Source organism: Rosa chinensis, chromosome 3 (genome assembly GCF_002994745.2).
Source record: "Rosa chinensis cultivar Old Blush chromosome 3, RchiOBHm-V2, whole genome shotgun sequence".
NCBI lineage: Eukaryota > Viridiplantae > Streptophyta > Magnoliopsida > Rosales > Rosaceae > Rosa > Rosa chinensis.
This window is the reverse complement of record NC_037090.1, coordinates 1915942-1987131: the sequence shown is the minus strand read 5'-3', so window position 1 is coordinate 1987131 and position 71190 is coordinate 1915942. Positions and strand designations below refer to the sequence as shown.

The 71190-nt window shown below is 38.9% G+C and overlaps 6 protein-coding genes, 1 long non-coding RNA gene and 1 other non-coding gene across 12 annotated transcripts in view; 4 read left to right on the top strand and 4 right to left on the bottom strand.

The window, feature by feature from the left end:
* Window positions 1-897, top strand: part of LOC112192727 (flowering locus K homology domain) — a 5291-nt gene extending 4394 nt beyond the window's left edge. For both annotated transcript variants that reach the window (XM_024332584.2, XM_024332585.2), the window contains exons 6-7: window positions 1-164; window positions 471-897. The exon at window positions 1-164 is cut by the window's left edge and continues 31 nt beyond it. In XM_024332584.2, coding sequence (XP_024188352.1) covers window positions 1-164; window positions 471-647 — 341 coding nt within the window. In that variant the 3' untranslated portion in view covers window positions 648-897. The remainder of the gene's footprint in view (window positions 165-470) is intronic.
* An 812-nt stretch (window positions 898-1709) lies between these two features.
* LOC112194829 lies at window positions 1710-2631 on the top strand. Its single transcript, XM_024335069.2, has one exon. It carries the CDS (start codon window positions 1792-1794, stop codon window positions 2374-2376), a length of 585 nt encoding a protein of 194 aa, XP_024190837.1. The 5' UTR covers window positions 1710-1791; the 3' UTR covers window positions 2377-2631.
* A 4795-nt stretch (window positions 2632-7426) lies between these two features.
* On the bottom strand, window positions 7427-9032 carry LOC121052225. The gene is made up of 2 exons (XR_005808545.1): window positions 8612-9032; window positions 7427-8032 (listed from the first exon to the last, which is right to left on the bottom strand). It is a non-coding gene; the product is annotated as an uncharacterized LOC121052225 (long non-coding RNA).
* A 9098-nt stretch (window positions 9033-18130) lies between these two features.
* LOC112195570 lies at window positions 18131-18237 on the bottom strand. Its single transcript, XR_002934628.1, has one exon. It is a non-coding gene; the product is annotated as a small nucleolar RNA R71 (small nucleolar RNA).
* Window positions 18238-46264: 28027 nt separating this feature from the next.
* LOC112192633 lies at window positions 46265-50312 on the bottom strand. 2 transcript variants are annotated; one of them, XM_024332442.2, is made up of 3 exons: window positions 49940-50312; window positions 49042-49124; window positions 46265-48882 (listed from the first exon to the last, which is right to left on the bottom strand). In XM_024332442.2, the coding sequence occupies exon 3, from the start codon at window positions 48783-48785 to the stop codon at window positions 46524-46526; it is 2262 nt and encodes a 753-aa protein (XP_024188210.1). In that variant the 5' UTR covers window positions 48786-48882; window positions 49042-49124; window positions 49940-50312; the 3' UTR covers window positions 46265-46523. The 2 variants fall into 2 exon arrangements, with proteins under 2 accessions (XP_024188210.1, XP_024188209.1); XM_024332441.2 differs by lacking the exon at window positions 49042-49124.
* A 1021-nt stretch (window positions 50313-51333) lies between these two features.
* Window positions 51334-55929, top strand: LOC112193540 (myosin-binding protein 1). Of its 2 annotated transcripts, XM_024333724.2 has the most exons (5): window positions 51335-51573; window positions 52342-53349; window positions 53473-53799; window positions 53950-55415; window positions 55531-55929. In XM_024333724.2, the coding sequence occupies exons 2-4, from the start codon at window positions 52467-52469 to the stop codon at window positions 55392-55394; spliced, it is 2655 nt and encodes an 884-aa protein (XP_024189492.1). In that variant the 5' UTR covers window positions 51335-51573; window positions 52342-52466; the 3' UTR covers window positions 55395-55415; window positions 55531-55929. The 2 variants fall into 2 exon arrangements, with proteins under 2 accessions (XP_024189491.1, XP_024189492.1); XM_024333723.2 differs by having other exon boundaries at window positions 51334-51573; window positions 52342-53799.
* A 494-nt stretch (window positions 55930-56423) lies between these two features.
* LOC112193541 (phosphoribosylaminoimidazole carboxylase, chloroplastic) lies at window positions 56424-61803 on the top strand. Of its 2 annotated transcripts, none has more exons than XM_024333725.2 (16): window positions 56424-56744; window positions 56840-57065; window positions 57165-57276; window positions 58114-58176; window positions 58285-58423; window positions 58551-58606; window positions 58815-58888; window positions 59037-59184; window positions 59304-59477; window positions 59667-59754; window positions 59867-59983; window positions 60292-60389; window positions 60474-60591; window positions 60685-60779; window positions 61104-61210; window positions 61324-61803. In XM_024333725.2, exons 1-16 carry the CDS (start codon window positions 56525-56527, stop codon window positions 61415-61417), a joined length of 1929 nt encoding a protein of 642 aa, XP_024189493.1. In that variant the 5' UTR covers window positions 56424-56524; the 3' UTR covers window positions 61418-61803. The 2 variants fall into 2 exon arrangements, with proteins under 2 accessions (XP_024189493.1, XP_024189495.1); XM_024333727.2 differs by having other exon boundaries at window positions 56425-56748; window positions 56844-57065.
* Window positions 61804-62206: 403 nt separating this feature from the next.
* LOC112193542 (ethylene-responsive transcription factor ERN1) lies at window positions 62207-63485 on the bottom strand. The gene has a single exon (XM_024333729.2). It carries the CDS (start codon window positions 63266-63268, stop codon window positions 62366-62368), a length of 903 nt encoding a protein of 300 aa, XP_024189497.1. The 5' UTR covers window positions 63269-63485; the 3' UTR covers window positions 62207-62365.
* Between the last annotated feature and the right edge of the window lie 7705 nt (window positions 63486-71190).

Sequence of the window (71190 nt, the reverse complement as noted above, 5' to 3'; positions counted from 1 at the left end):
ATGCTGATGCTGTTATTGGCACAGCTGGTGCAAGTATAAGCTATATTCGTCGGGCTAGTGGGGCAACTGTTACAATACAAGAGACGAGGGGTGTGCCTGGGGAGATGACTGTTGAAATAAGTGGAAGTGCTTCCCAAGTCCAAGCAGCAGAGCAACTGATACAGGCAATGCTTCTTATCCTGTGATTTGATCTTTTATCTTATTCATTCTTTCTAGCTTATTAGATTTCTGGGAGGTCATTAGTGCACACATTCTATGGGGGGGGTGGGTATTCTGTTTGTATATGTTTTATGGTGGGAGGAATTACACCATTTAGTGCATCAAGAGTTTGGTAGAATGCCTTCATACATGCTTATACAGTTTTTCTGCATTAAGAAAAAACAAAGAAAGAAAGAACAGATCTGTAGCCAAAACTTCTGTCAAGTTTGATACTCCAGAGATTTGATGATGCGTGGTTTGCTTGATTGCAGAATTTCATGGTCGAGGCTGGAGCACCACAACAGCCACAAGCTACTGCCCCTGTGGATCAGGGTTATAATTCATATCCAGCTCATGGTTCTGTGTATGCATCTCCCCCATCCAACCAAGGTCACCAAGGCCATACTGGCGGCTATGGCTCAGTCTATGGCCAACACTATGGTTACTAGCTCAATAGCGAATATCAATTTGGTTTGTCAAAGTTGAGACTAGTTGTAATTGTTGTGAACTTGGTAATCACCAAGTAGTTTCTCGATATAGGGCAGCTGTATTGTTATACTATCCGTTTCTCGTCTTTTTGAAACCTTTGATTTAGAAACAGTCAAAATGTCAGAATTGATGTGTTCATTAAGCTAACAAGAGGATTGAACCAATTGAGTCTCGGAATTCTCCTGTTTTAATTTAATCCTGATTGATGTATTGAGGATCATAATTGCAAATGATACATCGGATTGATGTATTGAGGATCGTACTTGGACATTTGAGGCAACAGGAATCTAACATTTGCAAATGATACATGGGATACTTTTAGTTTTAGGAACGCTAATGAAGCACAGCTATTTTGATACAATGAAACATTGATAAATGAAATATACATATATACAGGACATATTTGGTGGGGTACAGTTCTGTTTCTTCCTTTCTTTTTTCAAGCCTCCGAGTCTATTTTCTGTCTTTCCAGTTAATATGTTTGAAAACTAGATGGAACCTTATGTACAAACTGGGGTAGCAGAGAATCAATGATGTAAGATCGAATCTCTGATGATATACAGAATATTTCTCCGTGTTATACATATATAATGCACGGTACATAATGCACCTATGGACAATACGTTTTTGACAAGTTAACTGGGGTAGTATTCTTATCAAGAAGGAAACGTATAGACTGCTTTTACCTATTGTTCTAGACCACAGTATTTTAGAGATGAAAATAGAGTCGGTGGTTTGCCACCAAAACCCCATAATCTTTATATATCAAGTTTCAGTGTTCCATATAGCACCTAGATTCTGCCTCAACTTTTGACAAAGCTTTCGCACAATGCAAACTAGGTTGGAGAACATAACCTTTTCAATTGCTAGTGCTGTATTAGTGTGTTTATAAGGACTTAGGAAGAAATTTGGTTCTTGAAGAGTTGGAATATAATCCCAAACATCAAATCATTTAGAAAAAATGAGAAAGTTCTTCCTTTATTAGGAATCTAAAGCCAAACTTCAAACTTCATCCTGCTTAGAAATAGATTTTTTAAAACCAGAAGGTTTCCAGGTGTTTCGTTTAATCTTACTAAATATATTTAGGCTCTCCTTAGTTCATTCATGACTATAAATATGACCTCTCTATCCCTTTCAATTTCTCTAACTCACATTCCTAGAGAACTAGTTGCCTCTTTTGTAATCTCTTACATATCAATGGAAAATGGTCATGACGGATCAAACTCCAAGGGTATGTGTGAGAAGATCTTCAGCTGTCTCTGCCCAAATTTTCAATCAAACCATCATGCACACCACAAACTAGCCAATGGGTCCGGAGCTGAAGCTGTGGCGAATGATATGGCAAGAGTGCCCAAGGCAGAGATGGTTCGACCTACAAGGGTTTATGGGCAAAGACAACATCATGTTATTGTGAGCATGGATTCACAAGTTGAGGTAGATAACAAGACACCAGGTTTGGATAAAAATGATACATTTTCTGAATACATTAACCGCACAAAATTTAAGATCAGAGCTTCTAAGTCCAATGTGGGAAAGGAGAAGGTTGCCTCCGGAGAAGATCATGTTAAAGAAAAAGAGAAGGAAGATGATGGTAAGGATGTATTTTCAGATTTTGTTAATCGCGCTAAGATTAAGATTAGGAAGACATCAAGTTTTGGAAGCAAAATGAATATCTCCTTTAAGAATTAGGAGACTGAAGCTGTGCAGCCATAGAAGCTCTTGATGAATAATGGTGTGGTGCTGATTCAAGTGATTTCCACTAATATCATCTCCCTCTACCTCTCTTGTGTACTTGTTATGTGAAATTATTAAATCCTTCTGCTTGATTTTTTTTTCCAGATCAATTGTATTAAGTAATTCTTGTACTTCATGTATCGGGAGAAGTTGTATTCTATTTTATTTATTTTTACTTTGAGAAACCTATAAAAATGTATGCTTCGCTGATTAACAATGTCGTGACACAATTTGTTTTGGTTATAGAGATCCTCCTCTTGGGAAAGTGTTTTTTTAAACTTAATGAATGTGCAATTTTTTCTCGAAATTCATAGACTATAGCACACTTGAAATTGGGATAGTGACGACATACAGCCCTCTTGATCGTGGATTTTTCACTAGCAAGGCAATGACGGAAAGTTTGCCTGCAAATAGTTTTCTGGTAACCTATGTTAACGACTGTGTATCTCTTTCTGTCTGTTTAGTTATTATATGATAAAGAAAACCTTAAAGACAGCTGCAATTTGTTAATTTCCTCTTGCTATGAGAGTAAGCTAGCTTATTTGATCGATGGCCGCTCAATTTGTCATCAGCAATCACTTCCTCGTTGTCAAGGGTGTCTTGAAAACAAGATTCTATATGGTAAAGTATAATACTTGACTAGAAACATGGAAGCACCCCTGCACAATTCGCACTTGCCTTGATTGTTCATCAAGGTAATCATATGGTACCTATATATCCCTAGCGCGTGCCTGTTTACCTCTCCTTAGTTCATCTTATTCTAAATTAGACTATTTGCACTAGACTAATTTATGTTCCGGACGAAATATACCAAGGGACTGTAACTTGATGAATATTGTAATAGTTCAATATACCGAACTCTACTTGTTAATTTTTGTAGGGACAACTACTAAGACTGAAAATATTGGTGCACGCTAATGTCGGTTCCTTCATAGTGAAACTCACTAAAGAAGATATACAGGAGATATCTGATATGATACCCATCAATGCAGCGACATGGAATCGACTATCCTATAGTCTTACTCTCTGCTCTTGGAAGTTTGCAAATACACCACCAAAAGCTAGCAATGCAACTAAAAGAAGCCTTTATTCGTATCATAGATGACAGTCTGCGATGCTGCTGCATCTTTGTATTGGTAACATTAATTCTGATTTTGGTTTGCAATCAAATTGAAAGTTCATTGGAGCAGATTAATGCGAATTAAGTACAAACATGTCGTCACCTGCATTAATTTGGTGCATAGTTTAGCAAATTGGTTTCTGTTGAGGTTCTTATCAAAGTATGAGGCTAGTAAACTATTTGATAAACTTTTTTTAATTTTTCTTTTTTAATTTTTTGGAAAATATAACATGTTGTAAAACGATAGTAAAAGAATTTGAGAGAGGGAGAGTTTAGACACCAAGAATGAAGTATGAGAAATGGAGTGATTCTATTCATCTCACAATGAGGTTTATATAGGAGTACCTCAGGTTTACAAAAGGTAACTATTTAACGATTACATCAATCACTCGTCTGATTACAATCAATCAATCGCTAATTATATTCTGTTAATCACCAATCAATCTTAATTGGCGTATATCACGCAACCAGGGACGTAGCCAGGAATGACAGAAGGGTTGGGCTAATTTTATAAATACAAAAATTTTGCGAAGAACTCTTTTTTTTTGAGGTTTGGAACCCAGTGGGAGGCTCATCCTAACACCTTTATTATTCAAAACATACAATGGGGGGACATAAAACCAAAACCCCATAAATTAAAAATTACAGCATAAATCTATTTGAATCGTACCCTCCGATTATCACTTGTAAACCATGAAAGAATATTTTTGTACCACTTGAGTTTTCAGCGATCCGTCATTTTATTCAATACCTATAATATATATACATACATTTCAATATAACAATTAACACAATGCATTTTGATGATCATATAGCAATTGGAGTTCTCGCACAGGTAGCAGAGTTTCAATGAATTTGGATGATCATATAGCAACTTCATGCTTTAATATATATACATTTTGCAACAAATTACCATTCTACTCGTTGTTTAGTATTTGGTTAATTTGGACCGTTAAAGAACACAAGCCAGACATAAAAAAAAAAAAGAGGATAATATGATTATGATCTTTCTATACTCTTTTTCGCAGCTTACTGAGTTATTTCTAACCCGATACAGAGATCCATTCCCAATTATCAACCCATCATCAACAACCCATTACCCATCAGCAATGACAATCAATTATCAAACATTCAACAAGACAACAACCCATTCCCACTACAGCAATGACAATCAATCAACCAAAAATCCAAAACATTTCCAATTATCAACCCATGCCATCATCAACAGCCCATCAACAATGACAATCAATCAACCAAAAATCCGATACCTGGGATCTGGGATTGAAGCCTTGAAGAAGTCACACTGCGACTGTCGCATACTCGCAGTGGAGCCGTGGAGGTGGCTCGGTGGCGGAGGAGGTGGCTCAGGCGTGGAGCGGTGGAGGTGGCTCGGCGGACTTCCGGGACTCGCTAATCGAACCTGGAAGGCTGGAAGGTGGAAGCAAAATGGGGACAACACCACAGGGGGAGAAGGGGAGAGTCTAAGAGTCGACCTACAGCCCACAAAGCATCAGTATTTTTTTTTATTGGGCTATACCCATACTTGGTCGATTTTGGCCCAAATTTTCGCTTGGGCTATAGCCCAAGTAGCCCTGGTCTTGGCTACGTCCCTGCACACAACACTAACTGCTATTACATGAATAGCCACATTAATATTTACAACACAACAGAGTTTTTTTTTTTTGGCTGCCTAACTCGAAGCTTTTTCAGATAGGCACTACACCACAAAGTTAATCAGACGACAGTTCCTGAACTGTCGTCTGAGTAAAAAATGTGCTGTCGTCTATTAGCCTGTGGTCTGATTGACTTCGCTCAGACGACAGTTCAAAACTATTGTCTGTATTACATTCAGACGACACATAAAAGCTCATAACTGTCGTCTGAAAATTACCAGACTATTTTAATTTGGATAAACTATTGTCTGTTAAACATTCAGACAACAGTTCATTTATTTTATGTTGAGAAACATTATATTACCTCAACACTTTTAAAAGAACGATGTTGTCTGAAATGAATCTCAGACGACACTGTTGGGATACCTCTGTTGTCTAAAATGAATCTCAGACGACAATGCCTCATTTTTCTCAGTTGTACCAGATGCATTAACCATAACAGTGCGAAAATAGAATATGTCATCTAACTCAATACTCAGACGACATATTTTATTGTTTTGAGTTACATGTTATGAATCTCAAACGACAGTTTATTGTTATATCTGTTGTGTGAATGGAAGTTCAGACAACATGGGTTTTGATGTATCTGTTGTGTGAGTGAAGTTCAGGCAACATGGGTTTTGTATCTGTCGTGTGAGTGGAAGTTCAGACAACATGGGTTTTGTTGTATCTGTTGTGTGAGTGGAAGTTCAGACAACATGGGTTTTGTTGTATCTGTTGTTTCAATGCATGTTCAGACAACATGACTTATTTGCTGCGTTAAGTATGTGTTGTCTGAGTGAATATCAGATGATAGAAATTTGACCTAATTGGCTTTGCTCAATTCATATTGCAAATATGAAATTTCATGTCCAAAACATATCCAAAATACAACATTGTCATAGATTACTGCCATCTATTTCATACATTGCCATATCCAACAAATTTATGAATCAGTAAGTGGTGCAATACCAAAACAACAGTATTCTATTTTGAGCTACCACGGTTTCCCTAATATGACTTCCTCCAAAGGAGATGCGTTCAAGTGCCTGCAAAATAAACAAAAGAAATTAATGTAACAGATATAGAAACTCAGGCCTTTATATGAAAACACTCTCGGTACCAGCAGTGCAACTGATCACAAATAGCAAAGGTCAGAGAAAACAATCTGCATTTAAAGATGATGCAGGAACTGATTAAAGGCTGGGATTTTTTTTTAAATACTTGATACTATTTTTTCAGCCACAAAGAACCAATTCATTTCGTCATCAGCAAAATATTGAGACAAAGCTGTTTGCAAATTTGCAATACTTTAGTTTCTTATTCTTATTCAGATACAAACCATAAATTCGTTACCTGATTTTGATCTAGAGCTCCTGTTGTTTGCCTCACAAACAATTGAACTGCAACAAACCCGCTCGTCATGCACATCAACATATCATATAGAGAACACCAATAACAATTGCACGCAAAGTTGTAAAATCAAGGGGGTAAAAGATCTCAAACACCAGGTGAAACAAAAATTGAGAACTATTCTGCAAAGGTACCACCATATGCAAAAACACACTTCTGTCTCTCTCTGTTTTATCTTTTTTAGTTTTCCATGTATATCACTCCCTACAATTCATTTAAGTTACAAAACATCAACAGCGCCCAGGGACCAACTAATAGTTCAGCAATAATTGCTAGAACTTGTGTACTAAAACGGAATGGGAATTCAGACCAGGAATAATGAAGTTCTCATTCAGAGTTAAATGCCAGTCCTCTAATCTTAAGGCAGCTTCACTGACGTACAAAGAAATATCACGCTTGATGAATGAGAATTAACCTCCATACAGGGCGTCAGAGAGTAACCTTTGCCTAGTAAAGTAATATTACCTGAAACAAAAGGGCAGCTGCAAAACCTTGACCTCCTCAAATGAATAGAGCTTTGTCATTTTGTATTGGAAATCCCTGTATATAAATGACAGCATATAATTCCCAACAGCTTTTTGAAAAGTTATGATTTGAAGATCTTGAATGTTAAAACAGCTACTAGCTCCTCGCTTAAACGATGACCTATGACCTAGTATGTCATGGTGATGGGAATGACATGATAATGTGTAATATCCTAAGTTTTTCAACATCCTAATAGAAGTTATGCCATGAAACAGACTGAGGACCACCTTCAGATGATTCGCTGAGTTTAGTGAATTAATCAATCCTACATAGAAAGATATGTAAGATAGCAACATGTCTAGATAGATGTGCATTCCTAGTATTGATGTACATAATATTAAGCAGATCACACTCAAATCCAACAAACCAGGAGACCCATGCATTACTCATCCTACAGGTGATAACAGTAATTTAGCCCCTAATATCCAGGAATTAACACACACTGATTATAAATGCATGTCTCAAATCAGTATAACATGACCAAATGGTATGTTCATGATGCCACTGCATTCATTCACATGAAGAGAGATAATGATGCTGATGACGTGACTATGAAATGGATGCACGCGCTGCAAGATGCATCCTATCATGTGGTTGTGTTTGTCGGTAGCATAAGGAACAGAGTACATCCCCCTCAAGCTACTGGTATGTCATAGCTGGTGGAGCTCCATTTGCAGCAGGGACAGCACCAGGGTAGTTCCCATCTTTCCTTTTACCAAATGGATCATAAAACTAAGACTGGAGGTTTATAAAATTAAAATTTCAACAGATAATCATCTTCTTTTTTTAATCAAACAAAAACATACCTATCAAACAATCATGCTTGGTCCAAGAACATACCTATCGATTCAACTCAGTTCCATGATCACCACTGGAACTTTGTCAACGATTCTTGTTTCACCTTCATACCAGACAAATAAATCTCCAAGCCATCAGAATATTGGGACAATCACAATTTCAAAACAGAAAGAGATGAACTTCTAAGACAACAAACATATATAAATTTGCTGGTTAAAAACAATGTACAATGACATAGGAAAAAAGAAAAAAAAACTGACTGAAAGTAAGAAACAAACCAAAACGAAGCAAGAGTCCGACTCAATAACCTCTTAATCTTAAATTGGATTGGGTTTTGGGTTAAGAGACTGCTTTGGGTTAATGTAGATAATAGAAACAGTTTTATCAACTCAATATGGATATCAAAACTTGGAATTTAAAGAATTACATGCATATGCATTTACATGTTAGATTCTATTATTAAGCCTTCAATTCCAGAACAACCAACAATCTAAGACCACAATTCCAGAACAACCAACAACCAACCATCTATTATTAAGCCTTCAATTCCAGAACAACCAACAATGGAAAACCCAGAAATCCGAAACCCCCAATTTCCATCCAAAGACCACAACTTTAAACAAAACAATCAGACCTGAGAATTAGGTGATAATTACCGGATTAAAGTTCAAACTTTAATTACCTAGCTTGAAATTGTCGGATTCAATTCGATTGACTCGGAGAATTAAAGGGTCGAAATTGGACCTTCATCTGCAACTTCGACAGCTTTCTCGAACTCCAGTTGCTTCTATTTCGCACTACAGTCTTCTCTCTGCTCTTCAATCGTTGCCTGAGTGGGTCTGCAAGTAGTTTGTCGATCTCTTCATTCTCCGTTTCTCTCCTTACTTCTGCAAATTACATGTTGCCTTGCAGTATCAGAGGTTGAAGTAGAAAAACCCACTGAGAGTGAGAGAGAGTGAGAGCGAGGGCAAGGCTAAGAGGCTCGATGAGGGTGAGGGGGATTGAGGGAGAGAGCGATGGTGAATGAGAGAGCAGGCCGAGAATGATTTGGGAGGGAGAGTGACCTAAATTTTGAGCTAAGGGAGGGAGCACACCGTTCGGGTTTTTTTTTTCACAAAGGGTAGGTTTTAAGTGTTTTGAGTGGTTTTTATCAAAAAAAAAAAAAAGTGTTTTGAGTGGAAAAAAATAAATGTAAATTAATTTTTGTTTGTTTTTTTTCGTTTTTCAGACGACAGATATCCTTGTTAGTGTTGTCTGAAACTTCTCAAATTTACCAAAGGATGATGTGTTGGATGAGTAGAAGTGAGACGACAGGTTTAAAAAATCTGTCATCTGACTAACTCAGACGACAGCAAAAACTCATGTGTCGTCTGATGGCTGTCGTGTGATTGAGTTATTCTAGTAGTGAGGGTTTCTGGGTAGGACTTAACTTTCAGGAATCATAGATTCATAATCCTAGGGCTACTTCACTCTATCTCTAGCGTTTTGCTAATCTCAATCCGCTTTACAACTGCGTTTCTAATGGCTGCTTTAGTGTGCATGAACATCTCCTTAATTGTGCTCAAAATGACATATAGTTTCTCACTTCCTTCTGATAAAATAATCGTAGTTTCTCCCATGCATGTTATAATGAGTACTTGAACGCATTATTTGCAGTTCAAATCAGTCGTTACCTAGAGAAAATAATGCAGGAGTACTGCTTCCATTGCTAGTGTACAAGCTCCACGACTCTTGCTGTACGTGCAGAGTCCTTCTATTGCAAGTGTACAAGCTATACGTGATAAGTCTTAGGCTCTTAGCTGATAGTCATAGACTGATATCAATATGTTATACGTCATCTTTAATTTACTTAATATAGATAGAGTCGATCAGTTATATAGATAGACTTTACAGTTTGATTGTACCTAGCTAGTACTTACTGTACTCAACATACGTACAATGAGTTCTTCTCAAAAAAAGAAAAAAGAAAAAAAAAGAAACCGTACGTACAATGAATGAAATTCATTCATTTCTCAAATTCCTCATGGTACCGGAGCTGCAAAGCTTCTAAGGAGAAATTTTTTTTCAACTCTCTCCATCTCCTTATTCTCTATGGCTAGCACAGAGTCCTCCCTCCCCGGTCCAAATGTTGCTCATTTTCTCAAGCTCACTGAAACCAACTACTTCATTAGGCTTCAACAAATGCGTCCATTCCTCAACGGCCACAATCTTTCCCAAGCATTTGAAGAAAGAGAAGACCTTGTTGCCTTCTCAAGCCACCTAGCACATGCAGCAACAACTTGCAGGAAAGCAAGACAAACTGATGCCTTCCCAAGCCTTGGCTCTACTACCTAGTACCTGTAGCAACAATTTAACAACTTCATGCACGAGCAGCTGCAGAAAAACAAGACGGACCTTGTTGCCTTCCCAAACCTTGGCTCTACTACCTAATATCTGCAGCAACAACTTCCCAAGAAGCTTCAGAAAAACAAGACAAGACAGACCTTGTTGCCTTCCCAGGCCTTGGCTCTACTATATATCATCTGCAACAACTTCACAAGCAATTGAAGAAAAACAAGACAGATCTTGTTGTCTTCCCAAGCCTTGGGACTATAACCACACAATCACAGATTCATTGTCAACTAGCTATCTAGGTCTCTATAGTTTGTTGTATTAATACCAATAACGTTAAACTGCTTTTCCTCGTCTAAGCTCATCCAGATTTTCACAAGAAACAAAGAAAAGAAGAAGAATAAAAAGAAAAATGGCTGAGGTTGAGGGAGTTAAAGTTCCGAGAGTGCAACTGGGAAGTCAGGGATTTGAGGTGAAATTCATTTCAGATTCTTGATTTTCAAGTGTCAATAGCAAGTTACCAAGAACAAATCTAGCTTATTAGCATAATGAATTGTTGGCAAACGTTTGCATGCAGGTTTCCAAGCTGGGATTTGGGTGTAGACGGCTTACTGGGACATACAGCGAAGCTCTAATCAGTGAAGAGTTTGCATTATCATTGATCAAGCACGCATTCGATAAAGGAATAACATTCTTTGATACAGCAGATCTCTATGGACCACATGCCAACGAAGTTTTGGTTGGAAAGGTAGCGCCATTACATACCATGCATTTAATTAAAAGATTCAATGTTTGATGCGTTCTCTTAAACTTAGTATTTTACAATTATTTCAGGCATTGAAGCAGTTGCCTAGAGACCAAGTTCAGTTGGCTACAAAGTTTGGCATTGTAAGAATTGAGCCTGATGAAACTAGGATAGTTAATGGGACTCCTGAGTATGTCCGCTCCTGTTGCGAGGCTAGCCTAAAGCGCCTTGATGTTGACTACATTGATCTTTACTATCAACATCGCGTAGACACATCAGTCCCAATAGAGGACACTGTAAGCCCTCTTTTAACTGCAATCTTACTGTATTCCATTATTTATTTGGTCATATATCACAAATTTTTAGATTTTGAATTATACGTTTCTATTTTGTAGATGGGGGAACTAAAGAAGTTGGTGGAAGAAGGGAAGATAAAATACATTGGATTATCTGAAGCTAGTCCAGAAACAATTAGGAGGGCACATGCAGTTCATCCCATTACGGCTATACAAATGGAGTGGTCTCTTTGGACTCGCGAAATTGAGCAAGTATTCGTCCCACTTTGCAGGTAACCTCATCTCACAGTGCTTAATGTGGGACTTGTAGATGCTTCCATTTAATTGTAATTTTGCGAATTGGTGTTCAATCTGATTTGTATTCCGTATACTTACTGTTTGGTTGTCAATGTTTATCAAGTCCTTATTAGAGCTTACCCTGACCTTTACTTAGTTGAGGTGGAGGTTTACATAACACATAGGTGTTGTGATATGTACACTTACACTAAAGTTAAGTCCCTCTATGTATTCTGTTTGTTGGAACATAGGGAACTTGAAATTGGGATAGTGCCATACCACCCCCTTGGTCGTGGATTTTTAGCTACAGATGGTCTACCTGAAGATCGCTTTCTGGTAACCTATGTTACAGATTTTGTATATCGGCTGATTCAGCCTGCAATTTTTTAATTTCCTATGTTGCTGCTTATGTTCATTTGGTGGCAAATATTTGTTATCAGCGTTCAATTCCTCGTTGTCAAGGAGACAACCTGAAGAAAAATAAGATCCTTCAGGGTAAAATATTGAACTTGGCTGAAAAATATGGATGCACCCCTGCACAACTCGCACTTGCGTGGATCGTTAATCAACCCGATGTCTGCTGTGTGCCTGGTGTTGTACCTATATTTGGTGCGTGCCTATTTCTTTTCCTTCCTTCTTCTTTCCCTAATGGTACATTATTTGCATTAGACTAAGGCAAATGTACCCTGATGAATAGTCACTAGACCTTTCTTCATTCACCGTTAAAGCTCAACAGACTGAACTTTTCTTTTGTTTTTTTAGGCACAACCAAGACTAAACATATTGATGCTAATGTTGGTTCCTTCAAAGTGAAGCTATCTAAAGAAGATATAAAAGAGATATCTGAGACAATACCTATCAACGCAGCGGCAGGTTACAGATTACCGGACTATTGCCTGCCCTGCCTTTGGCAGCGTGCAGATACACCACCAAAAGCTAGCAAGCAATGCAACCAGAAGAAGCCAACATAGATGACGGTCATTCTGTTTTATTTGAGGATTTGGTTTACTTGTCCTCCTCACTGTCATTACTTTTGTGTCTCTCTTTTCTTCAATAAATTCCTCGCTTTGTTGAGGCTAGCTTGCAACAACAACAACAACAAAAAAAAAGAAGAAGAAGAAGATGACGGTTTATAATAAGGAATTGTGATGATTTGGTGGGACTCGATACCTCACTTTGCAATTTCTTTTTGTGCTCGAGACTGTTTAGGTCTTCCTAATTTTCGAGGGGTAAGTTTGTTGTCTTCCCCTTACCTGTTTTAATGTACTATTTCCATTCAATAAATTAATCTCGTTCTGTTGAGGTTTGCTAAAAAATAAAAATAAAAGGAATTGTGATGCTGTTCCATTCTTTGTATCCATAATATTCTGATGTTGGTTTGCAATGAAATTGTACTTTTTTGGAGCACACATGAGTGAATACAGTGCAAAAATGTTGTTCCCATTCGACAAGCTTTAATGAATATGGCTCCGGGTTCAATAAGTTCTATCACCAGCGACTTGGTCGAGTGGTACAGAACCAGAAACTTCTTTCAAGTCCTCTTCCCCAAGTTTCACCTTCAACGAGCCAATGTTTGCATCCAGGTTCCTAACCTTTGTTGTCCCTGCAGTGGAAATGGAATTTCAAAATGAATAAACAATGTGTGTTTCATCGATGCAGTAAAGTGATGCAATACATGTGCAAATAAACCACAGCAACCAAGTCACAGAGGAGCATCACAGAATTCCGATCTTTGATTACATCTTAATTTAGAAGAAACTATCATTGGGGTGAGAGTACAGATATAGTCTGTGATGCTCCTCAGTGAAAGTACAGATAATTGGAGTGAAAAAAAATCATCATCGCCTCCAGGTAAATAGTAAAACAATAGGAACCTGGACAAACTTAACCTTACCAAAAAATAAAAAAGTAGTTACTTATTAACGTAAATAAACACAACTAAAATATAAAATTGGAGAGCCCATAGGTCCAATCCAAGCCCAAACTCCAGCCTAGCTAATAAAGGGAATGAAGAGGCCCACCAGGCCCGACATCGTCCATGACTTCCCGCCACCGCCACATCCTCATCTCCCTCGCACCACCCCCGGCGTCGCCACATCCTTACCCAATTTGTGTTAAATGCAATGAATGAAGCCGAACGATCTTTGGAGACTTGCAAGTTTGTTGCTCTCTCTTGCTGCAAAATCGACTAATGATGATGATGAAGTGAAGAACATGCAAGAGGCAGCATTTTCGTCTTTGCTTTCACTATCTCCTACTTACTATCAGAATTTGTCTCTTCTTTTCGTCCAAGACATTGTCAGCCTCACCGAAAAGGCGGTGATCGAGGGAAAATGAAGATGGAGCAGTGCTTGAAGCGGAGTTGAAGCCATTAAGTTTTGGAGCGATGTGTCGTCACAAGGGGGTTGACATTATCAAGAAAGCACTCCCTGAAGGTCTGGCTACTTTGTTATTGGGGACACTCGTTAAGCAGGAAGAAATCAGTACAAACAAGGGGCCTGGAATGTTGCCATTGCTGGATCCTCTCGCTTGAGTGTCCGGAACAGTTGGGGACGATTGTGCCATATGTAAAGCAATTTGTTAAGGACAACATTAGAAAATAAGATTGGAGGCAGAGAGAGGCCGGCACTGTCGCCATTGACTCAATTTTGCAAGGCCCTTCCTGGTACAAACTCATGCCTCTGGTTAATGCCCTGAATGCTAATGTGAATGAAATTAATCGAGACAAGCTATGGTACTGTGATGTTTATCAATTATCATACACTCATTTTACATCTACTTGAACAAAAATTACAATTTATATGAATCAAAATTACAATATTAAGAATAAAATTATCATATTCATTTACACTATTTACATAGAATTAAACCAAAATTACAACATTCACAACAAATTTGTTCAAAAACTTATAACAATGTGATAAGTGGTGTAATTACCATTAATAGAACTAAGATTACACAAAATAGGACTCACGTTACTACTCCGATAATAAATTTGTAAATGTGTGTGACATATAGGTATGTATTATAGAATTTTCCAAATTAACCTTGTGAAAGTCTCTACTATAAGGACTCTTGGAAGATTATTTGAACTTCTGCTGGAGCCAATTTTGCGGACACAAAAATATACTCGAGATTCAAGAAGAATATGAAAGCATACTTCAGAATTTAATCAAGGAAAGAGTTTGGGTACACCACCGCCCATACTTGTTGTGCAAGTGAACTGGCAACGGATTATCGGAATTCTCCTTTAGAATTTAACAAGTGATACCCTCTATATATATAGCTGATGAAACATGTTGTGCTCTTAGCATCCTTGTTGAGATACGCTTCCCAAATACCATTTGGTGCTCCATGCCTCCATCTAGTAGTTCCCAGACTTCCCTTCTCCCAAATATAATCAATTGGCTCTTCTCGATGAGGTGGTTTAACAACGAACTGAAGTCTTTGTGAGTTTGGCTGATACATCCAACCAGCTATCAATGGCCATGGAAACTCTAGAGGAAGTTGTAGATGGGTTGTAGAAGTGGCATTGACAATGAGACTGAGCAATTGTTTGATCCAGCGGCAGAGGTCATGTGGGAGGTCCAATGCAACCAATTATATATGGACCAGCGACTATTGCTGCCTTTCTACAGGGACACGCCCATTACTCTGAGATATAGTTGGAATTATTCTACTCATCCAGGTTTTGCTTTTGTAGGTTTATGGGGGAGTCGGGACCTCTTGATTTAGTTATCTTTTATTATATAATAATTCATAGTATTCTTGTAAGGAAGCCTGCCTAATCCATGACTGAAATATTTTCCATGTTTGCTTTATATTTTATGTTTGGTGTTTCCTTGTAGGTGTTGTAAAACATGCAAAAAAATAACATTTAGTTAACTAAATAACAAACCAATCATACACCACCAATTCTTCGTAAAACATGCTATCTTCTTTCTTCGTATCATCTGAATTATTGCTTTCTAAAACAAAAGCTGCAATAATAATAATAATGCCTAGAGAAGTTCTACCAAATAAAAGCTAAAACCTACCATGTAATTAATATAGGTTTGTTGTTGGAATCCCACTTCAATAAGAAATCCCCTTAAAACTGAGAATATGGTCCCATATAGCACTTCAGTTAATTAATTCTGCATTGTTGTAGTAAATAGGTAAAATGTCTATATCATGGAGTATGCACTTAAGAAGTGGAGAATGTGTGGTTTGTATGAAATGCACATTGAGAGGTAGAGAAATTGTGTAGCAAATATACTAATGTATGTAGGGCAAATTTACACTACTTTGTAACCCTATATAAACCCCCTCAATATGAGAAGAAGACTCACCAATTCACTCTTCAGTTTCTCTGAAACACGTTATCAGCACGAAATCGCTCTAGAATTAGAATCGAAATCGATTAGAGTAGTGAAAGTTCATGATCCGAACTAGGTCATTTTACCAACCTTACAAGAAACCCCCAAATCCTATTGATAGGAGCATTTTATGCGACGTGTATATGGTTAATCCCTATATTAATCTTTGTTAGTTTATTCTATTTTCTCTTTATTTATTTACTTTTGTGTTTATTAGGTTTTTCGGAGCAAATATACAAAAAGAAGATAATATTGAGGAAAGATGCGCAAATAAGGAAAACCTTGAAGTCCTGGACTAAGCAGAAGACCTTGATGGATCGAGAAGCCCAATTCATGGAGATATCACAGCAAATTATGGAGATATTCGCAGAGATATTGATGATGACATGTCGAATTCTCATTGGACAAAGTGATGTGGAGAAATCCTAATTCAATCAGAGAATTAAGAAGTTGATTTTCTCTACACTTTAAGGACACTCAAACCAAAAAGGAATGAAGGAGGACTCAAGAGCACTATAAAAAGGCTAGAAAAGCTAACGAAAAAGGACTTACGCGAGAGAATCAAGCAAGAAACCCGAGCAGAAGAAAGCAGATCAGTCGCCCACCGACCAGTCGGCAGATCCCGCCGACCAGTCGTTCTGACGATTTTTCCAACTTGATTTTTAGGGTTTTTCTGTTTTACTTTGCTTATGAATTGTTTTGTGCTTCCAATTCAAACCATGTGCAACTAAATTCGAAGTAGTTAGGGCATGTTGAAGCCTCAATCATGATTGTATGCCATGCTATGACATTTAATTAGTTTTTGTTTATTCAATGGATGAGAACTTAATCACTATTTTTACATTGATGATTTCTTTATGTGCTTTCTTTGGTGGCCAACTTAGATTGCATGTTTAGGATTCTATTGCTATGAATGATCATTGCCTGTTCCTTTTAAGAAGGTTCCGTTGAAAGTTCTAGAGTAGTAAATCGTCTATAAGGCGAGCGATTAGGTTCCTAGATTAATTGAGACGCGTCGTACTCATGATGTCTTGTGATGTCTCGTTTTTCTTAATCTTAATGATTTCTATGTGTTAAATCTAGAGTTGCGTCAACCTAGGTTGCATTTTAGGAAATAGATTAGGTGTAGAGCGTCTCTCACCTAGCATACAAGTAAGGAAAAATAATAGGTTGATTCAGGCGTTGGGTTAACTTGAGCATCTTCATCCTTAGGTAAATAAGTCTAGGTTAAACATGGTTTGCATACTTGATTGTTTGGTGGTGGATACATTCCCTAGCTACTGCTTCTCTATTGATTCTCAATCTTAAGCAATTTCATTATTTGTTATTTACTTTCAATTGTCTTTACAAACTTCACAATCAACTCCTAAACTCGGAAAGTCTTACAATTAGTTCCATAAGTCCTCTGCGGGAGACCCTACTTCCTTATTCTACAATTGACATTCAAATCGGTAGTAGGAAAATTGTTGGCATAAAAATAACCGATCAATTTTTGGCGCCGTGTCGCCGGGGACTTTTTAGTTCTAATTGTTTTTCTTTCTTTTAATTTTTAGTTTTCTTATCTTTTTGTTTTTCTTTTCAGGTATATGCTTACTCGGAAAACTTCACAAGGCAAACTCATTCCTTTGGATTCTGAGATAGAACGCACCTGCAGATCGAATAGGAAGCAAACAAAGGAAACGTGTTTGCCAATTGACGGCCCAACGACGGGTTCTACATCTTCGCAAGGAGAGGAGGACCGAGAGAAGTACACACCTTCACATTCACCTGCACATTCGGTGCACGAAGACGAAGAGGAGCTGTTCGAGGAACCCCCCAAAGTTGAGATGGCTGGAGCAAGACCACTGAAGGATGCCTTCGTCCCAACAGCTTCTGAATCTCCTTCATGCATTGATTATACACCGGACGGAAATCATGCCTATTCCATTCCTGTGCAGTTGATTAACTCGTTGCCCAAATATATGGGATCCCCATCTGAGGACCCTAATGTTCACATTAGGGAATTCTTGGACATATGCAAATTGCAGACCATTCAACATCTGCCTCCTGAAGGCCTCAGGTTACTTCTTTTCCCATTTTCATTAAAAGATGATGCTAAGCGTTGGCTATACTCTCTACCTGCAGGAATCATAACATCTTGGGATGAAATGGTCAAGAAGTTCCTCAAGCAGTACTTTCCGGCCCAACTGACAAGGAAGCTGAGAAGAGAAATACAAAATTTATGTCAGAAGGATGGAGATACTCTATATGAGGCATGGGAGGAATTTAAAGAGCTGCAGAGGAAGTGCCCCCATCATAATTTTTCTTTGGATGACTTGGTTCAATATTTCTATGATGGTTTGGACACGGTCAATAGGGGTAGCGTGGACTCGGCCTGTGGAGGGACATTCATGAATCAGACTGGCCGGCAAGCATATGATCTCATTGAAGATTTGGCTGATAACAATCGGCAGTTCCACGCAAGGGATAAGCGAGTAAGAGGTCGTGGAGTTTATGAGCTTGACACTAAGAATGGGATGCAAAATCAAATGGTAGCCTTGGAGAGAAAACTCGATATGTTAGTGAATGTCATGAGCAATGGGTCTAAGGCATCACCTCAGGTATGCTCTATTTGTTCATATTCTGACCATACTACTGATAGGTGTCCTATGTCTACTTTGTCTGAGGAACAGGTAAACTTTGTGGGGCAACCAAGGCAAAAGTATGACCCCTACTCGAACACATACAATCCTGGATGGAAGGATCACCCTAACTTCCGTTGGAACAACAATGATAATGTGGTTCGGCCTACTCAAGGTGTCTATAATACTCCACCTGGTTTCCAAGCCCCTAGACAACAAGCATATCAACAAGCTCCGCCTCAACAAGCTTCAAGCAAATCATTAGAGGATATGCTTAAGGACATGGCACTTCATACATCTACATTCATGCAAGAGACCAAGGCACAATTTAAGGAGCAAGGGCAATCAATCAAGAACTTAGAGAGACAAGTTGGGCAACTTGCAAGTAATATGCAAAATAGGCCTCCCGGCACTCTTCCAAGCACAACTGTGCCTAATCCTAAGGGTGAGAGTGTTGCAGAGCTCCATGCCATGACTTTGAGAAGTGGAAAGCAATTAGAGGAACCAATAAGAGCCATAGAGAAGTCTCAAGAAGCTTTGGAGGAAGAAAAAGAATTCAAAAACGAAGCTGAAAACATCAAAAATCAAAATTTGTCAATCCACCGACCAGTCGGCGAAACTCGCCGACCGGTCGACAGGTTATGTGTTCCAGGGTCAGAAGCCCATCGACCAGTGGGCGAAACCCGCCGACCAGTCGTCACAGAAAATTCAGATTTTGACCATTCGAAGGAAATTAGTCAGCAAGTCGAAAATCGGGGCACTCCTAACCCTTCTTTGAATTCTTTTAAGGCTAACAATGATGCTTCTATCTCTATGTCTTCTTGTATTCCTTTTCCTCGCAGGTTCATGAAATCAAAGAAGGAGCAACATGAGAAAGACATCTTGGAAACCTTTCGGAAAGTCCAAGTGAACATCCCTCTTTTGGATGCCATCAAACAAGTGCCCAAATACGCTAAGTTTCTCAAGGAGTTGTGTACCAACAAGAGGAGGTATAAAGATAAGGAAACCGTGGCTCTTAGTGAGGAAGTCTCCGCGGTACTTTTGAGAAAATTGCCTCCTAAGCTAAAGGATCCTGGAAGATTCACGATCCCTTGCACAATTGGGGAACGCAGGTTTGAAAAAGCTTTACTTGATTTAGGAGCTTCTATTAATCTAATGCCCTATACTGTGTATGAAACTCTTAAGTTAGGTGAGCTCAAGGATACTCAAGTCACCATTCAATTAGCGGATCGTTCTATAGCCTTTCCTAAGGGCATAGTTGAAGATGTCTTGGTGCAAGTGGGAGAGTTGATCTTTCCAGCGGATTTCTTTGTCTTGGAGATGGAGCCTGAGCCTATGCCATACGACCTTCCTCTCATTCTTGGTCGCCCATTCATGCGAACTGCACGAACAAAGATTGATGTCTATGAGGGGACCTTAACAATGGAATTTGATGGCGACATTATATGCTTCAACATCTTTGAGGCCATGAGGTATCCGAATGATGTTCATACTTGTTTTTCCATAGATGCCTTTGATTATCTTGTGCAGGATACCTTTAATGCAAGTGTGGGGGAGGATAAACTCAAGAGCACATTAGAATTGGGATTGGAGCAAAACGATTTTCAACTGGTCAAAGGTGATACTTCAACTGGACAAATGCAAGGGAAAGACACCAATCCAAGGGTCTCCAACGATGTAGTTTGGAACCATGAGCTCATGGAAACAGTCGCTGCACTTGAGGCACGCCCTCAAGTACAAGGTAAGCCTCCTAACTTTATTTCCCTTCCAGTTTCAGATACAAAACTTGTGCCTTCTGTGATTCAGGCACCCAAATTAGACCTTAAACCATTGCCGGATCATCTCAAGTATGCTTATTTGGGAGATAATGAGACATTGCCGGTTATTATTGCTTCTAACCTTTTGGCACATGAGGAGGCAAAACTTGTCCGAGTTCTTAGAGAGCACATGAAAGCCATAGCTTGGAGCATTGCAGACATTAAGGGGATTAGTCCATCCATGTGCATGCATCGCATTCATCTTGAGGAGGATTCAAAACCTTCAAGGGAAGCTCAAAGACGATTGAATCCTCCAATGATGGAAGTCGTGAAGAAGGAAGTTCTTAAGCTCCTAGATGTGGGGATAATCTATCCAATCTCTGATAGCAAGTGGGTGAGCCCTGTTCAAGTGGTACCAAAGAGATCCGGCATCACCGTAGTCCAGAATGCGGATAATGAGTTGGTACCTACAAGAGTGCAAACCGGGTGGAGAGTTTGCATTGATTACCGTAAGCTCAACACCGCTACACGTAAGGATCACTTCCCTCTCCCATTCATTGACCAAATGTTGGAGCGACTCGCAGGACATGCCTACTATTGTTTCTTGGACGGATACTCAGGATACAATCAGATCGCAATCGATCCCGTGGACCAAGAGAAGACTACATTTACGTGTCCCTTTGGCACGTTTGCTTACCGTAGGATGCCGTTTGGTTTGTGTAATGCACCGGCGACTTTTCAACGTTGCATGATGGCAATATTTTCTGACATGGTTGAGAAGATCATAGAAGTCTTCATGGACGACTTCTCCTTGTACGGTAATTCTTTTGATTCATGCTTACATAATTTGTCTTTAGTGCTTAAAAGATGTGAGGATACGAATCTTGTTTTAAATTGGGAGAAGTGCCACTTCATGGTACAACAAGGGATAGTGTTAGGCCATATTGTTTCTGCTAAGGGTATTGAGGTCGATAAAGCAAAAATAGATCTTGTTCATTCCTTACCACCTCCCACTTGTGTGAGAGAGGTACGTTCTTTTCTTGGTCATGCAGGGTTCTATAGGCGTTTTATCAAAGACCATTCAAAGATCACAAGACCCTTGTGCAAACTCCTTCAGAAAGATGTGCCCTTTGTCTTTGATGAAGAGTGCAAGGCTGCATTCGCGAAGCTCAAGAAGATGCTCACTGAAGCTCCTATCATCATGCCACCGGATTGGAATCTACCATTTGAGCTTATGTGTGATGCCTCTGACTACGCAATTGGGGCTGTTTTGGGCCAAAGAGTGGATAAGCTTCCTCATGCCATCTACTACGCGTCTCGTACCTTGAATGACGCTCAGCTAAACTATTCTACCACTGAAAAAGAACTTCTTGCTGTAGTTTTTGCTTTAGAAAAGTTTAGGTCTTATTTGGTTGGAACAAAGATTACTATTTTCACTGACCATGCAGCTCTAAAGTATTTGCTTAACAAGAAGGAGGCAAAACCAAGGTTGATTAGATGGATGCTTCTACTCCAAGAGTTTGATCTTGAGATAAAAGACAAGAAGGGGAGCGAGAATGTTGTAGCTGACCACCTTAGCCGACTTGTCAATAACTCCAACACAGAAGAGAATTCTCTTCCTCTTCGTGAGAGCTTTCCAGATGAACAGTTGTTTGCTATGCAAGCTTCTGATCCTTGGTATGCGGACATCATCAACTATTTGGTCACCAAGAAAATTCCGGAGGATTTCACACGTGCTCAAAAGGACAAGTTGGTGAAGATGGCCAAATACTATGTGTGGGATGACCCCTATCTATGGAAGCATTGCCCAGATTTAGTGATAAGAAGGTGTGTACCCGAAACTGAATTTCATTCTATATTAACCTTTTGTCACTCTTATGCTTATGGAGGTCACTTTGGAGCTAAGAAGACTGCTCTCAAAGTATTAGAAAGTGGCTTCTTTTGGCCCACTTTGTTTAAGGATGCATATGCATTTTGTGTATCATGTGATCGTTGTCAACGTACAGGTAACTTGGGCCCAAGAGATCAAATGCCTCAAAATCCTATTCTTATTGTCGAAATCTTTGATGTTTGGGGCATAGATTTCATGGGACCTTTTCCTTCTTCAAATGGTTATCTTTACATTCTATTAGCTGTTGATTATGTCTCTAAATGGGTGGAAGCAAAGGCCACCCGGACTAATGATTCCAAAGTTGTTTTGAGTTTTCTTAAAGAGCATGTCTTTTCGAGATTTGGAACACCTAGAGCTATCATCAGCGATGGAGGGACTCATTTTTGCAATCGATCGTTTGAAGCTTTGTTGAAGAAGTACAATGTCACACATAGGGTCTCAACGCCCTACCATCCTCAGACAAGTGGCCAAGCGGAGGTTTCTAATCGACAAGTGAAGCAAATACTTGAGAAGACAGTTGGACCCACTCGGAAGGATTGGAGCTCACGCTTAGATGATGCTTTATGGGCATACCGAACTGCTTACAAGACCCCATTGGGATGTCTCCATATCGGCTTGTCTTTGGCAAACCATGTCACCTTCCAGTGGAACTTGAGCATAGGGCTTATTGGGCGATTAAGCAATTTAATATGGATATGGTAGCGGCTGGTGACAAAAGGAGGCTGCAACTCAATGAGTTGGAGGAGCTACGCAATGATGCTTATGAGTCTAGTAGAATTTACAAGGACAAGGCTAAGGCCTTCCATGATAAGATGATCAAGAGGAAAACTTTTGTCGTTGGACAAAAAGTCCTTCTTTTGTATCTCGTCTGCGCTTGTTCCCAGGTAAACTTCGTTCTAGGTGGATTGGCCCATTTGTTATAACTAATGTGTTTCCTCATGGTGCAGTAGAAATTAAAAGCGTTCGCACAGAAAAGGTGTTCAAGGTGAATGGGCATAGACTCAAGCCCTATTATGAGTCTTTTGTGGAGCATGACTTGGAGGAGGTGCCCCTCCAAGTTCCCACCTATGCGGATTAAAGGATGTGCACCGTCTGGCTGCAGACGTTAACGCAAGCGCTACTTGGGAGGCAACCCAATGATGGAAGAGTTGGAAGTGGCTGAAGTGCTTGCCAAACAGATTTGATCTTTCTATCCCTTCTCTTTTATTTCTATTAGTTGATTATATTTGCTCCATTGTGTGTTTTTGGTTGTGTTTGATCTTTTTCTTTATGCTTGATTTGTTCATTGTTGTGCTTTATAGTCAAACATTGAGGGCAATGTTTAGATCAAGTGTGGGGGGAAGGTTTAACACTTTATTGTTTGCTTAGAGTCTTTGTTTTAGGAGTTTTGGCTTTAATTTCATGGTTTTTTTTCGAAATCCACCGACCGGTCGGCAGACTTCGCCGACCGGTCGTTGTTTGTCTATTTTAGGGTCAGAAGCTCACCGACCAGTCGGCGAAGTCTGCCGACCGGTCGTCACAAAAAAAAAAAAAAAAAAAAAAAAAACTGAAAACTGAAAAAAAAAAAAAAAAATTTAGGTTTTGGTTTTGTTTTTGTTGAGTCTTTAGGAGTCTTCCAACACTATGATGAGCATGAACTATTGATTTGAATTATATGGTTACAAGATGATTGCAAGCATGATTTTGAATTCATAATCTTAAGTAATTGCTAATAGACTTTTATGATTATTATGCTTGACTTATGGTGCAATAGATGGTTAGGGCTTATGTGATGACTGAAAATTTGATGGAAGCATGCTAGAACAAGTTAAACTTGATTTAGTCCCTTGTGAGTTATTGAGCCTTTATATGTGCTATTTCTTTTCTGAGTGCTTAATATAGATCATCTTATTTTCTTGACGAGGATTTTGCTTGATCTCATCTTTTATTCACCTTGGTTGAGACTCGGATTCGACATGCATATTTATATAAGGACAAATGCTAGAACTTGCCCCAAAGCCTCTTGAAGCGTATGGTTGAATTGCATGATGGGAAGGAATGAAGGCACTAGGATTACCACCAAAGCCAAACTAACCGGTGTCCCTTTATGCACACAAGATGTGCAACCCCCTAGTTAACCCCTTTGAGCCTACATTTAGCCTTTTCTTTCATCACCCACATAATCCTTAAACCTTGAGCCTAGTGTAGTTTTTCCTTTACCCTTATTCTTAAGATTTAGTGGAGCTATATTCATGAGATATTTACGTTCAAGGTGATTGTTGTACAAAATAAGTGTGGGGGAATCAGATTCATGATCCAAAGAAAAAATATTTATTGCCGTGAAAAGAGAAAAAAAAAAAAGAAGAAAAAAGGAATTATTCGGCATTGAAAAAAATAATAATAATAATACAAAGTTTGGATCTGATTCTCTATGTGAAAAAGGAGATTGATTAGAAGTGAAGACCCAACATGATGAATTTGGCCTTTGTCCTACTTCACGAATGTTGTGGACGTTATATCTTGAGAACTTTAAAGATTTTTCATCTCTTACTTCATTACTCGCTCCACTAGGTTTTTAGAATCTTTGTTATTTCCTATCCTTTCTTTCATTAAACCTCAACCCTTGGCCCCATTACAACCTTGAATAAAGACCTTCTGATCTTTGAAGTTGTGCATTCGATTTGTGGAGACTTGTGCAGAGGGGTGAGCATATGGTGTCACTGGCCTTCATCCGAGTTTTAGCATTCCAATCATGGGATCATAATGAAAAAAAAAATATCAGAAAAAGCTTTTCCTTCTTGTTATCATATGTGAGCTATTTGTTTGCCTTATTACATCATTCCTCTCACATATAACTTGAGTGAATATTTATGCTTAGGCATCAAGTCAGAAAATCATGAGAGAAAAGAAATTGAGAGCATCCATGTGAGAAATTAAGTTGAAGCTTGTTTGAAACATGAAGATGTTGAGTTTTCTTTTGTTGCATCGGTTTGGATTATCTCTGCATTATATTTTGAGTATGATGGTTATCAAAGTAAATTAGCCCTTAAGTCTGATTTTGAATTTAATTTCAAGTAAGCTTGAATCTTGTTGACCATATGTGTGGGTGTTAAAAGTTCTCTGAGATGTTTGGAAGACAATAGGTCCGTGTCTTGGGTACTTAGTGTCTAGTTGTTTGCTAGGGACTAGCAAAGCTTAAGTGTGGGGGTATTTGATAGGAGCATTTTATGCGACGTGTATATGGTTAATCCCTATATTAATCTTTGTTAGTTTATTCTATTTTCTCTTTATTTATTTACTTTTGTGTTTATTAGGTTTTTCGGAGCAAATATACAAAAAGAAGATAATATTGAGGAAAGATGCGCAAATAAGGAAAACCTTGAAGTCCTGGACTAAGCAGAAGACCTTGATGGATCGAGAAGCCCAATTCATGGAGATATCACAGCAAATTATGGAGATATTCGCAGAGATATTGATGATGACATGTCGAATTCTCATTGGACAAAGTGATGTGGAGAAATCCTAATTCAATCAGAGAATTAAGAAGTTGATTTTCTCTACACTTTAAGGACACTCAAACCAAAAAGGAATGAAGGAGGACTCAAGAGCACTATAAAAAGGCTAGAAAAGCTAACGAAAAAGGACTTACGCGAGAGAATCAAGCAAGAAACCCGAGCAGAAGAAAGCAGATCAGTCGCCCACCGACCAGTCGGCAGATCCCGCCGACCAGTCGTTCTGACGATTTTTCCAACTTGATTTTTAGGGTTTTTCTGTTTTACTTTGCTTATGAATTGTTTTGTGCTTCCAATTCAAACCATGTGCAACTAAATTCGAAGTAGTTAGGGCATGTTGAAGCCTCAATCATGATTGTATGCCATGCTATGACATTTAATTAGTTTTTGTTTATTCAATGGATGAGAACTTAATCACTATTTTTACATTGATGATTTCTTTATGTGCTTTCTTTGGTGGCCAACTTAGATTGCATGTTTAGGATTCTATTGCTATGAATGATCATTGCCTGTTCCTTTTAAGAAGGTTCCGTTGAAAGTTCTAGAGTAGTAAATCGTCTATAAGGCGAGCGATTAGGTTCCTAGATTAATTGAGACGCGTCGTACTCATGATGTCTTGTGATGTCTCGTTTTTCTTAATCTTAATGATTTCTATGTGTTAAATCTAGAGTTGCGTCAACCTAGGTTGCATTTTAGGAAATAGATTAGGTGTAGAGCGTCTCTCACCTAGCATACAAGTAAGGAAAAATAATAGGTTGATTCAGGCGTTGGGTTAACTTGAGCATCTTCATCCTTAGGTAAATAAGTCTAGGTTAAACATGGTTTGCATACTTGATTGTTTGGTGGTGGATACATTCCCTAGCTACTGCTTCTCTATTGATTCTCAATCTTAAGCAATTTCATTATTTGTTATTTACTTTCAATTGTCTTTACAAACTTCACAATCAACTCCTAAACTCGGAAAGTCTTACAATTAGTTCCATAAGTCCTCTGCGGGAGACCCTACTTCCTTATTCTACAATTGACATTCAAATCGGTAGTAGGAAAATTGTTGGCATAAAAATAACCGATCACCTATCACATATCAAAGCCCTTGATCCCAGAAGCTCAGAACCGGTCTCAGAACCTCCAAAACCGGCCAAAAACAGCCTGAACCGGCCTCTGGAATTCCTGAACCGCTGCCGAACCGCTGCCGAGGCCCCTGCACACCACCTGCCGAGACCTGCCGAGAGCCCTGCACATCACCTGCCGAGCAGCTGCCGAGGCCCCTGCACACCACCTGCCGAGACCTGCCGAGCAGCTGCCGAGGCCCCTGCACACCACCTGCCGAGACCTGCCGAGCACCTGCCGAGAGCCCTGCAGACCCCCTGCCGAGCACCTGCCGAGCCCCCCTGCCGAGCACCTGCCGACAGCTGCCGAGCCCCCCTGCCGAGCACCTGCCGACAGCCTGCCGAGCACCTGCCGAGCATCTGCCGGCAGATCTGCCGAGCCATTTTCCGGCCACTTTTCCGGCAACTTTTCCGGCCACTTTTCCGGCCACTTTTCGGACACTTTTCCGGCGACTTTCGGACACTTTTCCGGCGACTTTCCGGACACTTTTTCCGGTCAATTCTTAAGGTAAACTTTTCTAAAAGTTCCCGTTTTTGAAGTTTTTATTACTTTTCTCTTCTTTTCACGGGGACTTCCAACATCCCTTATTCTACCCCCCTTTCTTCTTCATAGGGGAGACCAAAAAGGCCGAACTGTGGGGGTTCGTGCTCACTCCAAGCTTGGAGCTTGTAGAGTCCTCCAAACTTAGAATCTGTTGAGAAGAAAACAATCGACCACATACATCATTGTTTCGATTTAATCCAAAACCCCTCTTGGAATCAAGATTTTCTTGGAAGCGACTACGCTCAGAAAATCCCTAATTTCTTGAAAGCGATTACGCTCAGAAAGTTTATAGTTTTTCGTGGTAGCCTTTTTCGCTCCGAAACTAACCCTATTTTCTTGTTGTTCTTCAGGATGAGTAACCTGAACAAGTTGAGCTTCAACCCACTAGGGACAACAGGCGCAGGATACCACAGGTGGATCCGTGATATGCGCCAGCATCTTAAGGCTGATGGGATCCTGAGTACGATCCAAGAGCCGAGTCAGGACGTGCTTACTCCTCAACAAGCTCTTGCTTTTGAAGCAAATAGAGCAAAGAGAGAGGCTAATGAAGCAAAAGCCATCATTCTCATGACAAGGCACATGAATGACGCGCTCCAAAATGAGTACCTCAATGAGGAAGACCCAAGAAAGCTATGGGTAGAACTCGAGCAGCGTTTTGGCAACGTCCGTGATTCCCTGCTTCCCGACTTAGAAGAGAGATGGCAAAGCCTCCGCTTCTGTGATTTCAAGACAGTTCTTGACTACAATTCGGAAGCACTTCGTATCAAGTCTATGATGGAATTCTGTGGACATCAAATCACTGATACGATGTTGATCGAGAAAACTCTCTCTACCTTCCCTGTCTCTGCATTAATGATAGCTAAAAACTATCGAATTGATATCAATGCTAGACGCATCACAAGATTTCATGAGCTAATTGGTGTCATGAACGTAGCTGAAAAGCACGACAACATACTTGTGAAGAACTATAACTCTAGACCCGTGGGAACCAAGTCAATTCCGGAGTCTAATTATAGTCGCACCTCCAAGGGAGGACGCAAGGAGCGAAACCCTAAAAGAAGGGATAATTATGGACGTTCAGGTCCATATTCTCGCCCTAAAGAGGAAGGAAACCGCCAAGATAGGCGTGCACGGAACCGTGGTGGTAAACGTGTGAAGAGAGAGCGAGGCCAAGCCTCCGGTTATGGTGGTAACACCACCAATGGAAACAACCGTTTTCAAAGTGCTCCTAAAGCACCTCGATCAAGGGAACCTGACCATAATGATGCTTGTCTCCGATGTGGACTACCTGGACATTGGGCAAGGGCATGTAAAGCATCCCAGAATGTTGCAAACGCGTACAAAATGTATCGTGAAGCAAGGGAGGCAAATTACATGGAACAAGAAGATCAAGATGGCAATCTCGATCTAAGGGTGGAAGACGACAAAAATCAAAACCCAGAAACTGGCGATTTTGATTAAGTCTTTTCATTTTCCAAGAGATGTAGGCAATCGCCACATTATCCTATAGTAGATGCCAATGGGATTAATCTTTCTTCAAAAGTAGGCGTACTCAATGTAATTGTGATGTCTAGGAAGGTTTTGAGATAATTGGTACTTAAGCGAGCCTTTGCTCCACCAACATCTCTCTACTCACCTGGTCACCTTTGCATTGGAATTACCGAAAGAAGTTAGACGACTACCATTGCTTTGCATTAACTAAGTTTATTGGATTACGCTTTCTTTGATGAAATAAATGATGATGTAATTCCGTTTGGCTTATTAATAAAAGTTGAGTTCTTTCCTTTATGACTCCTTTTTAATTACGAGCTTTTCTCTTAAGGAATGGATGAACTACAATGTCTCGCTGATAGTGCGACTACGCACACCATTCTACGACATAGGCAATTATTCTTGGAGATGTTGCCTACATATTCCACTATGACTACGATGGCTGGGCCATCAGGTTTAGTTCAAGGACATGGAATGGCCCAATTCCTATTGCCAAATGGCACCTTGATTAAAGTCACTGAAGCTCTCTATGCTCCTAAGGCAAATCGAACCTTATTGAGCTTTAAAGATTTAAGAGCCAACGGATTCCATGCGGAAACGCATACTGAGAACGGAAAAGAGTTCCTTTGCATTACCTCTAATGATTGCGGACGAAAGCGCATCTTAGAGAAACTTATGTGTCAATCTAGTGGACTTTATGTCACTACAATTCGACCAATTGAATCCAATAATGTCGTAAGAGAAGATCTCTTGGATTCTGACACATATTGGCTTTGGCATGACCGACTAGGGCACCCTGGTCGTGATATGATGCTCCGTATACTAAAGACTTCACACGGACATCCATTCTTCAGAGTGAGAAGAAGCAAGAATCGAGAATTGATTCCTGGACTTAACAAGACCGCAACAATTGCAGCATCTGGTGCTGCAGCCGTCTTGGGGCGCCATAAGGCTGCCCAAGTCCCATGTAATGACACCAACCATGAGCATAACGCCATGATTGTTCCTCCCAATGGCTACAATGCCATAGAAGGAGATGTAGTCACACATTTTGCTTCTAATAGCGCTACAGACGCTCAGGCCCAACCAAAATCCTCATTGGTTGCTTCTAAGGCCCCTCGCTCATTTTGCAAAGCCTGTTCCTTCGGGAAATTAGGACCGAGACCGTCCTACGCAAAGGATCCTAAAATACTCATTCCGTTCTTACAGAGAATCCAAGGGGATATCTGTGGACCAATTCAACCATCATGCGGACCTTTCAAATACTTTATGGTATTGGTTGATGCGTCGACACGCTGGTCACATGTCGCGCTGTTGTCCACTCGAAATGCTGCTTATGCTAAACTCCTAGCCCAGATTATCCGTCTACGGGCTCACTACCCTGACCATCCAATTAAGTCAATTCGACTTGATAATGCTGGGGAGTTTACATCGAAAACATTCGATGACTATTGCATGTCACTGGGGATTGATGTAGAACATCCAGTTCCCCATGTTCATACCCAAAATGGTCTCGCAGAAGCTGCTATCAAAAGACTACAAATGATAGCACGGACATTAGTAATGCACACTAATCTTCCTGTTTCTGCTTGGGGATATGCAATATTACATGCAGCGACGCTAATTCGTCTACGACCCACTGCAACCCAATCTTACTCTGCGTTACAGCTAGTGACTGGGTACGAGCCTGATATCTCGCACTTACGCATTTTTGGGTGTACTATTTATGTGCCTATTACGCCGCCACAGCGTACTAAGATGGGTCCACAACGACGAATGAGCATTTATGTTGGATATGAATCTCCAACTATCGTCCGCTATCTTGAACCCTTGACAGGCGATCTCTTTACAGCTAGATTTGCGGATTGTCACTTTGATGAGACAGTCTTCCCATCATTAGGGGAGATAAGAACACAAATGTTCAACAGGAACGACAGGAATTGTCGTGGTCTGTCCCCACTATGTCTCATCTCGATCCCCATACCGCACAGTCCGAACTTGAAGTGCGAAGAATAATCGAGCTCCAGAACGTAGCAGACACTCTGCCTGATGCGTTTTCTGATATTGCTAAAGTGACGAGATCACACATACCTGCTGCAAACGTGCCTGCAAGGATTGATGTCCCGAATAATGGACATAACGCCACTCCTATAACGCCAGGAGATGGCACCATTGCTCAACATGGCAATAATGTGGCATCTATGGCTGCAGGTCCCGCAAGGAAGCGCGGTAGACCGATTGGTTCGAAGGATACTCGCCCTAGAAAAAGAGCGAATGAGGCACAAATAAATCCTTTGATCATCGATACTCAAAATCCGTCCCATGAGAATGTTCCGGATTATGGTTATGTCCAAGAGACATCATTGGGGGACGCCTCAGTGTTAGAACCTATCCATGAGAACATAGAGATCTCTGTAAATTACACTAGTGTACATGGGACGTGGGAAAGAAACTCCATCATCATTGATGATGTATTCGCGTATTCAGTGGCGCGTGAGATTATTGAGACCGATGACATCGAACCACGCTCCGTTGATGAATGTCAACGTAGAGCTGATTGGCCAAAATGGAAAGATGCGATCCAGGCAGAACTTGATTCTCTAACGAAAAGAAAGGTATTTGGCAAAATTGTACCAATACCACCCAACACCAAACCAGTTGGTCACAAACGGGTATTCGTTAGAAAGCGTAATGAGAAAAACGAGATTGTAAGATACAAAGCTCGTCTCGTGGCGCAAGGCTTCTCACAACGCCCTGGAATCGACTACGAGGAGACCTACTCTCCCGTAATGGACGTTATTACGTTCCGCTACCTTGTCAGTTTGGTAGTTTCCGAAAAACTGAACATGCAGCTTATGGATGTGGTTACTGCATATCTATATGGGGATCTAGATACGGAGATATACATGAATATTCCAGATGGAATTCAACTACCCAAATCAAGTGGCTCTAATCCACGGAGCGCGTTTGCAATTAGATTGAAACGCTCACTATATGGATTAAAACAATCCGGACGGATGTGGTATAACCGTCTAAGTGACTACTTGATTGGTAAGGGATATGTCAATAACGAACTATGCCCATGTGTGTTCATAAAAAGGACAAGTTCCGGATTTTCAATAGTAGCGGTTTATGTCGATGACATGAACATAATTGGCACCCTTAAAGAGTTAAGGGAAACCGCTGAACACTTGAAATCCGAGTTTGAGATGAAAGATCTTGGGAAAACACGGTTTTGCCTCGGTTTAGAACTTGAGCACCGTAGAGATGGTATCCTGATTCATCAATCAGCTTATACCCAAAAGATGCTTAGGCGTTTCAACACTGACAAAATTAAGCCTTCAAGCACCCCAATGGTCGTCCGTAGTCTTGATCCAGAGAAGGATCCATTTCGTCCAAAAGATGACGATGAAGAAGTGCTAGAGGCAGAAGTGCCCTACCTAAGTGCAATAGGTGCATTATTGTACTTAGCACAATGCACGAGACCAGACATCTCATTCGCTGTGAACTTGCTAGCTAGATATAGCTCTGCGCCAACACGACGCCATTGGACTGGTGTTAAAGATATCTTTCGATACCTAAGTAGTACGATCGATATGGGCTTGTTCTATCCCTACAGAAAGAAGATGGATTCGGACCCATCAAGTGTCAGGAACGCCACACATAGTGGATTGCGTTCCCTCTCCCCATCCCAAAACGATATAAGTGTTTTGGAAGGTTTTGCTGATGCTGGGTACCTCTCTGACCCACACAAAGGTCGCTCCCAAACTGGTTATGTTTTCACCATGGGAAAAACCGCGATATCTTGGAGGTCTACAAAGCAGACCCTAGTCGCTACCTCTTCAAATCATGCAGAGATTATTGCTCTTCACGAAGCAGTTCGTGAATGTATATGGCTTCGATCCATAATTACGCATGTTCGAAGCAATTGTGGTTTGAAGTCTACCACAGATGAGCCAACAAGCATTTATGAAGATAATGCTGCTTGCATTGAACAAATGAAGCAAGGTTACATCAAAGGCGACAACACCAAGCACATATCCCCCAAATTCTTCTACAATCAGCAACAACAGAAGCTCCTCAAGATCAAAGTGAACCAGGTTCGATCTGAGGACAATGTGGCAGACTTGTTCACTAAGTCATTGCCCAAATCCACGTTCGAGAAACATGTGGCAAGAATTGGCTTGCGGAAATTATCTGAACTCCCATGATCGTTGTCATCAGGGGGAGACACAGACATCAGGGGGAGATGTCTACATGTTCATCTCAAAAGCGTGAAGGGTGTGTTGTGCTCTTTTTCCCTTTCGACCGAGGTTATTTTTATCCCACTGGGTTTTTGTTACTCGGCAAGGTTTTTAATGAGGCAACAAGAGAAGCACCATGTTATCCAGAAACAAACTCCACACTCAACGCGCGTTGTGCTCTTTTTCTCCTTCGACCAAGGTTGTTTTTCCCACAGGGTTTTATTACTTGGCAAGGTTTTTAACGAGGCAAATTAGAAGCGCACCTCCAAGACAATACTACTGACATGATATATCCAAGGGGGAGTGTTGTAGTAAATAGGTAAAATGTCTATATCATGGAGTATGCACTTAAGAAGTGGAGAATGTGTGGTTTGTATGAAATGCACATTGAGAGGTAGAGAAATTGTGTAGCAAATATACTAATGTATGTAGGGCAAATTTACACTACTTTGTAACCCTATATAAACCCCCTCAATATGAGAAGAAGACTCACCAATTCACTCTTCAGTTTCTCTGAAACAATATATTTTTTAGTTTTCAAGCAAAAATCTATAGGACATGCTCCCAAGATTCTTAATCACCCCATCTTACAAAACGGTTCAAAGGTCTCTCTTGTTTGCATCCACTCCAAGCAATTCTTGGTTGATTATTCTCAGTTTCACTTGATTTCAATCCTACTTATCAATGAGGAGGAGCGTGCATAGCTCAAACTCTAAGTGTGTGTGCAAGAAAATCTTCGGTATTTCTATTACCTGTCCAGTTTGTAAATTGGCACCAACTAATCAAGTTTCGCTGCAAGAGAAACTCAAGCCTAAGGCAGAGATGACTACACAAACCAAGGTTGCCGCTGAGCCGAGTAATGGCAAGGACAATTTAAAAGTTGACGATAGGCAAAAGCGGCCCAAATTAGAGGCAAAACTTACAAAAGGAGGTAGGACAGCAAGCCTGCAGGGTTACAATGATGCATTTTCTGATTACATTACTCGTGCAAAAATTAGGATCAGAGCTATGTCAAGTGTTGGCATTGAAAAGATTGCCTCTGGATCCGCAGATGTTGTGTATGATACGAAGAAAGAAGATAGCACCAGAGATAGTTTATATCAATCGTGCTAAGATGAAGATCAGAAAAACGTCGAGTATTGGAAGCAGAAAGATCATCTCCTTCAAACGAGAGAAAGGAAAGTACAAACAAACACAAAATGGAGCTTTAAAAGTGTGCATGCAAAGAAATATTGATGTACAATAGTACCATGAAAACATGCATGTTCTGCTTAATGTCTTGATGAATAAGGCTGGTATTGGTGATTGATTTCCAGAAACTGATCTTCCTAGCGTGTTCTTGAATGCTTACTATCTTGTTCACTGTTCTTAGTTCTGCATGTTTCCCATTAAATAATATGGTATCTTCTGTGGTGTATCGTGAGTTTTACTCTTTTACTACACCCTTGATAGTGAGATATCGGCTCCTTGTTTGTATATGTAATTAATGTGAATTGCGTGAACGTAGGATATATACTCCAATTGGTTCGTTGATCATCTTCTTCTAAAGTTTTGTAGTTCATGCTTTCTGCTGGCCGGAGTCTCTCTTTATACTTTTGTATCGTGGAAGCTAACCTAATCTATACAACTCAAAAAATTACATGTCATTCAGCAATCAGAATAAATCTAAATCATAGTCATATATACCCTTCCCTAGCCTGCATGAAACAATCATAATGATAACAATATTGGTGGGGTAAACTGAGAAAGAAACGGTTTAAAGATCATAGAAATTAGTAAACCCGATTCCTTAAAGAACACGTACGATTATAAACATATGTTAGTGCATTAATGTTTATTTTGATTGGCATTTCCTAAGCGCAACAACCAAGAGTCATGTTTCTTGTAATAGCTTTCTACTCTTGGATCCTTGAAAGAATGGAATGCTTCAAGCTTCATGTACCACTCTCATCAATCAGGTATGTCTTGCATACATGTGCATGCTTGTAAAGTGGTTAGGACTGAACTTGCCTTTGAATCCTATTATAGGATGCGAAAATCTTTTCAATCCTAATGTACTGATATGAGAATTTTTGGAAGGTTTTATCCAAATCATTCAAACTTTCTTAATTTGGTTTATGGGCTTTTCCTTTCAAACGTCTGATTTTAATTCATGGATAAAAACCTCTTTTGAAAATCCTTTCTGTAGTAGAAACCCTAGGAGACCCTAGTTCATTCATATCTTATATATATGTGTTTTTCACGTTGTTAAGGCTCGTGCACCAGAACAGAAAACATATTACTGCTACGTTTATAAAGAGCTTTCTGATCATTCATCCTCAGAAAGTATTGAGCCAAAATTGTTGTTGAGAATTCTTCATGAGTTGTTCCTTGTTTAGCTCTTGAAAGATTATCAAATCTCAAACTTTTTCTATCAAAAAGTTTTCTGGTTTTATGCTTCATGTGTGTTGGCAGTTCATGCATGATTTGTGCCTTGAGGTGATTGACAACCGAGAGATGAGAGTTGTGCCATCTCAAGATTGACAAAGGAGAACAAGGTTGCTGATTTGGAAGTAGCAAAGACAAGGAGACACCTCTGCCCACTAGATTGGTTGTAGTAGATGAGTTGTGTAAGATCTTTATGTACTTTCATATTCATATAGTGGATTGTTAACCGGCATAGTGTCCGCAGTTGTTTACCTCTTTGGAGGGTTTTACTGCGTCAATAGATCTTGTGTTATTTGTGATGATTTTACTTTGGATGGTTTGGCAAATTGAATCAATCATAACGTCATCAAAGATCTGTATCTTCGATTAGGACTCAAGTTCTTCTTCAATCCTATATTAGGATGCGAACAGGGTTGCACTCCTAAGACTGATTTCTAAAGTTGTTGACATATTGATCAGTTGCTTTGGTTGGGAAATACATATATCCATTCTGTAATTACAATTGGCATCAGAGCAGGTCGCTAGACAAATTTAGCGTGATCCTGGTTAAGAACAGAATGGAACGCATAAGTGATATATCGTGTTGCTGGGTCAACAAGTCACCCTCCATTTCTTGATGACAAAACAAACTATGCAGCATGGAAGGCTAAGATGAAAGCTTTTTTGTGGGCAAAGGATGTAGCTGTATGGGCGGTTATTGAAAGTGGTTGGGAGTTTCCAACTAAGACTGAAAAAGTTGACACAAAAGAGATTGGAGAGGGCAGTTCTACTATTGAAGCCAAAGTTAAGAAGCCGAAGAGTGAATGGACTATAGATGAGAACACCAAGAGTACAAATAATCAGAAAGCATTAAACTCTATCTTCACAGCGGTATCCTCTGATAAATTTCAGCTTATTTCTCATTGTTACTCTGCAAAGCAAGCATGTGATATTCTACAAGTTACTTATGAAGGACTACAGCTGTTCTAGAATCCAAGCTTCAGCAACTTATACAGCAATTTGAAAATATGAAGATGGGTGATAATGACAAGTTTGCTGATTTCTATGCTAGGCTCAGTGTTGTTATGAATGATTGTTTCAACTTAGGAGATCCCATACCTCAGCACAGAATAGTCAAGAAAATACTCAGGTCTCTTCCTATGAAATATCATTCCAAGAAGATAGCCATTCAAGAGTCAAAGGACCTGAATACCTATAATCTGCAAGAATTGATTGGAAACTTAACCACATATGAGATGGAACTCCCTGATGAAATGAAGAGCAAAAGCATAGCTCTTAAAGTGAAGAAAGACATTGAAGAAGAGTCAACAGATGAAGAGGGTGCTGATGAAATTGATCTTGTCACAAGAAAATTCAGAAAATTTCTCAAGGATAGGAAATCTAAAAGAAGTGAATCAAGGTCTGACTCAAGCTCCAAGAATACAAGAATAAATGAAAAGCCGGGTAATAAGGTTTTAAGGTTTGAAAGAGCTCATGAAAAAAGAAACAACAATGCTCCAAAGTGTTTTGCATGTGAAGGGTTTGGTCACATTGCATTTGAGTGTGCAAATACCTTGAAGAAGTCCAAGAATAAACGGAATAAAGCAATGAATGTTACTTGGAGTGACAATGAAGATGACTTTATGCTTGATAGTGATTCTGAAGTGGTGGCCTCGGTAGGATTAACGACTATTGGTGATAAGTCTGAAGTTGAAGAATTTGATCTTGAGGAAGTAATGCAACAATATATCATGTTGTCTGAGGCTTCAAAAGAATTGAAGAAAAGAAATTTCGAGTTGAGTAATGAAGTTGAGAACTTGAAGACTAATGTTAGTAGGACTGAAGCTGGATTTCAATCCCAATTGAAGGTAGGTGATGCAGTAAGAAAGTCGATCTCTTGTGGAGGACTTTCAGTCCCTTCAACAAAAGTACCAAGAGAGATGTGACAAAGTTGAGGAGCTTAAAACTGAAAAGGCTTGTCTGTTATATGAGCTTGAGCAAATGAAAACCAAGGCTGGATGTGATTCTTCAAGTGGTGAAAAGTTGGAAAATATTCTAATGATTGGTAAAAAATTTGGAGATAAACATGGCCTGGGATATGATGCTGAAAGTTCATCCAAAGGAGAGCATGTCACCAAGTTTGTAAAAAGCTCTGATCATTCCTCATCACAATCTACTTTCCCTGTGCTTGAAGAACCAAGACCAATGTTGAAGAGTTTTGTGCCTGTGTGTCATCATTGTGGAAAGCGAGGGCATATAAGACCGAGGTGCAATCAACTAAGAAAAAATTCTTGGAGTGACAAGAAACCACTCGTGAACAAAAAGAAAGAATATCTTCAAGAAAAGCTGGAATTTCTTTTGAAAGAAGTAAACAAGATAGCAAGATTTGTTTCAGTTCCATTCTCACCTATGCCCAAGATGAAGCAAGTCTGGATACGAAAAGAGCCTCATCTTTCTAAGCTTCCACATACAGGTAAGTGAACTCCTCCAATATGTGCTTGTGAAAAATATATTCTTGGTTGCCAATAGCATGATTTTTCCATCATAAGCACATATATAGGGGGAGTAGTGTCTTTCTGTTTACATTAGTTTTTCTTATCATTAGAGTGTTCTGGTTTGTTAGGACTGAATGTTCTTTTCAATCCTAAGGTTCTAGTAGTTGTGTGATTATTTTTGCATTTCTCTATACGATGTTCTTTTCTCTTTTTAGGTTTGTTTTTGTTTGGTCTTTATTCAAAAAAAAAAAAATATAATAAAAAAAAGGGAAAAACTGAAGTGTATGCTTTGATTTTATATCATACCATACCACGCCTCACGGGTATTTCTGTTTGAGAGTGCTGAGTTGCAGGATTAATGGATGGATGTTTGGATGCTCAATTTCCAAAGAAAGCTAGGTTGCCGAGGTTTAAAACAAAAAAAATTTGGTCTGGAACTTTGGCATCAACAACTCAATGCCTTGAAAAATTTCACAATGGTGTTACTGAATGTGTGAATCAGGTTAATCTGATCTATCTTGTGGTAAGTTGACAGGTAAGGTTAATAATATGAACATATCATGTGGTGTTTTAAATGGTGCTGAAAGAAGTTCCCTTGCACTTGAGTTCATATTAAATGAATGCCAACTTTTAATGCCCTTGGATTAAGTATGTATTGACAATCTTAAGCGATTCATTAGAATTTGTGATCTAAGTTGGTTCCCAGTTTTTAACTTGTGCTTGTAGCAGCTGTGTGTTTACATGTAGTATAGATTTGATTACTGTTGTCCTCATTTAGTTTCGAGTTACTTGACTATCTGCATATTTGTTGCATTTTCTGCATTTAGGATTCCAGGTTTATTTCAATCCTAGTTTAGGATGCGTGTTCTGTTGCAATCCTAACATGTGCATTGTAGTACATTATCACCTCAAGAGCAACTCATGAACTGAGATTTAGTTACATCACTTGGCCTTCTCCTGCAGTGATCTTTTCTTGCTTTTTGAGTGTTTAAAGGTCCAGAATTAAACCCTATTCTTTTCCCTTCCTTCTTGTGTTTACGGCAACTGAAGCCTTGCTTTGTCTCTTGCACTTGCACACCTAAGATTTTGAGTGGGGTATGCAGACCGAGTTATCACTCTTGTAATGGCACCAGTTGTTCTTTAAGGAGACATCCAGTCTACCACCAAATGTAGATGGGACACCTACCTTGTAAAGCTAGGGTGTTTCAGGTCAAAACGGTGGTGATCTAGGCAAGTCAGGCTATCTCCAAATGTAGATGGGACACCTGCCTTGTAAAGCTAGTGTGTTTCAGGTCGAAACGGGGATGGTTTGACTTATGATCTTTCTGTTAAAATAAAAAGGAAAGCAGGGGGTTGCAACAAAAAAAAATGTATATAAGTTGCTCAACGCTCAATGTGCCCTCATAGATCATGTCTCCATTTATATGTATATTGTGCCTCTTTGTGATACTCTCTCTAAAGCCTCTGATGATCTGGGTTCACTTTTCAGCATAGCACTTTTAGTACCCTAACTCAATTTGGTTTTGAAATAAATAGTGTTTCGTTACTGAGAGCTCTCTTTCAAATCTGCTGGTTGATGCTCTTGAGAAGTGTTCGTGTTGATGTTATCTTGGAAAAGCTCTGCTTGATTGCTCTGTGTGTGGTAATGGTCTGTCTCATGCATCATCTTTGCTTGGTTCTTCTTAATTGTGTCTGCTACTGTCACGCCCCTGATTTTACACACATGAAAATCGATATATATAACCTCATAATTATATATGCGTGAACGTCCAGTCATCAATACAAAGTACCTGAAATCTTTTTCCCTTAAACTTACACACATATTGATGCCCTGAACCCTCAAAGTTAATATACACTCGTTCCAAAGAGTTATATATTACACAAGCTTACGAATTAAATTGTCAACAACAAGATAAACGTAAATGCTCCTCAGAGCTCACTACAACGGAAGTCTCCATGACGGTAAGGTCACAAAATTGACTTACTACCGTTAAGCTGTAAGCACGCTACCTCAGCATCAGCCACGATCAACCTGACCTGCAAAAATAACCCCTACACCGTTGGAATGGTGTACCGGGTTGCCACACAACAAACCCGGTAAGCTTTTGCAAGCCCGTATGAGTAACTCAAAACAACTCACACAATATCACGGGATAAAAGCCAGCACAACTCACGCCAAACACGAGGAAAACCTTTCGACTCGAGAATAAGGAAAACATACCCTATTTTCCCAAAACAGCACATTCTTTTCCCAAAAGAAACGAATATAAGTCACCCCGTGACAAAGTCATATTAATTGAAAACTCACAAAGTGCAGGTTACCTTGGTTCAAACATATACACTATTCTTCTTGATCTTTTGAAATTTGTCATAACATACTGATATTCAAGAGTGTTTGAAGGTTCAATTCTATTGCAGGATTAGTTTGACATTTTATTCCTAGCCCCCTGATTAATGTTTGTTTCCGCTGCTACCAATACATGAGTATTGAATTTAGGAGGAGTGAAATCTTATGCACAATATGCTTTGGTCCCTTTGTCTTTTCCAGGCAAAAAGGGGGAGAGATTGGAAGTTTAATTTTCTTAATGTTCCATATGCTTATGCTTATTCTTAATGTTCCATATGCTTATGCTTACATTACTTCAACCATACTTGTTCTTCACGGGTGTTATGTTTCTTGTGTACAGATTACAACTTGGAAGTTCATATTTCTTGGGTCATGGTAGTATAGGATCAACTATTGTGTATGATTAAATGTATATGTTGTTTTGCCTAGGAAATGCCAAAGAGGGAGATTGTTAGTGCAATGTTTATTTTGATTGGCATTTCCTAAGCGCAACAACCAAGAGTCATGTTTCTTGTAATAGCTTTCTACTCTTGGATCCTTGAAAGAATGGAATGCTTCAAGCTTCATGTACTACTCTCATCAATCAGGTATGTCTTGCATACATGTGCATGCTTGTAAAGTGGTTAGGATTGAACTTGCCTTTGAATCCTATTATAGGATGCGAAAATCTTTTCAATCCTAATGTACTGATCGATATGAGAATTTTTGGAAAGTTTTATCCAAAGCATTCAAACTTTCTTAATTTGGTTTATGGGCTTTTCCTTTCAAACGTCTGATTTTAATCCATGGATAAAAACCTCTTTTGAAAAGCCTTTCCGTAGTAGAAACCCTAGGAGACCCTAGTTCATTCATATCTTATATATATATATGTGTTTTTCACGTTGTTAAGGCTCGTGCACCAAAACAGAAAACATATTACTGCTACGTTTATAAAGAGCTTTCTGATCTTTCATCCTCAGAAAGTATTGAGCCAAAATTGTTGTTGAGAATTCTTCATGAGCTGTTCCTTGTTTAGCTCTTGAAGGATTATCAAATCTCAAACTTTTTCTATCAAAAAGTTTTCTGGTTTTATGCTTCATGTGTGTTGGCAGTTCATGCATGATTTGTGCCTTGAGGTGATTGACAACCGAGAGATGAGAGTTGTGCCATCTCAAGATTGACAAAGGAGAACAAGGTCGCTGATTTGGAAGTAGCAAAGACGAGGAGACACCGTTGCCCACTAGATTGGTTCTAGTAGATGAGTTGTGTAAGATCTTTATGTACTTTCATATTCATATAGTGGATTGTTCACCGGCATAGTGTCCGCAGTTGTTTACCTCTTTGGAGGGTTTTACTGCGTCAATAGATGTTGTGTTATTTGTGATGATTTTACTTTGGATGGTTTGGCAAATTGAATCAATCATAACATCATCAAAGATCTGTATCTTCAATTAGGACTCAAGTTCTACTTCAATCCTATATTAGGATGCGAACAGGGTTGCACTCCTAAGACTGATTTCTAAAGTTGTTGACATATTGATCAGTTGCTTTGGTTGGGAAATACATATATCCATTCTATAATTACAACATATATTGTTGGCTATATATAATGGAGTTTAAAAGGTTGCCTTCACCAGAAAAGTAATGATTCTTCCAAACTTTCAAAAGTAATTATCATTCCTGCTCTTATATAATTAGTTGGTTTATATAACTAAGCTGGCATGCATGTTGTATAAAGTGGTGGAAAGCATCAAGTGTGCTGTTTGAAGTATTTATGCTTGTTGAATTCTATTTAGCGAAGAAATAAGGACAGATCAAGAGGGAATATGATCCCAAACATCACATCACTTGGAAAATAAGAAAAAGAGTACTTTATAAAGAATCTTATTGAAATTTTTTCTCTAGTTTCTTTCTTACATTCCACTCAAGCAAAGAAAGAAAATAATAGAAGCTGGAACTTTTCTTTTCTAATCGTTCTACTCTCGTTTCCATAATAAATACCCCCTTCTTCTTCCCATACAAGAACTAACTTTCCTTCTTATCTCTCCCAAACTTCAATGGCAACGTGTTCGAAAATTTTCGGTGCATTTACATGTTGCTGCTGTACTTGCCAAGCAAATCATGATCAACACATCTCACACCCCCAACAACACTCAAAACCTTCACTACCGACTCATGATCATGCTGACAAAGCTCATCATGACCACAATCAAAACAGAATAGTTGACAATTCCCAAGGAGCTAATGCAAAACAGTTCACTACTGACAAGAGACAACATCACGCTTCCCAGCTACATGGTACGCAAGGGGCTCAAAAGTCAGGACTAGGTACCGATGATCGATTTTCTGACTACATTAGCCGAGCAAAGGTTAAAATCAGGACCATGACGATGAACGTTGGTGGTGGGAATAAGCAGAATGCCTCCAACTCCAAAGAAGATGACCAGCATGAAGATCATACTAAAGATGCTTTTTCAGACTATATTAAACGCGTCAAGATTAAGATCAGACAGACAACCAGAAGTGCAAGCAGAAAGAATTTTAAAGAGAGCAAGCAGGAGAAGCCAGGTAGTTGAGCCTCAGTGAAATATGTGGATGAAATAATGCTATGATCAATGTTGATGTACTAAATATGGATCTTAGCAAAGGTATTAAGCTCAATTATCTTAATTAATGTTTTCTGAGGTCATGTATTACGATGTGGTTGGCCAAATATTTACATTTTCATATATATATATATATATATATATATATATTGTTCTTAACCTTTGTGCATTTTTTTATATGTATATTTCTGTTTTCTTATTTTTCTAATGCAGGCAAATACTATTTGGTCAATTACATATGGCAAACAGCATTTATATGTTGCCAGTCTATATGATGCTTCAAGCTGAAGAAGGAAAATCTAGAGTCAATTAAGTTCCATTATCAATTAGGTTAAGTAGATATCATTGTTAGCCGGAAGATTAATTGAAGTAGATCTTTGACAATAAACTAGAACACTAAATGACTGACAACATTTGAAACAAATTAAATCCATGCCACTAGTTAAGTTTGAATCGTAAAAATCTGTTCACAACTTAAGAATATTTCACAACAATGGAATTGAAGTATAATCTATAATTCTATATTAAGAAAAGAATACTCTACATCCAGCTAGCAATTTAGTTCTCATTTTCACATCTAATCAGATCAAAGTACATGTCTACCATGATACGTACCTTAAAGAAAACTTTCCAGTAGCTTCAATAACAAGAAGTTGAGATTTCAACATCGGCAGATGCCCGGGGGATACCCTCCATTAAAGCAATGGTATCCTTCAGCAAATTGGGAGGTAGAGTACTTTTTCCCCTACGAAATCTAAGAATCACTTTTTGCAAGCCTCTTCCATATTTAAGGAAAAACTGTGCATTCTCAGGGATCATGTTGCCAAGGTTAATGTCGACCACCTTTAGGTGACTAAGAAAGGGGCTCAAATATCGAGCTGGAGTCTCCCAGTATTGCTCTTCAGTGCAGTTGGCGTCATCCAAGTCGTTCCACTCATCATTTTCTTCATAAGTGTACATCCAAAGATTAATCCTGAGGTTGTGGACTATAGGAGAGCTCTTAAATACCCAGGCCGGGATATATCTTTCTCCGAGAAAAATTACCAAGGTCTTAAGTTTCATGAATGAGAATGGCAGACCACCCAATTCAAAATAAATTTTTGATGGAATCCGGAGGAAATCAGAATCTATTGTGAGTTCTTCAACTTGGGATGAAGAGGAAAAAAGATCGACAACACTGTTATTAGAAATCTTCGTCGTGGTAATGTCACTAATGTGGGGCAAAAAAAAAATTAGACCTTTTGAGCGCAGGAAAGCTCCGGATCGAAAACTTGTCAGTAATGCCATTACCCATCCAAGCAAAGGATTTTAGATTCGGGCCGAAAATGTTGACCCAACTTCCATTGATGCAATTTGCAAAACAAAACGAGATGTCTATACCCTCTAATCTCATTCCGGAGATGTCCATACTCTTTAAACCCATATCAAAAACACGTATATCTTTTAGGTTTCGACAAGAAATTTTGAGATCACTCATTCCTCTGCACCTCTTTATATTCAATTTTTTGAGACAAGGGAATGAATAACCAGAAAATAAATCCACCCCCAAAGCACCAGTACTATGACTACTATCCAAGAAATCCATACGAGTTAGAGACAAGGATTGAAGTGAAAGGAGATAAAGACCAAACGACATAAGAAGAGGTAAACCCTAGCCATGCCTTCGAATTCCCACAGCTACGTACTACTCCTTAATGATTGGCACTTAAGTTGACATCGGGGCAAAACAGATGTGTTTTCACTACTCAAGGAGATGTCCAGTACTAGCTCCTCAACCCTACCAAAACAAGAATCGTTTGGATCTTCCCCAACTCTTCGAAATTGACCTAAACTGCCGCTTGGGAAGAGAATATTGAGGCGTGAACACATTATATTATAGTTTTTGTCGTGGCGAGCCAATACTGTGTTTATGATCCTTGCTCTTGTCTGGTGATGAAGAGCTTCATTACCAGTAAAGATGTTGTGGAAGTCAAAGATGGGATAGGAAGACCATACATGACTCCATCTTCGAGATAACACACTGGATTGGCCGATGGATTTGAAAGGCAGGAATGAGAGTATGAGAAGCAAAATATCATCTGGGAGATCACGTACTGATTCTGTCAGCTAAATCAGTACTGTTTCTCTTCTCATGGTGCTTGATCTCTTCCTCCTCATAAATGCACCGATCTGGGAGGCCGCTGATTCTGTCAACTGAAACCTTATCTCGTTGCTCATGGTGCTTGTTTTCTTCTTCCTCCTCCCTCCACCGATCTGAAGCTTCCTTGTGTGTGAACTGTGAAACAGTTAGAAAATATGTTTCACATGGCAAGGTTTAAAATTAATAGCTAGGTCAAAAAAATAGAGTAATTGATCGAGCATGAACATCCAAACGATGGCTTAATTTGCTATGTTTCTAAGAGTACTCAAAGTCGAAAGTCCTTGACAAGCACCCCGAAGGTTCATTAAATAGGCACACAATGCCTGTGGTTATTATCAGCTTAGGCATAGGGTTTTCTAACTCCAAAATAGCAAGAATACCAGGAATACCCAGAACGCCAAGAATACAAATCCATAGCCCATAGGGTTTACAAATCCATAATCAAGAATACCTTACCTAAAAAGAATAATCAAAACCAAACCTTAGTAAATATAAAAGGAAAAATCTTCAATATAAAAGGAATAATCAAGACAAGACCTCATATTTTGTGACACTAGAAGGAATAAGTGTAAGAGATAAGCTTATGCCTTCTAGTTCCTCAGGTCAAGTTTTAGAAGGCAACATGTTCTTGGACTCAGGAACACCGCCAACAATAATCCCACAAGATTTCTACGACCGGTTGGCGACAGAAGTAAAGAACCAGATTGCAATGGCACCCATTGTAGGTGACCCGAGTTTGGGATCTCAGCTGTGCTACAAGACTCAAATTAATCTCGAACTCTCGAAGGGCCAATATTGACAATGCATTTTAAGGGTGGTGCTAATGCGGTGTTAACACCAACACAGACCTTCATTCCGCCAAAAGATGGGGTTTTCTGCTTCGCAATGCAAGGTGTTGCTAGTGATGGTGGTATTATCGGAAACTTTGCTCAGTCAAATTTCTTGATCGGTTATGACCTTGAAAAAATGACAGTCTCATTCAAGCCAGCAGATTGCACAAAAGGATAAATAAGCCAAGGATTTTGCGCAAGAGGATAATTTTATTTATTTATTTTTTATTAAAATAATTTACCATCAAATTATTTTCAGATCTAGTGGTCATTTCTGTATAAGAGATATTGTCTCAAATTCGTTGTAAGCAATTCATTATTAATAGAGTTCTTCTTGATAAAAAAAAAAAAATTATTTTCAGGTCTAGTCCAACTATATTCTAATTTCAATACTGCAAATCTTATCAATTTCCTTCTAAAAGTTGAATGCTACAATCACAAATCTCACCCTCGAAATTGAATAAATAATTGGTGCTCATAACATTCATAAAGGGGGATAGCAGACTATAGCTTGATACACATAATAGGATTCTCTACTAATACAGCATCAGCATGCACTAGACAATCTAACTAACAAAGACTACTTAGAAAATTTCTTTTGCACAGAGGGACACACCCAAATTGCTTACCAAACCATCTATATGGGGGCTGCACATGTGGTTCTGAAGTGGCCTGTTTGGTTGCAGCGACTACAATGCACAACTCGCTTCACTCGGCCACGGTCCTCTGCTCGAACACGCTTCTTTCTTGGTCGACCTGGTGGCCGGAGTGACTTGGGAGGGTTGATTAGAACCTCAGAAAGAGCATTGCTTGCATTGGGATCTTCTCCCTCAATCCTTGATGCCTCTGCCCATAGGGATTTATCTGGAATTGGATGTATTGTTTGTGAGTATGTCTTCCGATAGGTTGCAACTGTGAAGCAGCTCTCAGTAAATCGATGGACTTGCTGCCTGCAAGATAAAAGTGCTGCAACAGCATGGGCACATGGCAGACCATAAAGCTGCCAGCCACGACAAAGGCAGCAACGGTTTCGAATGTCCACTATATTTGTCCCTTCATGAGATATCACTTCAAATTCAGCTTCATTAGCACGAAGTACCTGATAAGTGCGCCCACGCTCAAGAGCCTCCGCAACACGCCTCTCTGCGGAAGGAACAAGAATCGATGTCCATTGCATACTGGTCTCTCGACGTTCATTGAACCAAGTCATTAGCTGCCTTCTGATGCACTCCATCATCTGAATTATTGGAAGCCCAGAGGCCTCCAATATCCAAGTATTTAAAGATTCAACTATATTGGCTGTCAAATGCCCAAAACGTGTTCCCTCAAAATAAGCAGTTGCCCATAAGCGAGGTGGAATCCGTCTGATCCAATATGCAGCATCTTGAGATATCTCTTCTATCTCTAAAACTTTTGCTTCAAATTCAATTACAGTGAGAGCATGAGCAGCTTCCCATAAAAGATTAACGAGCATTGTATTATTAAACTCCTTACGAAAGCTATCACTCAGGTGACGCATGCAAAATCCATGAAAAGCAGTAGGAAAATTTACTTCAACTCCATCTACAATGCCCTTCTGCCTGTCTGACAAAATTGTAAGCCTAGGCATGTTTTCCGAATTAAGCTCAAGCAGATTATGAAGCTCAGAAAGAAACCACATCCAATTATCATCACTCTCCTCATCCACCACCCCAAATGCCAGAGGAAATAGAGCACCATCTCCATCGAAACCAGTAGCAAGAAGCAAAGTACCCAGATACTTACTTTTCAGATATGTCCTATCAAGCCCAAGGAGGGGCCGACAAGCATTTAGGAAACCATAAATTGATGCCTGAAATGATATAAAGAGACGCTGGAAGCAGTTATCACTCGGGTTTCCATAAACAGATGCAATACTCCCCGGGTTTGTTCGTTTGACCTGTTCACAATATTCTGGAAGCAAGCGATACCCTTCTTCAAATGATCCACGCATTGCTGCCATGATGCGCTCCTTGCCTCGCCAAGCTTGCTTGTAGGATAAGGTGATACCATGAACTCGGTGAATTTCCTCCAGTATCTCCTTTGGCTTGTAATTAGGGTTCTCTCTAAGCCGTTGCTCCACAGAATTTGCAACCCATTGAACGGAGGCTTGCTGATGACCAAGATGATAAATTCCTCCACATGTATGAGTCTCGTGGATGGTCCTGATTGTGAAAGTTGGAACTCCTGGGAGCTTTGCAGCATGAATACGCCATGGGCATCCCTCACTGGCACACTTGGCAGTGAAGCGAGTCTTGTCAGATTTAATAGTCTGCATTTCAAAGTGTAAGGCAATAGCTGTATCCCTCAAAGCTCTCCGGCAGCTCTTGACATCAGGGAACTCTTGCCCCACTACCAACTCATAGTGAGGATTTGCAACAGCCATACGAGCCTGAAGTACGGGATTGGGACTAAGTGCCAGCTGGGAGTCCTGGATACTCATATCATGCATGGATTCTATGCCCATTTCATGATTTTGATCCAAGGCCAGTTCCATATTTCCTTCAAGTTCTTGGTCGTCTGAGACAGCCAGCTCATTATTCTCTCCCAAAACCAAGTCATGGTTCTGAGGAGGAAGAGACAATCCATGGTCATCCAGATCAGGTTTCCGATCCATACCTAACTCATTTTCATGTCTGTAGCTGTGAACATCATCTCCATCTTGGTCATGGTCCTGTTCTAAACCCAACTCGTGGTCATGAGGATGGTCTGAACCCAGGTCATGTCTGTTATCTCCCATATCCAAGTGATGCTCATGAGCCTGTGCTGAGCCCAGATGATGGTCATGAGTGCCTAGGCTATGGTTGTGGCCCAGTATCTGCTGATTCTGCCCAAGTGCTATATTGGGATTTTGTCCAAGTATCAAATCATGGCTAGCCATTGATGGAATCAATCAACAAAGAAGAAAACACCGCCTCTCAAAGCAACTACCAGTTAATACTTGGAAACACTGCCTTCTAAACTGTATTAAAGCACGCCTACAACGCAAAATAATTACAGTCAGTATAAGAACCAATGCCTCAATCAGCACTAAAATGCACACACACCTCCATGTAATGAAATAATAATGATAAAGTGATAAACAAATCAGAGGTCCAATTGAAAAAATAATAACAAACACACTTAACGAGACAAACCCTTTGCAATTTTAGACAACTGTTCACTTCTCAATTCTGCATTCCCCTTATCAAACAACCCAGTTTACATAGGAATGCCTAACCTGACCAGAAACAATGTGATTGTAAAGAAAAGGATACCAACAGGCGGAGGAATATGAAAAGAGAATATCTATTACTAAACCAACCATTATAATAATACCAGAAAAAAATAAACAAAGCTAGAAATCATGAACAGTGTCTAGATAATCCATTTTCAGCTGCTTTGATCACATTCACATTACAATGTGCACATTTACAAATCCACAACAATGTTCAACAAAAAGTGATTCATCAACTCAGAATATCCAAAATCAAAAACAATAATCGAAAACAACCACCATGTCCTTCTGATGAGAACAATTTGAAAAGAAAGGAAACTGGAATTTTATCTTCGCATTCGAGCCTCTAGTAAAGCATAAGCCACCACTCATGTTATCCACCCACTACCATCAACATCGTCTCAAGTAAGCTTTCAGTCTCCAAGTAACCAAAGACTACACTAATTCACTAAAACGCAGAGAGTTCAAATCATCATGCTCACTCTACACAAAACCAAATCGCCACGATAACAAATTTCAAAACTTCAACCAAGACATCTACTTTCATGGCTCTCTATCTTAACCAAGCACCTAAAGCACTAATCTTTGAGCAAAACAAAGACCTACCCACCATTCAAAACCAAACCTCACACTTACACTAGAAGCCAAACAAGCTGATTCAACACAAAACAGTAGACAATCCCAGTAAAGGGCTCAAAATCAAAACCACCAAATCAATCAAAAAACTGATCCAAACCACACCCAGCAACAAAACAAAAAAATTAAACAAACCCCACAAACCAAAACCTTGAAACAGTGATAGTGAACCAATTGGGTACCTGAAATCCTCGAAACCCTAGCTCCATACCCAATTGAATCCCACAAATTCGCCCCCAAATCAACCAAACCCACAAAAAGAGACGAACTGGGTATCGCTCAAAACTCCGGGAATCCAAGTCCCAAAGCGGCAGAGGGCGGATCGGAGTCGAAAGTCGAGGTCTTTGAATTGGGGGAACTTTTTAGTTGCAGAAGAAAACAGGGGAAATTTGAAAAGGGGAAGGTGGAGGAATTTTGGCGGGTAATTGAGTTAAGGGGGGTTGGGAAAATCGGTGAAGGGCAAGAAGGAGACGGAGAGAGAGATTGGAATTAGAGGGGCAGAAGAGGCAAGAGTATGTGAGGGTTGAGAAGGGAAATACAGGTCTGAGGGCTTTGAGAGAAAAAGGGGTATTTAGGTCAAGCAAATTGGGAATTTCTGTGGCCAATTACTGTTTTGCCCCATGTTTTTGCCTAGTTTGGTTTTTCTCCTTCACTTTTTAATTTTTTTTGTATAGAAAGGTATCCACCCAAAAGAGGAATAAAATCCGTACAAATGATACCTTCTGCTTTTAGATACAATGAACCTCCGAAACGGGCAAAGTCGACCGGCCATCTCGACATGATGATTTTAGTCATGTTTTTAGTGGGTTTGGATTGAGATTTTAAACTCTGATTTCGAACTCTTAAAAGTTAAAATATGATATGAGAACAATATTATTATAAAAAAAATTGTTTACTTTTAATAATCGCATTAAGTGTTTTTAAATAGTATGATTCGAGGATTCTACATGTTTGAATTAGGAATTGAATTAGATAAAACTTCATTGCGAATATATGCTCGAATCAAAGATAAATATGAACATTTAAGTTTTGTAGCTCATAGTAGACTACTATACACTCGTATCCAAGATTAAAGTTCACAGTTTCTTCCTAACCCCAATTATACCCAAAAACAATTTTGTATTCATAACATGTCTAAATCATGAAAAATGAGTGTGAAAGTTAGAAAAACGATTCTAATGCATCATTTCTCAAACTTTTAGCAACACAAATGGAATCAGAATAACTTCTCAACAAAACATAAAAAACTTCTCTCATTCTCTTACCCTTTAGTGCCTCAATTTCCTAATCAAATTCCGATACTTCTAAACTTTATTCTCATTCATCATTTCTCATCATTTTTCACAAGTAAACGGGCCATAAGTAAACGGGTCATTAGTCGGAAAATTAAGGGAAAAGGTTAGAGACTTGGCAAGCCCAAATGGTGCTAAACAAAGCAAAGCCCAATGAAGAACAAGACCAAGTAACCAACACCAAATTTCCCGGGAATCTTCGCTGTGCTATTGGATTGGCTGTCCATACTAAACTTCCATTTTTGCTTTATTTAGATGGGAGTCACCGCCCCAAATCGTTGTCGTTTTATCAACAGCCGACCTTTTGGTCTTTGTCGGCATTTATTTCAACTCCAACTTTTGAAATGTGAAATACAACGTGCCGATGATGTTGTAAAGCTTCAACCTTTCGGTTGGGCTTTTGTTGTTGTCATTGTTGTTTGATCTTCTTCAATCTCCACCAAACCCAATTATTATTCCATCTTCGTTTTTGTCATCAATTGTTTCAATCACTCTTTCCACTCCTTTCTGGGTTTCTTGATCAGGTCAGTTTCTATTTTTGTCAATCTGGTTTTTTTTATGTTCTTGTATTTTTTTTTTATTAATGCAAATTTTTAATCTTTGATTGGTGGTTCTGCTAATTGGTGAATTGGGTTTCTGTTTTAGATTGAATTAGGTGTTGTGATGGAGATTTGAGATCATCCAAGTAATGGAATTTGGATTCTGGTTTTGTTTTGTTGTGATAATAATCTGGTTTTTTTTTTTTTTTTGGCTCATGTGGAAGAGTCTTTGTCTTTAGTGATCGTATGTTGGAATTTTTGAAGATGGGTTGTCTCTCAGTTTGTTGTTTTCTCTGGTTTGTTGGCTTTTTGTTTAGCTTCTTTGTCAGGGTTTATGGTTTATATGTGTGTGGTTTCTATGGCGTTGACCCTGAGGTGTTCTTGGGTTTATCAGATATTGTTTTGGTATGCATGTTAGGGGGGTTCAGCAGATTAGGGTTCTATGAGAAATGGGGTTGTATTTCTTGTAAAAGTATTGCTTTTTGAGCTTCTGGTATAATGTGTGGATCAAGTTTGATCGTGGGTGTTGACTAATTTTGTATGAACTTGGTAATGTAACTTACTTCTCTGTTCTGTTTTTCGGATGAGTTTAGATTGTATTGATTTCAGTTTGACATAATCTTCTGCATATTCAATTTCACTTTGTTTGAGTTGTTTGTTTTTAGTTCGATAATGTTATTTCTTCATGTACAACCCTCACGTGCATGACTACATTCTTACTTATTCTTCAAGAATTTATTTTTTCTTTCCCAGGTTCTGTTGTGTATAGGGTTTAATAAAGTCAGGATAAAAATCTCCCGTCTGTGCCTCATAAAAAGAACTAGCAGGTTGTCTTCAAGCATATTTTCTCCTTTTGAAGTTACTAAGTTCTCTGGCACATGGCTGCCCCGGGGACTATGTCTACTAATCATCACAAAGTTCCTTGGGGTCCAGCATTGGTGTCAGCTAGTCTCGAGTGGTTACTGATTTTTATGCTGGTTGTGGATGCCATATTCTCATATGTAATTACGAAGTTTGCTCATTACTGGGGATTGCAAACACCATGCCTCCTGTGCTCCAGACTTGATCATGTCTTGGGCAATGAAAAACCAGGTTATTATTGGGACTTGATCTGCGGCAGTCATAAGTCAGAGATTTCCTCCTTAGTTCTTTGTCGTGCACACAACAAGCTTGTAGATGTTAATGGAATGTGTGAAAGTTGCCTATTCTCTTATGCAACCATTAATAGATCCAATGCTGAGACATACAGGTTATTGGTGGGCAAGTTGGGGGAAGCTCCTAATTCTAAGGCTGACCATGAGATTGAGGACCCAGTACTTGGGGGCCAATATTTTTGCTTTTCCGGCAGAGCACATTGTTCTTGTTGCAATGAGCCACAAATTTCTGAGGGGTATTCTCATAAGTTGATTCACTCTAAATTGTTTGGGTCTGAGGCTGAACTTGAGCCCCTATCTGGTGCTATTAGACAAAACCCTGAAGAACTGAGGAAGGCACAAGATAAATCATCTAAGTCATTGAGAGCTTCTCATTTGAGAGATACTGGGCTCCCTTTATCTCATGTTGGATACACAGAGCTCAAAGGTTCTGACACTGAATCAGAAGTTCATTTTTCTGACGGGGAGGATGCAAGTGCTTCAATTCATGAAAAGGGAAAAGGTGTTGAACCTCGTACTATTACTCCGGTTCTGATAGATCCACCTTCAGTGTCCAAGACTTTAGTTTCAGCATCAGAGATGACATTAGATAATAGGGAGTCCCATGGTAATACATCTGCTCGTGTGAGAGATATTAGGCTTCATGCTTTATCTCATGTTGGATACACAGAGCTTAAGGTCACTTCAGATACTGAATCGGAAGTTCATTTCTCTGATGATGATTATGCAGGTTCTCTGACTCATGAAATGGATGGTCCCAAGGAAGATTCCTCTGCTCAAGCTGTTGAGCCTCATGTTATTCCTCAAGTACTAACAGATCCACCATCTGTGTCCAAGCCCTCACTTTTGGTATCACAGGCACAAATAGATCGTATAGAGTCCCTAGGTAGTACATCTGTAGCATCTGCAGTTACTATTGGTCATGGATTGGAGGAACTTAACTTGAAAGAAGCTAGAAGAACACCTGATTATCATGCCTTATCTGAACCACTACTTGAGAATGCCTCTCCATCATCAAAGGCAATGGAAGCCCCAGTTGAAGTATCAAAGAGAAGCTGTGAGTGCAAACTCAGTTTCCTCGTTATAGTTTGTCCTTTTGCATTAGATTTTGACCTCTTCTATTCAATGTTTTATTTCTCTTTATGTATAAAAATCATATTCACAAAGCATCTATGCTGACAGTCTTCATGGTTGTCTCTGGTTGCAGTAGATGTTACAGGAACTCGTGAAATTGATCAAGCATATGTAGCAGAATCTGGGGAATTTCACAAGAGAGCTGTCAGGCCACTTAAAACATCTGAAGTACGTTTAGAAACAAACGCAGTTTCAAGCAACACTGATCAGCAAGTGGTTAATGTTTTAGATCTCGGTGATGCTTATAAGATCGTTGTTGGTAGTCAAGGAAGACAATTGCCAGGTGTACTTGCGGAACAATGGATTGGAAAGGACTCTTCAAGAGTTACTGAAGATTTGAAGATCCTGTTGTCACAATTGTCTGCCAATCGAGGGATTGAGCAATCAACAAATGAAATTATCAGTCCAACAAATAGTGGTGATCTGAAAACTATGGGGATGCAGATACGTCAACAGAGGATTTCACTAGAAAGAAATGAGTCTGGGTTGTCTATTGATGGGAGCACTGTCAGTGAAATTGAGGGTGAGAGTATGCTTGATCGATTAAAACGACAGGTTGAGCATGACAAGAAACTTTTGAGTTCTTTGTACAAGGAGTTGGAGGAAGAAAGAAATGCTTCTGCGATTTCTTCAGATCAAGCAATGGCCATGATTACAAGGCTGCAAGAGGAGAAGGCGGCACTTCATATGGAAGCACTTCAGTCCCTAAGAATGATGGAAGAGCAAGCTGAGTATGATAATGAAGCACTGCATAAGATAGATGACCTTCTTGCTGAAAAGGAGAAGGAAGTACAAGATCTAGAAGCAGAGCTAGAATTTTACAGGATTAAGTACCCAAATGAATCAATGCTAGAGTGTCTGGGAGAGACAACTTCTGATATGCAGGCTAGGGATATTTTGGTTGATCATTCAGTACCTAGCAGCCTTGCAGAGAGTCATAAAAATACGGATGCTAGAAAGCCTTGTACAGACAGTGAAGATGGGGGAGTGGGGATGATTCTCAGTGATGAGAAAACTGGTAGTTTAAAGAACTCACTGAAGGATTTTGAGGTAGAGAAGAAACAGATCTTGCAATGCTTAGAGAAGTTGGAGAAGACACTTTCTTTGTTTTCTAGTAATGGGGTAAAGACGGATTCATCTAAAGGAAATTGTTCTGAAAACGGAGGAGATGGGGCTGGCAAGTCAAATCTGCAGAATTCTGAACAGCACTCTCAAGAAAATATTAAGAAAGAAGAAAATGATTTTTCCAAGCAACATGAAGTGCCTGCATTGTCAGGACATAGTTCACCACACGAGATCCCCCAGCCCTGTCAAGCGAATGATTTAGCATCTCTATCGGTCCTGGCTTCCAATCTGAATAAGAGATTGAAGGCACTTGAGGCAGTCCTAGAATTTCTTGAACAAGCAATTACCTCTCTCAAATATGGTGAGGAGGCACTGAAGTTCATTCAGGAGATCGCTTCTCACCTAGCGGAACTACGGAAGATTGGGATTAGAAAGGATCAGACTTCAGCTTAAGTACATAAAATCATCACAAATGTAAGTTCTTTAATCAACATCCTACTCATGCCTACATATATCCATGTATCTTGTTCTTGTTCCTTCTCCACATAGATTTCTCCCATTCCTTAGTATGTAAATTGCTCTATTTCAGATGCATACACGATGTTCCAGAAGGCAGATGGAAGTCTACATAACAAGTCGAGGCATGTATCAAAAATGTGTATCCAACGTGTACAGCAGCACTTAGCTTTATTTTCTCTCAACACAAAGAATATGATAGGATTTGACACTATAGAGTTTTGGTCATTTTTCTCTCTTCCCCACTTTTTTTTCTTCTGGGGTTTTGACATATTTTGGTGATCTTTTTGGGGGTTTCATCAATTTTTTTTTTTTTGGCATATTTGGTGTGTGGAGTGGATGAGTGGTTGCGTTGTATAACATTAACCGGTGTGATAATTGTGTGTAAACTGTAAAGTATACAGCTTTGGGGAGCAATAAGAAGATCAATATCATTTTGTGCAACTTGAGAATGAATTTTTTTGGTTGAGCTGAGCTTTCATCTTTGTGTAAATTTTGACTAATTATTCTCTTTGTAAAACCTAGGTTTGGCTTATCATTTCTTTCATGTGGTTCAAAGAGCCAGATATGAAAGAAGAATATGTTATGTTCTGGTGAAACCCCACATATCTTTGCTGAGTACACAAGTGGATGTGACAATCGTAGCATTCTCATGGAGTGAACTAGGTTTATAATTGTTAGTTTTACTAGCGAAAACATTTGTCATTTTCTTCAGGAAACAAACCGCTTTCATTACAGGTCTTCTTTTTCTTCTTCTTTTTAATCTTAGAGAAGAGCCATATGAACCTTTGTAGAGAAAGTTACCACCGGACACTAACTAGGTCTTGTAGCTAAAAACCAGCTCCCAAGTAAAAGTGAAAGACCAAGCACTAGTCAACTGTGCCACCGTTGTAGTGAAAGACTAAAAGAGAAAGACCAACGTAAGACCGTCTTCAGTTTCTCAGTTTCTCATGTGACGCTAACCACCCGAACACAGAGACCCGACCCGACCCGCAATGTTTGAGAGGACCTATATATAAAGTAGAAACAGACACAGACGGCGGCTTAAGCAGGAGACTAGTGAAGTCATGCTTCAGCAGAGCTCCCTCTTCGCCACCGCCGATTTCGGGTTCAGGCCGTGTTTGGTTCTCCCCAATAATACCAAAAACCCATTCTTCTCTTCCTCCATGGACCTCAAACCAACCCACACCAAGCTCCCAACTTTCACTCCTGCTTCTTCTTCTTCTCGCTCACTGAACCAGGCCTTGGCTTGCCGGGCCTCACGTGACTCTCACGTGACCCCTCCTCCGGGGTACACGCCAACTCTACTTGCTTTCTGGGTCCCCCTAAAGCCTGTGTCTTTATGAGTATTTGATGTTAAAGCTTGTGTCTTTTCTTTTTTTCCAGTGGAGATGGTTTAGCTGCTGTTGTTCATGGATTGTCTGAGACCATTGTGGGTGTTCTTGGAGGAGGCCAGCTGGGTCGGATGCTGTGCCAAGCAGCTTCACAAATGGCTATTAAGGTGATGGTACTGGACCCACAGGAGAGTTGTCCGGCGAGTCGACTTGCCTATGACCATATGGTTGGGAGCTTTGATGACAGTGCCACTGTCCAAGAATTCGCGAAAAGGTTGCGGCTTTTATGGACTTGGTTTGCATTGTGTTTGCTTATGTTCAAATATTTAGATTGTCACGACATTTGAGTATGACTTTGTTTTTGGTGGTTTAGGTGTGGAGTGTTGACGGTGGAAATCGAACATGTGGATGTGGAGACATTGGAGAAGCTTGAGCAGCAAGGAGTAGACTGCCAGCCGAAAGCCTCTACAATCAGAATAATACAGGTTAGTTAGGGTGTATTTGTTTGTTTCAATTCTCTTTGGTTAGCAGGAAGGGTGTATTTGTAGGTTTGAATTTGAAAGTTCTAATGTTTGTGTTGAGTATGAGTTTGTAGAGATGTCAGATTGCTCTCAGTGAAATGAAACTAACGAAATGGATTCAGACTAAACGCAATTCTTGGTTTTGTGTAAAGAATATTAATGCAAGGAATTTTTATTACATTGGCGTGTTAATCGTGTTGGATGGTGTGTAACTGAATTGGAACTAAGATTAGAGAGTAAGGCGGCAGTGTTCTTCTGCCAGTTGTTTTCTTGAAGATTGATTACTGATCAGTTTAAAATTAAGGTGATGTTTCTGGCGAATTGATGATATCATAATCACGTTGCTGAATATGTGAGACTTAGGTATTTGAATACTGTTTTCAGAGATGATAATGCTATTTTAACGATTCCTCTTATTTTGGGATGTGTATTCTGGGTTTTATTGGCTAGGATATTATGATTTAACTTTAATTTGATAACTAGAGTGTGAGGTGATGCACATCAATAATCTGTAAAAAGAAAAAGTAGAGGTCCCTTGTAGCTCGACTGTGACTAGTGCTTTTCTCTCTTTAGATGTGAATCATGACTGTGACTAGCCTCTACAATCAGAACAATACATGTTAGTTTCTTCCTTCTGTGAATGAATTTTCGGATCACGCTGTTGATTTTGCTTTTAGGGTGTGTTTGAAGTTTAGAGTCATTAAGTTTTATCCTTTTGGGGCGATCTTGCAATAATTTGCTATTACAATTTTCGCTGCATTGTTTCATTCTAATCTTGGCAAGCATCGGGTTATGTAACAGGACAAATATCTTCAGAAGGTTCACTTTTCGCGGCATGATATTCCACTTCCTGAATTTATGCAGGTTTATTTTTTATGCATCTGATTCGAGGATTAGCCTAAGTGAATTCCACATTTTGCTTTCCATAACCACTCATGATATATTGATTCTTGAAACATATGGCAAAGGCAGATAGATGATCTGGAAGGTGCCAAGAGGGCAGGCAACCTCTTTGACTATCCTCTAATGATAAAGAGTAAAAGATTAGCTTATGATGGGCGTGGAAATGCTGTTGCTAAGAGTGAGCATGATCTTTCTTCTGCTGTAACAGGTAATAGTCTCTTTGATGATCTCTTCCTTCTTTTCTATTGGCATGATTATAATCTGTTTTGTTTAATGTTGTTGAATTCAAGAAGTAGAACCTATTGCCCTTCTTTTACTCTCTAAGTTTGTTGCAGCTCTTGGAGGGTTTGATCGCGGTTTGTATGTTGAGAAATGGGCCCCTTTTGTAAAGGTTAGTGTCTAGTGTTCATCACTGGCAATGATTTAGTTTGTGAATTTACTATCCACATTTTCTTTTCAACGATTTCAATTGCACACTTTTCGGTTTTTTGTCACTCAAAGATCAATATAGAACCAACTAATAATGCGACATTGAGTACCTTTGAATTTAATTAGTATCAGTGGTAAATATTAATGCATGTTTGGCAATCTAAATGCAGGAGCTGGCCGTCATTGTTGCTAGAGGAAGAGACAATTCTATCGTGTGCTATCCTGTTGTTGAAACTATACACAAGTAAGCTGCAGATTCAGTTTTTAAATTGTCTGTCATTAGCCAATCATTCTTTCTGCCAACCTTTCATATCTGTAACAGTATAAGATTCATATAATCAGCTGTTGTCACAAAGAATATTTCATTAATGTTTGAGGATTTTGTCTTGCAGGGAAAACATTTGTCACATTGTCAAAGCACCTGCTAACGTGCCATGGAAGATCCGAAAGTTGGCCACTGACATTGCATCTAGAGCTATTAGTTCATTAGAAGGCGCTGGTGTTTTTGCAGTTGAGTTGTTCTTGACAGAGGATGATCAGGTATTAATTCTATCTCTCTTAACAACTATACATTATATTCGTTGTTTATTTATTTTATTTTTTAGCTTCAGAGATCTGCTTCATTCAACCAAGTTATACATGTATTCGCTTCTTTTCAGATTTTGCTAAATGAAGTAGCTCCCAGACCTCACAATAGCGGTCATCACACAATAGAGTCTTGCTACACCTCACAGTATGAACAGCATTTGCGGGCTGTTGTTGGTCTTCCACTTGGTGATCCATCAATGAAAACTCCTGCTGCAATTATGTACAATTTACTTGGTGAAGATGAGGTGATGCTCTGTTCAACGTGAAATTTTCCATCTTTTTGCTCTTTGTCAATATTGACATATTGATTTGTCTTGTTTAATTAAGCATAGATATCTTACAAAATATTTGAAAAATGTACAGTTATCACTGGGCTTGTGGAATAACAATTAATCACGTGTTTAACTGTGTCATGCCACCATTTATGCTTTTAGGGGGAAGCTGGTTTCCACCTAGCTCATCAAGTGATTGGAAGAGCCCTGAGTATTCCAGGGGCTACTGTTCATTGGTATGATAAGCCAGGTTAGATTCTGTCTATGTCCATGTTTTGCTTGCTCATCTCTTTCTTCTTCTTTTTTCTTACACAAGAATTACTTGTATTTTTTTTAACTGCTCTACGTTTTGTGTGTGGCAGATATGCGGAAGCAACGGAAAATGGGTCATATTACCATTGTTGGACCTTCCATGGGCAATGTGGAAAAAGCTCTGGATTCAATGCTAAATGACAAAATATCTGATAGTCAGTCCACTGGTAATGCTATTAGGGTGGTTTTGTAATTATGTTTTTGACTATGAAACTATTTTGGGTCGGGACTACGAAAAAATTGGCATGAAAGATTCAGTCCAAAATTGGCACACGTTAGGATACTTTATCTTATTAGAAGTGTCAACTTCCATAACAGGACCGATTATTTCCACTGTGTATGGCTGCACCCCCTTTGAAAGATAACTTACAATGAAGATTCCATTTTCATTTCATAATAGATTTTTAACAAGTTGTAATTATGTAGAGCAGTTTTCCACATTAAATTCATGAGCCTTATCTTTTTCTTAATGCAGCCACACCGCGTGTTGGGATCATAATGGGTTCTGATTCAGATCTTCCTGTTATGAAGGATGCTGCAAAAGTTTTGAATATGTTTGAAGTGCCTCACGAGGTTTGCTTCTCATCTGTTATGGTTTTTCTCAAATGAGTTGCCCGTCAAATGTTATTTATGGTGTTAACAGACTCTAATTTTCAGGTTAGGATAGTTTCTGCGCATCGAACTCCCGATTGGATGCATTCTTATGCCTTGTCTGCCCAGGAAAGGGGAATTCAGGTCATCATTGCTGGTGCTGGTGGCGCAGCTCACTTGCCAGGTATATAATCTTTGTTCCAAACAGAGTGCTGTAATAACATAACAACTTTTGCATATTTTTGGGGTTTATTTTGCTATTTCTTTGGCTTTTCAGGAATGGTAGCTGCATCCACTCCATTACCCGTTATTGGTGTCCCTGTGCGTGCCTCTACATTGGATGGAGTTGATTCGGTTCTATCTATATTGCAGGTATGAATTTGAAACTTCTTTATGTAATAAGTTCCTGGATGGAAAAATGTAGTATTCTACCATCTTACGGCCCTAGAAATATGAATTCTGAGGCATCCATATGAGATTTAGTAGATTTAGGATTATGGACTGTCAAGTGCTGGGGCTTGGCGTATGATATATGAAATTAGGTCAACTGGTTGTAGACAGGTTTAGACATCATGCTTGCATTGTTGGATACAAGACTTTTTTATGTTGGACATGATATTCCATTTAGGAGACCATGAGTGGTTTCCTCGCAATATAGTTCTTTTTTTTTTGTGTGTGTGACTTTTGACCATGCAGATGCCAAGAGGGGTCCCGGTTGCAACAGTTGCTATAAACAATGCCACCAATGCTGGTTTGCTAGCAGTAAGGATGTTAGCTGTTTGTGATGCTGATCTACTTGCAAGGTTGGTCATTTCACTTCATTATCCATGTTGCAGAGTTTTTAGTGACATATGAACTCAAAACTTTCCATAATCATTTGCCTGCATTTGCTAATGTGGAGTTAAATTAAATACAGAATCAGCCAGTATCAAGAAGACACAAAGAGCGAAGTCTTGGCAAAAGATGAGAAGCTACAGAAAGTTGGTTGGGAATCTTATTTGAATCCTTGACAGCCAAAGCACTCTGGCATTGTCTGTTCAAATTTTTGCAGTTTCACTTTCTCTCGAAGTCGGTCTCCTCAACATGCTATTAGACAAGGAGAAGTTGAATTCCAACGAAGACTACAAGAGAAGGTATCTAACAGTTCATTGAGACGCTGTACAATGGCAAAAATTGAAGGTCCTTGCTAACAGAAAAGTTAATGTAATTTATTTGAAGAGGCTTCATAGTAAAAAAACAAAAAAGAGGGAAAATGAGGAAAGATGATGAGTCAGAAGAAACTTCTATTTATCTTGTATCAGTAAGTATCACCACAAGTCACGTCTACCCTTCGACAATGAACAATTTTAAGGGTTTTGTATGTTTCGGTCATATTGAATGTTTCCTATTCAGTTTTCATCTTGTGACAAAGTCACAAAACACTTGCTTACAAGATAGAACAGTAATGAATTCCCCGTCTTGGTTCTATGCTGATAGTATGACATTATATGTAAATGAATGAAGTTGAACTGTAGAGGTTTGTGAATGCTTTTGAGTTTACCAGTATCTATAAAAATAGCATAATCTCCAATATCTCCCATTCTCATTATTTGTATACTTTCGGTTTTCAATAGCGTCTTTCTCAGGGAATGAGAGAAAGTTTAAACAATGGGAACAGAATGTATATCAAGTCAATATTGATTACATTAACAGAGAGTGATGGTTTAGAAATCCTCTCAAAAACATCAATTAGGTAACTTCTCGGAGAAATCAAGAATAATTTTACAAATAATAATAGTAATAGTATTCAATCCGTAGCATAATTCTCGATCTGTTATTGTTATCCGATCTATTAATTAACTCTTTTCTTAAGAGTATATAGTGAGTGAAAAAAAGAAAAGAAAAAAGTGACCAGAATCAATGAAACAGAAAGAGAGATGAAGATTAATATCCATAAAGGCATGCATGGAACAGTTGGATCACAAAGCACAGAATGGTTGAAGATCCCAAAGAGCTTCATTCGCATCATGAACTGTGTCCATATACTCTTGCACACCATTCATAGCATACAAAGAAGCTGATATCTGTCTTTCGACTTTCATCCTTTCGAATTCCAACAACTCATCCGAATCACCACGTTCATCAGCGGAAGTTAATTCGCTCGACAAAGCAGCTTCATCTTTTGGTGTCGCAAACATTTGCTGAGCAAATGAGAATCCATCAACCCAAGAAATATTGGGTTGATAAGAATTTGAAGAAGTAGTAGTGCTAGTACTCAACTGATCAAAAGGGAGCTGATTGCAGTTACTCAAGTCTGGTTTGTATACATCATCAGAAAATTGATGATGAGACGACTCTTGATTCGATACCTCACTCGAAAGACAACTCTTGCTAGTGGAACTAGCGCTAGTACTTGTGCTACTAGTACTTTTAGCTGTGGGGGGATGAGAGGCAGTACTAGAAGAAGTACTGCTAGTCATTTGGATTTGTTGTTCACAATTGGATCCTGGCTTTTTGGTGTTGAGGAGATTTTGGATTCGAGAAGCAAGAGGGGAATCCAAAGAGACATGTGTGATGAAGTTGGTTCGAGTATTGTTGCCACGAAGAAGGCAAGCAGCTTCGTCGTAAGCTCGAGCAGCCTCTTCAGCAGTTTCAAAGGTTCCAAGCCACATCCTTATCTTTTGCGTTGTGTCTTTGATCTCAGCTACCCATCTCCCTGAAGGTCTCTGTCTCACCCCAACAAACTTGTTGGTGTTGTTGCTTCTATTTCTACCTCCCTTCAACTTATTGCCTTTGCTGCTTTTTGGAATGCCTGAAGCTCTATGTGATTGAGCCGCCGCCGGAAATGAAATCTGTTTCTGCAGCTGGAACTGAAACTCCATTATTCGAAGTTCGATACTTGAGGAAGAAGAGGTATCGAGATTTAAGAAGCTAGGAAGGGAGGGATTGTACTTGGAAAAATGAATTGCAAACGAGTTTGTATTAATCAGCTTAGCTATGGTCTGAATGCTAGTGGAGAGCTCGTCTGCATCTCCTTGTTTTGGTTGTTGATGAGGAATTGAGGATTTATATATTGCAAGGTTTTCTGAGTTTTCTATACGCAAGTGCGCGCTGTTTTTTCTGTTTGTTTGTTTCCTATGTTATATAAATATTAATGCAGACAAAATTTCCAACAGAAGAGAATAGTTTCTTTCATCCGATACCCTTTCAAGGGTTCAGCAAATTACCAATTAGTCATTCATTACCATGAGTTCTTAATCACTCGGGAGGGATATTAAGGGCATTAAGACATAGTTAAATAAGAGGGTTACTATTTTATGGCTCTGTAGGGGCCTTGGTAGGGGGTTGAGAAGTTAGACCTTGTCCCCTTCCTCTCCAAGTCAAGCCCTTGACAAAACCCTGGTGAAGGCACGAATGGCTGCCACTTGGAGGCACCAGACTGATCTTGAAGTTTAAAGTAAGACCAAGTCCTCATCCTCATGGACAAACAGAGAGAGATAGAATACAGCAATATTCTATGGGGCTGCTCCTCCTTGCATCACCAGACAAGGCTAGTTGTTTTTATTTTTAGATTCTTTCTTGTTGGGATTTTTCTATTACTTTGAGCCTATGATGATGGTGCATCATCGTCATCATGTCGTTAGAGAGATTGATATAGCCATTGTGAACTTCTCTTCAGTTCATGTTGTTGGCTCGTACCATTCTTGTCATGCCTAGATTATCGAGGCTGGATATTAACCAAGACAATGGAGCTACGGTTTCCTACCATCTCAAACTCGCACACATATATAAATGCATTGTTTCAGAAGACATCTCAGCTAACTATGAGCCTAAACCAATTGAAGGAAAACCTTTTTATGGAATAGCAGTCAAATGATTTTAAGTGGCCAGTATAAGAGTGTGTAGTTCAAAAAGGGATTGATCGGGAATGATAATCAGGATGTTCTCAACACAGACGAACTGTTGCTCCATCCAGTTCGATTAATCGCATCATTGTGAGCTCCAATTCATGCGATAACTATTATAAGTCAAATGTATATGAGAATCGAAAACCTCCATGCTATACAAACATCGACTTGTAAGGAGAGTGCAAGTGGCACCCTTGGCCTTCATTTCGCTTTGTGGTTTCTAGTTAATTTTCTCTTTATATCTAAGCAATTTTTGTCATTAGAATTCGTGTCTTATCTAAGAATCATAAATTGATTTGATTAGAATAGGTTCCCTAGCCTCTTTGAGTTTTGTTGATGTAAGTGTTGTTACATTTTAATATTTTATTTATTATTGAAATTAAATTTGGGTGAATTTATTTTGATTTATTATTGAAATTTTTGATTTATTTTGGGTTTTAATTCTTGTAACCTATGACTTTTGGTTACTACCCTATTAATGGTAGGGAGTGTCTTAAGAGCAAATGCACCCATGAACCAAGGGCAATTGCTGATTTGCTAACCAAATTGGTACTACCAATCCACTATTCATCTCAAATTAGCAATTGCCTTCAGCTTATACAATGCACCAATGAAAGGCAATTTGCCTGCCAATCCACTATTCACACTTCAAATTTGAATAATTCATTAAACTTATAATTTAATTAACTAAATAATTAACAATTAGATTAATCATGCAATGTTAATTTAATAAAAAATTAATGCATAAGTTTTAAAAACAAATAAAATTGTATTTGTTGTATAAAAATTAATGCATAAGTTATAAAAACAAATAAATTATACTCTGCTCATCATTCACCTAGAATTTTTGAAACACATCAAGTAACTGTAACTGGTCACATAACTAACCATGTAACTGACCATGTCACTGACCAAGTAACTATAACTGGTCACGTAACTGACCATGTAACTAACCATGTCACTGACCAAGTAACTATAACTGGTCACGTAACTGACCATGTCACTGACCAAGTAACTGTAACTGGTCACGTAACTGATCATGTAATTGACCATGTCACTGACCAAGTAACTGTAACTGGTCACGTAACTGACCATGTCACTGACCATGTAAATGACCATGTCACTGACCATGTAACTGACCATGTCACTGACCAAGGAAAGTTAAAAAAAAAAAACAGTCGTTGGCAGCAGGCCCATGTGAGTGTGGAGCCCACCACCAACAGTCGGGCAATCCATTTGCTGATCCTTGGTCATCCAATTGCCTGGGCAGGTGGGGCCCCCAACAAACTGCAAATCAGTCCGGCAATTTATTGCCGCTGCATTCCACTTTTCCTTCTTTCTCTCCAATTGGTCATCCAATTGGTATGCTGGTGCATTTGCTCTAAGAGCCTATAAATATCTCCATTTGTTGCATGCTCAAACATATCATTGCTTTTACGTAATACTATTACGGTACACTACTATTCACCCATCGATCAACTTTCTTTCCAGAATCCCCCAAAGTGTCTTGTGTGTTTTTTGGCCAAAGAAAAGTGTTTTTTTTTTTGTGCTTTGAGATCCTCCAATTTGTGCAGATTGGTGTGAGTCATACAACATATTGTTGGGCTGTTGTATCCTAGAAGGGACGAGTCAAGAGATTTCTGGTGCACCGGCATTGTTCCGCAGAGGGCTTGAATCTCCTTAAAGAGAGCGAGATACCTGCGCCTTAACCTTTTGTCAACGAGTTTCTCAAGAGAAATTATAATTATTATTGTAATTTCAACAGCAATTTCGTTCTCTTTCAGAGAGAAAGAAAGGCCAAGGTGCCAAACCGTATATGTGAGGCTAGGCAGCTTGCAGCAGACTTATTCTTAGGTCATTATAGAGGCGCACGCGCACGTACACTGTTGGATTATAAGCAAGATTTCGTATGATTCTGTCATACTTATCGTTCATCTTGTGACCCGTTTCAAAAAAAAAAAATTCGTTCTATCATTGACAAAATGCAACATTTTTGTAGTTCTCCTCTTTGTTCTCTGCTGACATATATGTGTAATGACGATGAGGCTCTAATAAGAACCATTAAAGTGAGGACTAGTTGAGGATTTTCTAATAAATAGTTGTGGGATCTATTTTTCGATCACATTTCTACAAATCAACCGTTAGATGTTTAGATATTCATAAATAGATCATTTCTGTAAATTTTCAACTAAATTAAAAATCGTTAAGACATTCATAATCATGATTTATTATTTATAAACATGAACTATTCAAGTTTGACAGATTTGGTTCGTCCATTGATTTGATCTAGTTTGGTACCTTAATGATTAGCAATTTGAAAGAAAATTTTCAAAAATAATCTACTAATACATATCTAAACATCTAACAGTTGATTTGCCGAAATGAAATCGAAAAATAGGTCTCCCAAACAGTTGATTAAAAAGTCCTCAATTAGTTCTCATTTTAAAGGTTCTCATTAGAGCTTGTCCCAGTGTAATGAATCAAGTTACTGCCTTTGTTGATCTGTGAATGATTGTCAATAATTTAAGTTTATATCTATGACATCGCTTCAAATATCTGTAATATTCTATTACTTCTTTAGCAAGTTACTCAATGTAGTACCCAACTGCTTTATCTCTTCTTTGCAGGAAGCAATAGAAAGTCGACTCTTCCTTAGTGTTTCTATATGAAACACAAAATACTTCACCAGGGGTAGGGGTGTAAATGAGCCGAGTCCAAGCAAATACCAAGGTGACCGTGTTCGGTGACGCGCTCAAAGCAAGCGCATAATTTAACCCTGAAATATCGTTAGTAGTATAAGCAAATAGGGATCGTTCTATCCGGGGATTGAGGGTACACTTGTAATTGTGAAACAAATAAAGAAAAGTATTATTTACAAAAATAATATAAAGAATATAAATATATACAATTGTATAAACAAATAAAGAATTAAAATAATAAAGTATTATTTACAAAAATAAAATAAAGAATAAATATATACAAGTAAACACAAATAAGGGGGGATTAGGATTCTTAAAATTAAAATTAAAATAAAGAAAACTTAAAAACATATATACAGGGGTGGAACGCAAGGAACAAAGATCAAAATCAATTCCATGTAATCAAATTCGATTCAAACCCTATAATTGTTCTTCCAAGTCATGAGAGAGGAGTTGATCATGTGAAACATTCGAAAGCAAATGATTTCCCATATTTTACTTTTCAATGCTAATTAACCTAAGCGAAAGCACCTAGATTAATCCTATCAAACATGCAATCAAGCCCTAGAAAGCTAGTCAATCATGACATGTTCAACGCATTAGACATAGAGAAAGGCTATCAACTCAAGTGTACAACTTAGTATGAATAAGTTCACCTAATTGCAATCCTCTTCAATTGAATTCGATTTTTGTCCAAAACCTTTACTACTTTGATTCAAGTTTACATAAAACGAAAAGTCGATTTCATGTTCTTAAACCTAGCACCAATTACATGCAAATCCTATAAGTGTCGACCCAAATAAGATAAACATATAAAAGTTTTCTATCATGAAAATTCAATCGAACAAACTCACATAAGCAACTTTGGAATCACAACATAAGAATCGAAATTCTTTATTTAAACATAGAAGTTGGGTTTAAACTTTACCCTAAACATTATTGTTAACTAGAAACAAGTTCATATGAATTCAAACAAGGAAACCAAAAAGGTTACAAGGAAAAGGAACGAATTACACCGTGAGTGGAGATGGAGATGGAGAGCTAGATGGTTGGATCTTGAATCTTGGAAGCAAGCCTTCAAGGTGGATGATGGAGGATATGATCTTCACGGCTCCTTCTTCTTCTTCCTCTCCTTGCTTGAAAATGCAGAACTTTGCAACTAGAGAATGGAGAAGGAAAATGGAAAGGAAATGGAGAGACAAAGAAGATGAGATGGATGAAGGAATTGGTTGGAAATGGTGACTAAGGAAAATGGAGAGGAAATGGTGAGACAAGGAGATGAAATGGATGAAGGAATTGGTATTGGAAATGGTGACTAAGGAAAATGGAGAGGAAATGGTGAGACAAGGAGATGAAATGGATGAAGGAATTAGTGATTGAGAGTGAGAGGAGAATGTGTTTAAATAGGGAAGAAAAAGAAGAGTGAAATGATGAGTGGAAGAAAAATAATGAAAGTGGAGTATGAAAGTGATTTGTAGAATATGGAAAAGAAAGAGAAATGATGAAATGAAAGCAAAGCATGAAGGTGCAGCAACATGGAAGTGATGATGATCTATTAAAGAGATTGTAGAAAAAATATATCTAAGGAAAAAGAGAAAAGCATCTAGCTTTCTTTATGTGGGTGGGAAACATGAATATGTGGTGTTGAGCTGTTTTCATGTCAGTTTCTTCCCCTTTATTCCTTCAATTATTTCTCCAACAAGACTTCATTATATGCCTTCGACTTCTTCATATGAAATGTTCCACTATGAGTGTAGATCATCCTGAAAAATTTTCAGAGCTTCAATCCATGTGGTTGGGCCGGAAATGCTGCTGGACCTCTTACAGGTCCAGTTTTCCGGTTTTGCTTTTGTAGAAAATTGGGCTGATTGTTTGAAGGCCTTCCACTCATATTGTGCTCTGGCACTCTTCATAAGAAATGATCCTTTGGGTGTCTAGAATGGATCTGGAAGGTTTCAGCTCATTTGAAGTTCATTTGGTCAGGCGGCCGCTCCTTCTTCTTTGCTTGGCTTGGTTTCTCCTAGCCGGAGTAGGAATATGTGTAAAATTGATCTTTTAGTACATTTCCATTTTCATCTACTCCAATGTACCTTCATCTTTGCTCCCCTTGGTGTTCGCAAGCTTCTCTTTCTATTTATGAGTTCATTTCCACTTTTTAGCTCGGAGGTCCTGAAAATATAAACTAATAAGAAAAATGGCAACTTTCCTAGACTGAAAATGGAAACTTACTAAAAATGATAAATAGAAACTACAAAAATATAAACTTTCTACAAATATGAACTTTCCCAATCAAAAAATGAAAACTTTCCTAAACAGGGTTTTAATAAGGAAATAACGCAAGAAATGTAGGGAAAAGCAAGTAAAACGTCGCATTAAAATGCTCCTATCATTCGGCTCATTTGCTTTTTGTCGAGCTAGAGCCAGGCTAAGGCTTGAATATTTTTTTTCCAAGCTCAAACTCGGCTCGGCTTGAATATTTTTCTTAAGTCCAAGCTGGGCTCAGCTGAACTTGATTTATTGGACGAGCTCGAGATTGAATAGGCTCAGCTTGACTCATTTGACTTTAAATTTAAAAAATAAAAAAAGGAAGAAAGAAAAATTATCCACATTTGATGTCTATCCATCAAATTCGGATTTATTGTTCTTTATTGTAATAATTTTACTTAAATTCTCATATTCTCTTCTAATTGAAAAGGAATGTATTAAAAATAATTAAAGATTTGAGATTAGAAAAATTATATTTTTATTTATGCTATAAATCTTTATAAGTCGAGTTTTAACAAACAAGCCGAGTTTTAACAAGCTCGAGCTACTCTTGAAAATTACGAGCTACTCACGAGTTAGACGAGCCGAATATATCTTTGTTCAAGCTCGGCTCGGCTCATTTATTTTACTAACACGAGCTAAATGAGCTAAAATCGAGCCAAATACGAGTCGAGCACGAGCTGTATCGAGCCTATTTATAACCCTAACCATGAGGTGTTGTTGTGAGTCTCTTTTTGCTTTAGATTTCGGGTTTAGGCCGCGTCTGGTTGCAACAAAAAAAAAATATGCACTCAGTAATTAGCAAAGATTTAAATACCAAACAAAAATAACATGCTAGACAGCTAGAGGCACCAATGAAGACGTTTATAATCGTATTAAGAAAGTTATGTCTATCAATACACAAACACCACTCACCACTCACATATTAAAGTACCTCAGAATTCAAATTATCAATTATCAAGTTATTCAGTAGTACGGGAAAGCTCTTCATTATAGGAAATGGTATTTACGTTTGCCCATGGTTTACCAAGATCTATAGAATATGCACATATTAATGGGCAATAGAAAATAAATATATTAACTGCTCCAATACGTGTTCTCATCACACATTTGGCTAAGAAAGTTTAGTACATATAAGTTTTTAATTTTTTAAGTTCGTACTTTCTGTCCGCAAGTTTAATATAAGCCTCAACATGTCTTTATAAGCCTAGCTATTATCTAGCATTACATGTACACGGACCGAAATCTTCTGTCCCCATTTCCCTATCCCCACCCTGTCCCTTCATTCTGATTGGTTAACAAGGATTAAAAAATGAATATAAAGATTAAAAAATTAAACAAAAGTTTAAGATAATAATTTTTTAATCTATATCAACCAATCAGTGAAGAGGGACACCTATCCCCATCTCATTTGGGGACAGAGGATTTCCTGCCCATGTACACAAGTTCTCTAAAAACACTAACCACATGTGGCTATCATACACATTTCTCGATCTACTTTGATTGGTCCTACCAATTTATTGTCGTCCATATCAAAACATTTAGATGTATGGTTTCCTACAACATCTCATTTTCAATTCAAGCCTAAAGCAAACCCTTTCATTGGATAGCATTTTGGTCATGTCATTTTATATATCCTAACGGTATTTTAGGCTTCTTATGTAGCTAGGTAGGTGTGTAAGAACATAATCAAAATAACAATAATGTGATTTGAGAAACTTGTTATACAACTCATGCAAATAAGGAGTCAATCTGATCACTTGGATTATATGATTATACAATGTGTAAATGAACTAAATTAGCTTCAAATATCTGTAATTTTCTAAAAATAAAACTACAAAGCATGAGCTATAATAAAATTATAGAAGTATGTACCTTGGAATCATACTGCATGGGCTCTAAGCATAGAAGTATATACCTTGGATTCATACT

Excerpts from the sequence above, each read along its gene's own strand:
- LOC112194829 (XM_024335069.2), top strand. The coding sequence starts at position 1,792 with ATGACTATAAATATGACCTCTCTATCCCTTTCAATTTCTCTAACTCAC.
- LOC112192633 (XM_024332442.2), bottom strand. The coding sequence starts at position 48,785 with ATGGCTAGCCATGATTTGATACTTGGACAAAATCCCAATATAGCACTT.
- LOC112193540 (XM_024333723.2), top strand. The coding sequence starts at position 52,467 with ATGGCTGCCCCGGGGACTATGTCTACTAATCATCACAAAGTTCCTTGG. Across the intron at positions 53,800-53,949 it reads TGAAGTATCAAAGAGAAGCT|TAGATGTTACAGGAACTCGT; the intron begins GTGAGTGCAAAC and ends CTCTGGTTGCAG.
- LOC112193541 (XM_024333725.2), top strand. The coding sequence starts at position 56,525 with ATGCTTCAGCAGAGCTCCCTCTTCGCCACCGCCGATTTCGGGTTCAGG. Across the intron at positions 59,185-59,303 it reads TCTTGACAGAGGATGATCAG|ATTTTGCTAAATGAAGTAGC; the intron begins GTATTAATTCTA and ends GCTTCTTTTCAG. Across the intron at positions 59,984-60,291 it reads ATCTGATAGTCAGTCCACTG|CCACACCGCGTGTTGGGATC; the intron begins GTAATGCTATTA and ends TTCTTAATGCAG.
- LOC112193542 (XM_024333729.2), bottom strand. The coding sequence starts at position 63,268 with ATGGAGTTTCAGTTCCAGCTGCAGAAACAGATTTCATTTCCGGCGGCG.